The following is a 72,089-nucleotide window of genomic DNA, read 5'->3' as shown; positions in this document are numbered from 1 at the left end:
CTACATGCCCCAGAGATTAGCCTAAGACTGCTTAAGCCACACTACCTAGAGGGTAAGCAGAGGTTGTCTTGAAGGTAACCCTCAGCCCTGACGAGGAAGAGAGAGGCCCTGCTTGTCGCCAGTGTTGCACTGCGCCAACCAGAGACTCCCCCTTCCTACAAGGGTTGATACCGAAAATTAGCAAAAATCGTCAAAAAAAGTTTTTTTGACAAGATTTGCTAATTTTCCAAATAGCTCAGAATGGATATCACAGTCACTTTGTGAGTACCCAGGACCTAAATATACTTGTTAGAAAGCTCAGATCTGATGCTTTCATTTGATCTATCTACCTTTGCTATTATCTGAAGTTTTTTTTTCAGCTTCCAGCCATGGGAAAAACCTGACATTGTACCCGATTTTGAGCACCTTAGGCTGGATGGAAGAAGTGACTTTGCCCCCTTAAACCCCAAAACTTCAAAAAGTCATCCCTGGAGGCCAGAAATGGGTCTTAGACACTCCTGGTATGTCATCTGAGGTATACTAAGGGGTCCTTAGGTCCAGAACTAGAAATTTGATTTGACTCTGAGCTCAATGTGATGTGACTCTGAGCTATATGGCCTATAATGGAAAAAATGAGTTTGACCCCAAACACCTCGAAATGTCACAAATAGGAGTCAGACATGTACCTGGAGGCTGGAAATGAGCCCTAGCCACTCTTGTTATATCATCTGAGATATATTATGGGGTCCTGGTGGCTACAGGGACCCGAAAACAGTCATGAGGGTTGATACCGAAAATTAGCAAAAATCGTCAAAAAAAGTTTTTTTGACAAGATTTGCTAATTTTCCAAATAGCTCAGAATGGATATCACAGTCACTTTGTGAGTACCCATGACCTAAATATACTTGTTAGAAAGCTCAGATCTGATGCTTTCATTTGATCTATCTACCTTTGCTATTATCTGAAGGTTTTTTTTCAGCTTCCAGCCAAGGGAAGAACCTGACATCGTACCCGATTTTGAGCAACGTAGCCTGGATGGAAGAAGTGACTATGCCCCCTTAAACCCCAAAACTTCAAAAAGTCATCCCTGGAGGCCAGAAATGGGTCTTAGACACTCCTGGTATGTCATCTGAGGTATACTAAGGGGTCCTTAGGTCCAGAACTAGAAATTTGATGTGACTCTGAGCTCAATGTGATGTGACTCTGAGCTATATGGCCTATAATGGAAAAAATGAGTTTGACCCCAAACACCTCGAAATGTCACAAATAGGAGTCAGACATGTACCTGGAGGCTGGAAATGAGCCCTAGCCACTCTTGTTATATCATCTGAGATATATTATGGGGTCCTGGTGGCTACAGGGACCCGAAAACAGTCATGAGGGTTGATACCGAAAATTAGCAAAAATCGTCAAAAAAAGTTTTTTTGACAAGATTTGCTAATTTTCCAAATAGCTCAGAATGGATATCACAGTCACTTTGTGAGTACCCATGACCTAAATATACTTGTTAGAAAGCTCAGATCTGATGCTTTCATTTGATCTATCTACCTTTGCTATTATCTGAAGGTTTTTTTTCAGCTTCCAGCCAAGGGAAGAACCTGACATCGTACCCGATTTTGAGCAACGTAGCCTGGATGGAAGAAGTGACTATGCCCCCTTAAACCCCAAAACTTCAAAAAGTCATCCCAGGAGGCCAGAAGTCATCCCTGGACTGCGGCCTTATGTCCAAAGCCATCCAACAAGAGCATTTTTTTTTAATTCGGTCGATTTAAAAAAAATCTGCGAACTATTTTATTTCTCTCAAAAAAGTGCCAAAAAGTGACTTTTTGTGCAAAAAAGTGCCCGTACAATATTTTTTCATCTAATAAACTTTTTATGACTCAGAATACACTTAGGCTTCAGGTCAATGTGTTTTCGTTTGGGGGAGGGGCCCAGGGAAAAAAAACACCTTTTTTTTCTCGGATTGGTCAAACCTCGTTTTTACTACCTTTAAAAAATATCAAAACCATAAACCAGGAGCCCTAATTATATTCTTGATACTGAGCGGCAGGCAGGCAACTAGAGCTACATTTCAGGGGGGGGGCTAATTCTTCCAACCATAGACAGAGTGACTGAAAGAAGGGGCGAAAACACAACAAAAGCCTCATTTACAAGTAAATGGTCTTTTAAAGACCTGTTAAGTCCTCGGGTGCGGCTGCAACGAGATGGTCACCAGCCCCCGAAGCTGTCTCTGCCCGGGCTGACAGACACGACGGGGGGGGCTGAAGCCCCGTGAGCCCAATGGATGTTGCATAGACCCTAAACCTTATCTGCAGATGAACAGTACCACTCAGTGAGGGGTCCCGTTCATCTGCAGATAAGGTTTAGGGTCTATGAAATACTGCTGTTGTCTTGCGTACATTCTGAGTTCCATTGCAGGGGCCTCATTTATGAGAAATGACGCAACGCTGCGTGAAAGCAGCGATGCGTCACTTTTCAGTGCGCACTCCTTGCGACATTCCTGATGCGTCATATTTAATGTATGATGCATCATGTCGCAAGGAGTTACAGATACGTCAGTATTTCTGACGTATCTGTAAGCGCAAAAGTGAAGCATTGCTAGAGTGTGTCACAAAAGTGACGCAACTCCAGCAATGCGTCCTTTCACATGGGGCAAACCCCATGTGAAAGGGCCTGCGTCAGTCTTACGCCTGCTGTGAGGCAGGCTCAAGAATTTGACGCAACGGTGTCCTAAAAGTGACGCAGTGAAATCTCATAATTTCACTGCGTCACTTTTACGACCCTTCCTTGCGTCAATACACCACCCTTGCATACATATACCTGGCGCAGGTATAATGTGGCGCAGGGGTTTACAAAGAGACGATTCTACCTAGATGCGTCTCTTTGTAAATATGACTCAACAAGGCGCATTTTTTATGCCACTGGTGCGTCACAAAAAGTGACGCATCGGTGGCGTAAAAGTGAGGCATAGCCTTATAAATGAGACCCCAAGTACTTGCCTTCTCGTGGAGTCAAGTGAGCTGAAACCTTTGGCCAGACCAATTTTAAGATCTTCGAGAACAGTACTTGCCAGGAGCATCTTTGAATAATAAAACAACTTCTTTGAAGTCAGCCTTCTCATCCAGATTACCACATACCCTTTTGAGCGAGGATCGCTAAGACTAAAACACAACACGACTGTGTGAAACATTACGCGTTCCTTATTATTTTGTATTAATATGTCTATATCACAAAAGACGGGGACTGCGTAGCTGTGCCCTCAGCTGATAAAGTGACAAACTTGAACACTGTTTTTTTCTAAGACTTCAACCACAGACATTCAAAAGCAAATTATACATACACAGTGCAAGTTTATAAAATATTACAATTGATTGCGTTAATTGACTCGTTCACAAATAATGTCTTATTCAATCAGGTGAGGAGTTCTGATGGAGGGAGTATCATGCAACCCTTTCCCTACCCCTTATCCGAAATCCCACGTGTGCAGTACTGTCCCTGTGTTTCACAGTCTCTCTGCCTGAAGAGGAAGCTTCCATCTTTCCTTATGTCATTAAAGCTTGCAGGTTTAATGACGTTAGACTTCGCAAAGTATAAACTTGTATGTTTGCTTTTGAGGAAGACTTAGACCATGCAACACAGGAACATATTTTACAAAAGTTTGGATTGAATTCCATTATATCCGTTGGCAAGATGTCTAAAATCCCAAAAAATATATTAATATATTTTTACATCCTTGACTTCCAGTGATCAGTTACATCTGCTGACCAGTTTAATCACCAATGCCCCCAAATAAAATCTTAGATATTCTCTCTGCTTTAGTCGCTTCTGGACAGGTTCATTGAACATATTATTTTGTCAAACATTCTAGCCTCTAACATGTGTTTGGCAAGACTGCTTTGCATATGTGTGGTCTCTGTCTGGAATGGCATAGTGTGTGAAAAACAATGACCTGGAATGCAGTCTAAGCAAAGGCAAGAAACTGGAATTAATAATATCATTCCCTTCATCGTATTGTCCCTTTGAAGGTTTGACCTGTGCGTGTTTTGTAAAGAAGTCTTCCCTTTAAAAACTTAGGCCCCCATTTCTGAAAGTCTGTGGTGTGCAGAACACTTCGTGCTGGAACAGTTACTGCTGGTGGTAGCAAACTCCACTTGGCTTGTGAAATACATTAGCATCGTTTTGCTTTTTGTGTAATAATGAAATGGAGCAAACATATTTTTTTGTTTCAGTCCATGCTACAGCAAGATTGTTGCACAATTGCAAAAATGAACAAGCTGGCTCCGTGGAGCCGACAGGGGGAGGGAACAGGAGATGTGCATGCGTACAGAGTGCACATCTCCTGTCCGTACACGTGCACATCTCCTGTCCGCGGAATTCAAGCTTTATTTCAGCAAGTAGGAAGAATCTTGCACAGGCCACCAGCCCCATGATTGTGGCCAGTCAGAGTGCGTCACAATGTGAAACTAATCTCATAAATATTAATGAGGTAGGCAGGATTGGGACCTACTCCAAATTAGCATTTTGTGAACTAACCTATTAGTATGTAAACAAGATGATATCAATCAACACTGGTATCAAACTGCAAGCAGTTTTTACTGCCAGTGTTACTGCATCGCTGGCCCGTAGTCACATACTCTGTAGCACCTCTTTTTCGGATGAGTCCCCCCACTTCTTTTTTTAGGACTTGAGCCCTGGTGAAGGGTCTCAAAATCCAGCAATAAAGGGAATGTGTGAAGCTAATTTAATAGTGACAAAAAGTAATCCTGCTGAAATAAACAAAACAAGCATTGGCATAGCCAATAGGTCTTGCCTTTGGGAACTAATAAGTGTTAAGGCAGAGATATTGAGTTTGTGTTTGTTTTTAAGCTGTGTTGTGCAGAAGTCTGCAGTATGCTGAAATGTTATAATAAAGAAGTGTGAGAAGCATTTTTGTTACTTATGATGTATAATGTACAACAAAATGACGATGATAAAAAACTATTAATTAGAAGTAATGATTTGTGTTTTTTTATGTTTGAATGCTGGCACCTTGTATCTGCCTGTTCTAATCGTTGCCTTTTTATGGTGTTTATTGTTAAAGGTGTGGTAAATAAATAATTAATTACCGGTTCTATTTTTCGGGATACTCATACAAACAGATAGCTCAATAAATAAGAGTCAAGATTCGAGGTAGCTAGAGTGTACAGGCTTTAATCAGGCATAAAAGGACAGGAACAGGACAGCCTGCATGGGAATGGGATGGCAGGGCCCGACAGCTGCCGGGGGCAGGATCTGGGAATGATGCGCATAACTTTTAATAACAGAACATTAGTATATATAGTTAAACAAAATACATTGCATTCAATACAGTAGGCGTAGCAGTAGGCGGAGTTTGTAGCAGTCGCGAAAGATAAGGGCAAAATGAGGTAACAAGAAGGCGTGTACAGGGCGTATACACAGACATGTGATGTAAACGTAACAGAATATGTCATAAACGGGGCGGAAACATGGAGGGGGCTACCTGAGCAGCTGGGACCTCTAACCTAGTGGTGCGCGCAAACTGACAATGATGTGTTACCAGGGAGAACTGGGGGGCTATGACTTCTGCGCTAGAAGAGGAGACTAAAGTCTGGAGTGTCAGAGCGACATGTACCCAGGCATATCTAGTATCTGGTGTTTAGAGTACATGTTGATAGAATCCAAAAGTTATCAGAGTAAAGGCTAACAGACATTAAGACTGGTGCATGCATAATTCTACATGTAGTGCGTGTGCGGGGAATATTCTATAAATATTAATACAGTATTTCTCTTACATGGAGACATAAAGGCTAGACCATGACGGAAACTATTGATGCGATTCAGTAGCTTAGGAATGCAGAGAAGGAGGGCTGGACTGATAACTAGAAACATAACATATTCTTGGCAGACTGGGAGGCAGAGCCAGGCCGAGCCGGGCACTGCGAGGCATGAAAGTAAGCTAAGAGTCAGGGATACAGGTGGGGGCTGTATCGCTCCTTGGAGAGGGTTCAGAAAACAGGAGCTGAATCTAAGTCCGGGCCCTTTTGAGGCCTAGAAACGGGGATAATTCAATGAATTAACGTGCACACTGTAAAACGTGGCAACGTAGCTTTACATAGGCCCGATATTCGTTGTATTCACGAAAACTGGAAACTGGCATACTAGAGATGGACACAACTATAATTGCGTCTTTAATCGATCATAGGGGAATACATGCATATCGATCATGCACATATAACATAACATAGGGAACACGTAGGCACATACAACATGGCAAAATTTACTTTTCCACATTCCCTCCTTGTGCCCTACGTTTCCATCAGGAAACATCTATATTCATGATACCATCTATCATTTCATACAGCATCATTTGCTCGTCTCGAATTGTCCTGGAACGGGACTTAGGACTAGGAATACAAGAGGTAGCACAAATGCCGCAAATCGCAGGGCCACATTGTATACAGAGGCAGCAACTGAATATGATCATTACTGCAATACCTAGGAATGACAATACTTTCCATCCCCAGGCAGATATGATACTCCAGAGCCAACCGGACCATGTCCAGGAGCCTGGATTCTGGTGTAACTGATGGGCACTTTTATGAAGTCTGGTTATAGCTGAATAAACAGACGGCGCGTTATTAGGAATGAAAATGCAGCAACTAGATCCGATGACTCTACATGCTCCTCCTCTATCGGCCAGTATGACGTCAAGAACGAGACGATTTTGGAGCACGACAAATCTCATAGCAGATTGCTCTTCGGTTAAGTTACCTAGAGCAGAAGTAGTCTCATTCACTACTGCTTCAAGGGTTCTGGTTAACCTACGGATTGACTTACTATTCTGGACAGGTCCTATAAAGAAAAAGAAACCTCTATTGAAATCTGTATACTGTTCTAGAGCAGTTTCAGTTTGATCGACAATTGGGGACTCAATCTCCCGTCTATTTCTGACGTGTACTAGATGTGTGTTTCTGTGATAATCAGATGGGGCTAGAAAAACTGGTGGCAGTAGGAAGGCAATATAACATGTTCCATCCCAATCGAGGGGCAGACGAACATATGCGGTCTGACCACAAACAAAATAAGAATGACGTGAAGCTTTGAAAATAGATTTCCCACTGTCACTATACTCGACAGTAGTAGTACAATCACTATGTCCTACATGTGCGGAACCATTCTTTCGGACACATAATTCGCCTTTGACTGGTAGTACTGAAATAGCAGGTAAGTCTGGAGTAGTATCAGACTGAACATTCAGGACCATAAAATTCGAAGAATAATTACCTAAATTGTAAACTTCATTTTCTAGATCTAACCCTGTTCTATGGGGGAGACCTTGCTTGTCTGGAAAACATGTTCTATTCAGAAGGGACACATCATTTGAAGATGACGTTAACATGGACCATGCTCCACACGAACCATTATGTGAAAACGGATAAGGAAAGAGTGGCAGAACTCCCTTCGGTGTCTGGAAAGGGGGGAGTCGACCACACACCCAACAATTAGTAGCATTGCTGGTCTGGTGTGAATAGTGCAACATTCTTACAAATGTGTTATTTCTCATAGCAAGACGATAGGATAACTCGTGAGGAGGCAGATCACTAAATGTGTGCTCTACTGTAGCATTAGAAAACTTATTTACATGAGAAATTGGAAAACATAAATGCAATGCATAACTTGTGCAGGTAACCATCAAACTTAGAAACAATAGAAAACTTAGAAAAACGATACATCGGATAGAGTTTTGACTAACTCTCTCACTATGGGGGTCTATCTCATACATGTCAGATACCTGTCTAACCGTTTCACCCGAGAGGGACTTAGACAATTAAACTGGCTGACTTATTTTACTAGACCGGAGCTTTAACTTATACTCCTGTTGCGGAGTTTTCTCTAACAGAGGAACTTTCAGTTCAGGATTCAGATCAATGTCTGGTTTCAGGCAGTCTTTCAGACAGTCTTTAGAAATGTCCTTTAAAAATGTCTTTTTCCGGACTCCATGGAACTTCTTGATATGGGACAGATGGACCCAACCCTTGCGGCCCTCCAACTTCACGGCCGTACGGGTGGTCAGAAGGACAAGTCGTGGCTCCTTCCAACGAGGCTCCAGCGGACTTGAACGATCAAAATTCCTTACAAGGACGAGGTTGCCTGGAATGACCTCATGCGGTTTCACTTCAGTATTGTCTGGGAATGTAGCGGCAACCTGTGAACGACAAGAGTGTAGGGCAGACATCAAGGAAGCTAGGTAATCTGTCAACATATTACTGGAAACATCTGTAATACTGCGGGGTCTAGGTGTACCCCACATGTTTGGGGGGCGGCCGAATACGACCTCATAAGGGGACAGACCTGATCTGGAGTGTGCGACCATTCGCATAAAGAATAAAGCAACTGGCAGGGCAACTAGCCAGTCTACACCTTTCTCTTTACATGTCTTGGCAATACGGATTTTCAGGGTCTGATTATGTCTCTCTACGAGACCAGCTGCTTCAGGATGGCGCACACAATGGAACTTCCACTGGTACCCTAACAAGAGGGAAACATGTTTCATTAACTCGGATGAGAATGGCTGGCCATTATCAGAATACACGACCCTAGGGAGTCCATAACGGGGGAAGAATTCACGAACCAACTGCTTGGCAGTGGTCGCTGCTGTGTAATCTGGAACTGGATATGCTTCTGTCCACCTGGACAAAGCGCATACAACTACAAGGACATACTTGAAACCTCGACATCGCTCCATCTGAATATAATCCATCTGGAGGACTTCGAAAGGGTGGTCAGGAGGTTGGAATCCACCTTGTTCCACCGGGACACTTTTACCTGGATTGAATTGACAACATATCATACAAGTACGGACTTTCTGCTTGGCTGCAGCTCGTAAGTGCTTGTTAAACCAAAGGTTCTGAATACTGTCTAACATGGCTTTTTCTCCTAGGTGTGCTGGACTATGTGCGGTATTGATAATGACTTGAACCATAGAGTCGGGGAGAAACCATGTGGCTTTTCCCTTCGTCAACCATCCCTGATCTGTCTGGACCCCTCCTTGTTCGGACCATTTCTTGATTTCTTCAGGAGTAGCATGTAACTGTATGTCTATGACATCTTGTGTAGGGTCCTTAACTGTCATACAAGTAATCTGTTCTGGAGTGGATGTCTGTGTCTTGTTAACTGGAATGTCTGGTGTCTGAGCTGTAAGCTTGGCTGTTCGGTCTGCTAGATCATTACCTTGGGAAATGATGTCAGTAACTTTCGTATGTGCCTTGCACTTCATGATAGCGATAGCTGTCGGTAAATGTATTGCATCTAACAGAGCTTGAATGAGGAGACCATGCTGAATCTTGGTTCCATGAGAAGTCATGAAACCTCTCTCCTGCCAGAGCACTCCGAAGTCGTGTACAACTCCGAATGCGTAACGTGAATCTGTATATATGTTTACTTTCAGGTTCTTGGCACGTATGCAGGCTTGGGTCAGAGCAACTAGCTCTGCTGCTTGAGCAGACAGTGTGTCAATACGGTGTGTTTCAATAACTTCAGTGTCAGTAGTCACTGCATACGCGGCTACTAGTTCTCCTGTACTCGTTCTCATACATGAACCATCCACATAAAGTGTCAGGTCGGGATCAGGTAATGCAATGTCTGTCAGGTCTTGTCTTGGCTTAGTCATAGTGTTAATGACTTCAACACAGTCATGTGTGGCAGGATTTTAAGTAACTGACGGTAACAGAGTAGCAGGATTTAGAACGTTGCAGCGTCTGATTTCTATGTGTGGCTGGAACAGTGTCAGTTCATAACCTGTTAAACGTGCAATGGTCAAGTGCTGAGTCTGTGTTCGGTTTAAAAGAACTTCCACGGAGTGTGGAACTTGTACTGTCAGGGAGTGTCCTAATACTATGGAATCACTTTGTCTGATTGCTAGAGCTGTGGCTGCAACTGACTTGAGGCACGCAGGCAAAGTCTGGGCTACTGGATCTAATGTGCTCGAAAAAAAAGCACAAGGCTTGTACTGTCCGGCTTGATCTTGTGTGAGAACAGATAATGCAGTACCATCACGTTCTGTGACAAAAAGTGTAAAAGGCTTACTGTAGTTCGGTGTAGCTAGAACAGGTGCTTGGCATAAAGCTTTCTTTAACTCATTAAAACTAAGTGTATGTTCAGATGTCCAAGGGAGGACAGTCGATATGGCTGCCTCCTGTGTCGTTAACTGTATCAGTGGCTTTGCTAGAAATGCATACTGAGGAATCCATTGTCTGCAATAAGAAGTGAGGCCAATAAAAGCACGTACCTCCTTCTGTGTCTTGGGCTGTGGAAGACTCGCTATTAACTGGATACGGTCTGGTGTCAACTGCCTACCCCACTTGGACAGTAAGTGGCCTAAGTAGATCACTTGCTGGACACAGAATTGAAGCTTCGAAGGGGACACCTTGTGCCCCATCTCGGCTAGGAAATACAGAACTGTAAGTGACGCTCGCTCGCAGTCACGTTCAGAACGGGCTGTGATCAGTAGATCATCTACATACTGGAGCAGGGCAGTGTCAGTTGGCATGTGAATATTGTCTAGTTGTCTTTTAAGTGCTTGACTGTAAATACTAGGGCTTTCTGTGAAACCTTGAGGAGCTTGTGTGAATTTATAGCTCCTTCCATTTAAACAAAAACCGAAAAGGTACTGGCTGTCTGGATGAATCGGGACACTGAAAAATGCATTCTTGAGGTCTATAACAGTAAAAAATGTAGCTTCAGAATCAATAGCTGTCAATAGAGATGAAATATCTGGGACTACTGGATACTGGGGTATGATACATTTATTAAGTTCTCGAAGGTCAATCACTAATCGATATACTGGAGGTGCATTTGGATCAGTACGTTTCATGACTGGAATGATAGGATAATTACATACATTGGAGTCAGTTTCTACGACTACTCCTTGAGCAATGAGCTCGTCAATAATTTTGGATAAGGCTGCTACAGCCTCAGGTGGCAATCTGTACTGTCTGATCCGTGGCAAGACTATACCTTGCTTGAGGGTCACACGATGGGGTGTGATTCGCATAAAACCTACATCAGTTGGACCTTGCGCCCATAAATGCTGTGGAACATTGGACAATCTTGGATCAAAATCACGTAATACATAATGACCTTTAAAGTCTCTTAAAAACAATCATATTCCTTCTGGAGAGCAGCAAATAACTGCACCTAATTCTTTTAATGTTTTAATGCCTAACAAATTTTCTGGACATGACTTCGTAAGTAACAAATCAGTTGTTCGGGACAATGGACCAACTTCTAGAGTAACTGGCTTTGAAATCTCGTTAACAATAGGCTTTCCTGAAAATCCAAGGGAAACATTTCTAGAGCCTGAGAGCGGAGCCCCTGGAACCTCGTCATGACTGATAGTAGTCCTACTTGCCCCTGTATCAATCAAAAACTTTCTGTCTTTCCCCAATACTTGACTATGTACATAGGGACCCTCTTGATCTACAGGTATCTCGATGAGAGGCAAGCCTACCTCCCTCTCTAGGCTGTTTCATGAATACGGTTGATATTCTGGATACTCTGTCTGGGCATACTGGTACATCTGCTGTGTAACATGCTGTGTTGCAGCAATAGGCTGCGGTGCTGGAACTGTCTGTTGTGCATTCTGTGGTGTCTGGGAAGTCTGTGAAACTTGTTCTTGTCTAGGCGGACGTGGTCTTTCTTTAGTCTTACCAGTTGCTATGTTGTGTTTCAGAACTGCACACTCGTTTATAAAATGACCTGGTTGTTTACAATAATTGCATGTCCCTTTAACGGGAGCTGCAGGATGACTGGCTTGATTCGGACCCCTCTTCTGACTGTCTTGTGGAACAGATTGTGCAACTAGTACTTTCATTTTCGTGTCTTTCATACGTCTCCTTTCGTGTTCTTGCTCTTCCCTGATTCTATTCTGGTGATACTGGAGCATCTGTAACATTTGTGACGGGGTACTAGCTTGCCAGGTACTTTCGACTTTCAAAACTCGATTTTTAACTTGTGGGCTTGAATTCTCGACTAGTTTAGTAACAAAAAGATGAGGGTATGACTCGCTACCTGTCTTCAAACCACTGTTAATAATAAAACATTTTTCAAATCTAGAATAAAAATCACTAGTATCTTCATCCTGTTTCTGTTTACATGCTGAGATTGCATCCCAATCTTCCTTTTTCGTGGCTAATAACCTTGGCAAAACTTGTATCAATAACTCGGGCAATTCTTTACATTTGTCCCCAAGACCGGTACCTGGTACTCGTATTTTATCTTCAGCTTCTAGAGCTGTCCAATCAATCTTTTTCTCTCCCACCTCCCATTCCTTTTCCTTGAGTTTTTCATATACCCCTGCGGGCAACAGGACCTTTAACATTTTAATGATATCTGGATACGTGTATTCTCCCATACGGAGCATGTCTTTTAATTCTCGATGGAACCCTGCTGGATCTTTGTCGTGACAGGGAATTAATTTCTTCATCTCTAAGAGTTCCATCTATGTGATAGGGGTGTAAACAAATACTCGTTGCATTTCACCACCCGGTGTCCTAACTGGGTGTACTTCTCGTAACGGATGCTGTCTATCTATGTAAAATGGTTTACTTTCTGGAGGTGAGACGTGAACAAAATGCGGGTTCAGAAACGTTCTATATTTGTGGCGCTGTTCTAGAATGACACTACTTAAATCGGTACCTAAACCTTTCCATTTATACTGGAGTAACTCGTTCAGAATATCATGTAACGGATCTGGATCAGAATGTTGTCCTTCATATAGTGTAATGAGGTGCTGGATCATATACATACCCACCAGTCGTTGCTCGGCTGGGGGCAGTTTCAGAAACATTTGTGCCACTATTTCGTCTGGAAAAGTGGTAGAATCAGTAATCCATCGGACTGCTGATCGGGCTAGTTCTTGTTCATGCATGGTACTAAGTTCACTATAACCGATTCGTGATTTCAGAATGTGATCGGTAGCTTGAAATACTTGTTCTAGAGAATATTGTTCTGGTGCTGGAAGATGAAAGACTTTCTTGTGTTCTAGGCGTGAATGTCGGTCTGGAAATCTAGATTTACCTACATACGCTATTCTGGCGGTATTCTCGTCTTCTACTTCTTCAGTATCAGAGTTATCTTCTTTCTCGCTTACTTGTGCTGTTTTGCGTTTCTCGTGTAACCTTATTATTTCCTTACGAATTTTCTTGTACATACTGTCTATACTACTGAGTGTCTTGTGTCTTCCCTCGGCTATATGATCACTCCACTTTGTCAGGACTTTCATTTCGATTGGATCTTTGTCTGGATAATCTTGTTCCCTTATTAAACAATTGATTAGAAACTTTAATAGCATGAGCTGAGTCTCAGCTTTCCTTAGAGACATGATTTCGCCAATACTTTCTGGATCTTCTCCTGTACGGATGAAACGATATATTCTGTCTAGATCTTCTTTCATATTCGGTAGGGTGTCCAAATACTCGGTCACCCGTCTTGCGCGCAATGAATATATAACCATATTATCATCGCCTGGGACTGGATCATAACGGCATTCGGTGAGAGCTCGCCTGATATCTGCAACGGACTGATGTTTGGGCGTACGCTGTAACGCACGTTCATGTAACTCGACTAACGTTATACGTTTGTGTGGCGGCGGGGTACCCGGAGGACCTCCTCCCGCGGCCCCTAAACTGGAATCGTCGACTGATACTCTTCGTGCTGGCAGAGTGACCGATGTAGCGGGAACTTGTACTATGGACTGGACCGGGGGTACCGTAACAGGTGCTGTAACAGGTGCCCCGGTGGCTGGAGGAACAGGAATTACATTATTTACCGGAGCTGGCGGAGCAGGATTCGCATATTCTGGGACTGTGTCGTCCAAATAGGACGAGAGAAAAATATCAGCTGCGGTCGGTTTGTGACGTAGCTTAATCGGAACTAATGGCGGCGGAAAATTACATGGTGCTTCCGGGGTTGCTTTTGGCAAACCCTCGGCAAGAAGAGGATACATACCCTTAATGAGGGCATTTCTCTGTCTGTCTGACTGTTCGGCTTTAACTCGTTCACCTACTTCAATTAATTCCCTTTCTTGGGCTCTTTCTGAGGATTCTCTACTTAATTCAGACTTTATGATTTCTTTTTCTGTTCTTTTATGAGATTCTTTGCGCCATAACTCGATGGCGTCTCTCTGTGACTGTCTGGCTTTCTTTTTCCATAATGCTTCTTCTACTCGCATGATGCACTCGGCATCCCACGTACCTGATACGGGCCATCTATACTTTTCCTCTAATTCCTTGGTGTACTCCACCCATAAATCTAGATATAATATGGCACTTATGCCATGCTTTTGATACATAAAATTACCTGGACTGTCCCTAGGCGGGACAGGAACTGCTTCCTCGAGCAGACCTTTTCTAGTTTTTAACTGACGTAACTTTGAGAACAGAGGCATAACTAGGCTGGAGTCTGGACACAATACAATACACGATAAACACAATAATAACTGAAAAACGAATCATTCATACCACGACATTGAAAACACATGAAATAACATTTTGGACAGAATATTACCTGAAATACTGAAAACAGAATACATGAATTTCTCAAAAACAGAACTTACTGGAACAGAAACTTACTAGAATGACTAGATGCACTGCTAAAACAGTACGAAACTTACCGGTCCCATAAAGAGACACGTCAGGACCCGCATCCACCCAAGTGGACACTTCGTGTTGGATCTGTGTACCCAAACCCACGGACCAGAGGCAAATCAATTGACCCTGTCTAGATACTACCCCAGCAATGGTACTCACCGGGCAGCAAGAACGGAAGGCCTCGGACTGGACTGGACTGCTACGACGACGGACGGACGAACCTCGGACTTTAGTTACAGGTGGGCCTCCGGATACCTCGGACCTTGGACTCTCGGCTTGGGCTCTGGTCGGGACTCGCCGCGTTCCTCCACCACCTCGTCTGGACGCTGGACCGCAACCTCCGTCTCCTCCGTGGGCCTGAGGGATACTTGAAGCAGAAATATCTGCACGTGCACGGTATGGTTCCGTCACGGCTGCAGAGGATCAGGGGGCCTGCGTGGCTTCTCCGGCGCGTGGGGAAAGGGCAAGTCCCTATTCGGGCGCCATTATGTGGTAAATAAATAATTAATTACCGGTTCTATTTTTCGGGATACTCATACAAACAGATAGCTCAATAAATAAGAGTCAAGATTCGAGGTAGCTAGAGTGTACAGGCTTTAATCAGGCATAAAAGGACAGGAACAGGACAGCCTGCATGGGAATGGGATGGCAGGGCCCGACAGCTGCCGGGGGCAGGATCTGGGAATGATGCGCATAACTTTTAATAACAGAACATTAGTATATATAGTTAAACAAAATACATTGCATTCAATACAGTAGGCGTAGCAGTAGGCGGAGTTTGTAGCAGTCGCGAAAGATAAGGGCAAAATGAGGTAACAAGAAGGCGTGTACAGGGCGTATACACAGACATGTGATGTAAACGTAACAGAATATGTCATAAACGGGGCGGAAACATGGAGGGGGCTACCTGAGCAGCTGGGACCTCTAACCTAGTGGTGCGCGCAAACTGACAATGACGTGTTACCAGGGAGAACTGGGGGGCTATGACTTCTGCGCTAGAAGAGGAGACTAAAGTCTGGAGTGTCAGAGCGACATGTACCCAGGCATATCTAGTATCTGGTGTTTAGAGTACATGTTGATAGAATCCAAAAGTTATCAGAGTAAAGGCTAACAGACATTAAGACTGGTGCATGCATAATTCTACATGTAGTGCGTGTGCGGGGAATATTCTATAAATATTAATACAGTATTTCTCTTACATGGAGACATAAAGGCTAGACCATGACGGAAACTATTGATGCGATTCAGTAGCTTAGGAATGCAGAGAAGGAGGGCTGGACTGATAACTAGAAACATAACATATTCTTGGCAGACTGGGAGGCAGAGCCAGGCCGAGCCGGGCACTGCGAGGCATGAAAGTAAGCTAAGAGTCAGGGATACAGGTGGGGGCTGTATCGCTCCTTGGAGAGGGTTCAGAAAACAGGCGCTGAATCTAAGTCCGGGCCCTTTTGAGGCCTAGAAACGGGGATAATTCAATGAATTAACGTGCACACTGTAAAACGTGGCAACGTAGCTTTACATAGGCCCGATATTCGTTGTATTCACGAAAACTGGAAACTGGCATACTAGAGATGGACACAACTATAATTGCGTCTTTAATCGATCATAGGGGAATACATGCATATCGATCATGCACATATAACATAACATAGGGAACACGTAGGCACATACAACATGGCAAAATTTACTTTTCCACAAAGGGGTGGGTATAAATAACAGGAGAGTGAAGGTTACTTACTTTGTTATTGAGAGTGATAGATTTAGTGAGTTAATTAGTGGGAGATAGTTAGTGAGAGATTGAGAGAGTTAGTAAGAGTGATGAAATTAGTGAGAGAGTTAGTGAGAGTGAGAGAGTTAGCGAGTGAGTTAGTTAGTGAGAGAGAGTTATTGAGTTAGTGAGAGTGAGTGAGATTTAGTTAGTGAGAGTGAGAGAGTTAGCGAGTGAGTTATTGAGAGTGAGTTAGTTATGATCACCAATTATAAGTGAAATGGGAATGTCAGAATTTCATTGCTCCGGTTTACTCCACCCAGGAGTAAAGAAAAAACAACAACTCCACTAACCCATGTCATACACTAACTACAGACAGCCAGTAAAGCTGTACCGGGGCCACACCGGCGTGACGGTGAAGCACCCTCTACAGGGACAGGCTACAGACGGTAAATTCTCTACTCTGTCCACCCAACGGCAAGGACAGGATACAGCATCCAAGGCCGAGTCTACTCAGGACAGAGGTGAGGGACCCGAAGGCATGCACAAAATACAGCAATTTGTTAACATGCTTTGTAAGGTCCACCCCGGAGCAACAGGAGCTCCCCTAGCAGGGGTGGATAGCAGACCCTGCTCTGGGAGGAGTAAAGTTTAATAGATGACTGACTTGGAAGAGGGGTGCAGAGAAGGATCTGCTTTATTCCAAGCCCCATCCAGCGAAGATGTAATGGCAAGAAGAGGAATTTGCCTTTCTGCCATTCAACAGACACCAGAGCTCAACGCCCTGGCAGTGGCGGGCAGGTAGGGGCAGTGCAAGGATTTCAGTGGTGCAGGCGCGTAGTGCAAACAGTATGCATGGGAGGGGTGGGCCAGGTGGATAGAAGGGACACCAGCAGGTAGCTACAAGGCCTTCAACACCCACTCCACTCAAAAACAGCCGGTGTGGAAGGAAAAAGCAGGATGCACCGCACAGCACACACGGACTACAACTCCCACTCCACTCAAAAGCAACCGGTGTGGAAGGAAAAAGCAGGATGCACTGCACAGTACACACGGACTACAACTCCCCCTCTACTCAAAAGCAGCCGGTGTGGAAGGAAAAAGCAGGATGCACTGCACAGCACACACGGACTACAACTCCCACTCCACTCAAAAACAGCCGGTGTGGAAGGAAAAAGCAGGATGCACTGCACAGCACACACGGACTACAACTCCCACTCCACTGAAAAGCAGCGGGTGTGGAAGGACAAAGCAGGATGCACCGTACAATACACACAGACTACAACTCCCAATCCACTCAAAAAGAGCCGGTGTGGAAGGAAAAAGCAGGATGCACTGCACAGCACACACGGCCTACAACTCCCACTCCACTCAAAACAGCCAGTGGGGAAGGAAAAAGCAGGATGCACCGCACAGCACACACGGCCTACAACTCCCACTCCACTCAAAAACAGCCGGTGGGGAAGGAAAAAGCAGGATGCACCGTACAGCACGCACGGCCTACAACTCCCACTCCTTTCAAAAACAGCCAGTGTGAAAGGAAAAAGCAGGATGCACCGCACAGCACACATGGACTACAACTCCCACTCCACTCAAAAACAGCCGGTGTGGAAGGAAAAAGCAGGATGCACCGCACAGCAAACACGGACTACAACTCCAACTCCACTCAAAAACAGCCGGTGTGGAAGGAAAAAGCAGGATGCACCGCACAGCACACACGGACTACAACTCCACTGTACATGTCGAAGTGACCGGTCACCTGTGGACTGCGGCAGCGCAAGCAAGCAGCATCTCGCCAACCTCTTAAGACACAGCAGAAGCCTTTCATGATCGTGGCCTCCACATAGCATGCACCTCACCCGATGAACAGCGCCTAGACGCCGGCGTAGCACTTCATAAAGGTTATTATTGTAGCAGACGAGACAGCTCTCGTGGTCTCACTTCACCAGATGGTGAATAGTGAGACTAGTACAATATAAGGCAAGGGAGACACTTCTAGGCATGGCTGGTCCCAAACAGATACTCTTGATGTTGAGGTTCAGTCTGCTGCCGGTGCTCGCCAGGTAGAGAGCGAGAGGTGCAGGACGAGACATTCGTGTCACAGGTTCATGCAATCGTGGTCAAGTGGGGAAGCCAAGGTTACGATCACACCCTTCAGACATCATCTCATCAACATCGCCTTTTACTGATCACCTTGAATGATGTACATTTAGGGGTCACCTGGGGTGGGGATTACCATCCACAGTGCCCCCTGAGAGCCCCCCCATGCAGGCCGAAGCAACAAACTCTGAGTTCCAGAAACAAAGTGGGGACTATAGGAAAAGCGCCACCTCGAGTCTGCATAAACATGCCACAGGCTGGCCAGCACAGACTTCATTGCACGTCTACAAATAACAAATCCCTCGATTCATGCCGCCCTTCGAGGCTCTAGCTTGCTGCAGGAGTTCTTACCAACAGTAGCTAATAACAAGATCAAGCAAGCATTTGCAAAACCAATGGTGCTAGTGTAGAAACTAAGGTCGGGGACAATCGGTATTTGCCCGGCGGTATCGCCTCTTTAACCCACGAAACATTAATCAATGAAGAGGCAGGCGCTGGAGACTGGAAGGCAGGAAACAAGGTTTATTCTCTCCGGAGGAGAACACGACAAATCAGACAGCAGGTATCGTCATGAGGTGCTCTAACTTATTTCTGAGGCCTGGCCCCTTATATACAGGTTTTTGTGGCTTTATTACAGTTTACATATTCATGGCAATGCTTTGATGTACGGAAAGACATTCCCGGAATCTCCCCTTCGGGCCCGTTCCCACACACATTTACAGTAGAAGTCCCCACCCCGGTCACAACAGGTGATGGTTATCGCGCAGCTGGATATTCCGCCGATTCATGGAGTGTGGGGGGTTCGATCGGATCTCGTGGGGTGGGGGCTCTGATCAACTCGGGGGTCCTTTGATGAGGGAAGCTTTCAACTGTACGGGGAGGGGCAAGGAATAGTATCGGCAGAGCTAGGTGTCGGCCTGGGAACAAGGAAGACAAACGGGCACAGGAAAAGGGGTTTTTTTTTATCAAAGGGCCGGGGACTATGAAAAGAATGAAGGGAGGGGTCGCGCTGGGAACAGGATGGGGCTTTGAGGCAGAACTGCGCTGAAGAGGGGTTTATGACTCAAAGCATGTGCGAGCGAGGGGGGGTTGGTCAGCGTGCAGGCTTGGCGAGGGCGAAGGGCTATGTTGGGGGCCAGTGGCGTGCAAAAGGGATGGTCCTGATCGAGGCACCTAAAAAAATGGCGGGCGCGCACGACACAAGTGTGGCATCAGGGGAAAAGGCAAGATGGCGCAGATAATGTTTACCAAACCGTACTAATTTTCCACAGTCCTCCCTTTAACATATTCAAGACATCTTGCTGATCTATTTCCTATTCAAGTCTATTATGGTGGGCATAAGAAAAAGCAGTAGGACCCCAGGTGAAGGAGTCGTAAACACTACATTTAAGATCTCTAGTTTTAGGAGGCGGGCCTATTGATAAACTTTGATAAACTTGTTAGCAGGAAAGTCATAGTAAGGTAATACAAAAAATGATTCTGTAGCGAGCAGTCAGTACATTGCATACAGGTTATTATATACAGGCTCCGTATATATTTGGTTGGAGCATAATCAATACAATGGTGGCTGGGAGAGAAACGAGACGTAGCAGAAACGATGATTGAGGGTGTCAATGTTCGAAGTTACTGAGTTCTCAGTCCTTTGTTGGCGCTGTGGAGCACCGGCGGTGGAGCTAAGGGTCCAGCTCTATTCTAGGTCCCGTGTTGCAGGGCACGACCTTTTCCTCGCGTTTCTGGTCGAAAAGGTCTTTTTCGCCCTGTGTCTTTCGGAGTCGATAGTCAAAAAGTTCAGGTGGAAGAAGAGTGTACAAATAGTCCATAGGGTAGGTCGGAGAAAAAGGGGGGTGGAGCAATGGCCAGGTCGGGAACAAACTAGGGGAACGAGAGATTTCAGGTAGGCGGGCTTATGACCGAGTTTAGGGAGCGGGGACCTTTCGGCACACATTTGAACATTGGACAGGGGCATCAGGTCAGCCCTCTCCTCTTGTTTTGTCGGAAATAGTGCCTCGTCCTGCAGCTCCGTTCTGTCGCGGTCTCGCCTTGGCCCATGCCGCAGACGTTCCATAGTCTGTAGTCAGGCCACGTGCTCCCACATCCGGTCCTTCTTTCCTCCGACAGCTGTACCCTTGAAGGAGTTTGAAAAGACAGTCTTTAGAGAATGGGCAGAGGAAGGTAATCACACAAGTCTATTTCTCTCCCAGCTCCAGGTAAATGACAATAGAAACGTCCGTTATATTAGGGTTCACAACTGACATATAAATGATCGATGGTGGGCCTGCTGGATTTACTATGACTTTCCTTCACAACTGTTTACTATAGTCACGACAGTTCATCTGATGGAGACCCACCTTCGTAATACAAGCCTGACAAAGCTATACCGTTCTCTAGGGGTTTATATTTACAAAAGGGTGTTGTGAGCTATCAACATGGTACTAATAGGTATCTCGCTGAGGGACGAACATAGGCTAAACATCTTTCATTTTATCAATGCATCCTGCCTTTTAACTAAACATTTTCGCTTTCGACAAGGTTCATTGTAATGGTTTTCTTCGCTTCGGTCTAATCTTTAACTTTGTAAAACATCATTCTGGTTCCTATGCAGCCTCTCGCGGCCTGATTACTAAATTAGAAAAGACAGGGGTCTCATGGGAAAATAACTAGGGACATAGAAAACTGTGATGGGGGGGCATCATCTTACTTTGGGTTATAAGGGTACTATCGGCAGAAGGCCACAGTTCAGTTGGTGAGCGTTCAGTGGCATTTCTCGAATTCCAAACTCTGAAATTTGCCTATCGAAAAAATCATTTCTAGGGACCACAGCTGGCCTGCGTTAGTCGCAAGTCGACCCATCTCTTACGATCGGGGGGTGAAGGATAGTTAAAAACTCTTATCGGGGGCAACTGAACGCAATACTGGGTGCGTCCTGGGAAGATGGGGAGGTTTCGATTACCTTTACGGTTTGGGTATTGCGACAATTCGGAACGGGGAAGGTCGCGTCATCTGAGGCATTTTATCTCATAATAGGAGCCGCTGACATGTAGTTCCCTCATTACGGGTCAGATTAGGTAACCTCAGTCGTCTTACCTGTCCTTTCCCTTATGGCCAATTCTCGGTTTCGTCAATTTAGCAGAAAGGAGAGGTAGTGACACGGTCTCATGGTGATTTTATTAAAGACAAGTTTTGTGCAAATACTGGCGGTATTTGGAGCCAATTGGGTGGTGCGCTAGGGGTGGCAGTCTGCCAATTTCGGAGCTAATCGCTCGGAAGAGTGGGAGTGTGAAGGAGAGAGAGAGAGAGAGAGAGAGAGAGAGAGAGAGAGAGAGAGAGAGAGAGAGAGAGAGAGAGAGTGCAACAGCAGGCTAAATAGTACACGTGCGACATGGAGAGTGGCAGTGTATTTAAGAAAGGCTATTTAGTGCATTACACAGCAAAGGACATTTACGGGTCTGCGTTAGAATCTTGAAAGCATGCAGTTTGAGGTGGACGAGCATTAGACAGGGTAGAGGGGACATGCTTTGAGAAAAAGGAAAACGGGTACCACTGTGTCGCACTTTCTTGCATTCTTGGTCCTTCGACCAGTTGAGTCAACGCTTCAGTCACACACACACATTCTCTCATAGTTTCGAATCATACGTGACATGGGTTCATTCGTGCAGCATGGGTTAAGGGTGATCATTTTTCATCAGATCATACTAAATTTATGGGCTCGTTTGCTACGTGAGTAGTTTGTGGGCGTGCTTAGGCGCCACCTTGCAGCGTTGGTCCGCTTCGCGTATCAGACGGGGCAAGGCTTCAGATCTTCGCCATACCTCGGTTGCGGCCCCTGATGTAACCTGTAGAGGGAGGGAAAAGAGGGGAAGGGAGGGGGACAACATTCGCGCATATCAAATACATGGATTCGAGAGTCCTTTACTTACCTCATACTCGTCTTTCCTCCTCGGGGTAGAATCCCTGGGGTATGGTTTCTGGAGTCGGGGGGGGGCAGTGTGTCCTTATAGGTCGTGTGCAGGGAAACGTAAAAAGGAAACCAGAGGTACCTAGTGCGAGGTATCTAGTTAGTAGATGTATCTCACTATCGGGATCCTTAAATCTCCTTCAATGCTGTGACGTTCTAAGGTTCTTCAGTTCTTTGGTCAGCTCTGTTCCCTAATACCTTTGAGCGTCGTACTTTATAACATTTACATCGTTTTATTTTACCCTTCTTTTACATTCCATTATTTATACCGTTTCGTTTTACCCATCCTCAGAAGTCGAGGTCTTTTCTCCACGCGAGAGTTCATGAGTCAGTCGCGTACCTTGAAGGCAGAGTATCGTGTCGTAGATCCGATCCTTCCTCCGGGGCTGGGCAACCATCTTCTAATAACCTTAAAGAGAGAGCAGGGTAGGGTGCACAGAAAAGAACTCTCCCGCCGATCCCATATTTCAAATAAAGCATGCAATACCCGTTCATAATTTCGAAAACCTTTATTTTTGCAAAATCATAGTACGTGGATTTATGAGGGTGCAGTCGTATTTGGCCGGACACGGCAATGGCTAAAGTGCGTACAGTGGGGGGTGTTGTTTTGCAGCAATAAAAAACATTAGAAAGTTTTATCAATTCATTTGTAGCAAACTAAAACGTCTATCAACTGGCTGGGGGGGTTCGGGGGCATTTATTTCATAATTTAGAAGCATAGTCAGACTAGTTGCAATCAGATTTCCTATATGCATACCGTGTGCGTGCGTCATAAGCGAGGTTATACATCAGCTATATATATATAAAAAATATAATACATTGTACATTTGTAATCATCATTTTTAACGGGATCCTTTTTACATGTTCATCGAGTGAGCTCTCCTTTCTTCTTGTCAAGTGTACAAAGGATCATATACATGTCTCAGAACATCAAGTTTTTTTTTATTTAGCAAAAAGAAACACCACGAGGTGTTCGTAAGTTCCTATTGATACCGGCGCCATTTTGGGCGGGGCCGGGTCAGTCCGGAAGTAGCATCAGGAAAAAGTTTCCTACAACCGGCAGTTGGACCAGAGTCCTTTTCGGCAGTTCAAGAATTCATGCTAACAGAAGGAGTGGCAATGTCATGTTTATTTTGTTGGCGATCAAGGCAGTTGTCCCTTACCGGAAGCCTGCAGGGGCCGAGGGCTCCGCCGGGTACCTTTGCAGACTCTTCAAGGCTGTGGAGATGTTGTCGGAGGTGGGGGCTCGTGTCCCGGTGGGCAAGCGACCGAGTTACATTGCTGTTCAAAGTTACTCTAGCGGCCGAGACCCGCCTTCCAGCGGACCCAGACGCCATTTTGAGGCCCTGCAGCAGTCCCCTCTCATCGAGTCTGCAAGAGTGGAAGAGACCTTTCTGAGGACAAAATAGGGAGTGGAACTCTGTGTTGTGGAAGCGGGACATTCGGCTGGGGTGCGGCTGTGATGCCCCCGCCTGGGGGGGGCAAGGGAGACTCGTTCGCGCCGTCTCCTTCTCCCGGTGCACTCTAGGCCGTTCTCTTTCATGGGCATGCACGATGGTCTCTCCACACCCTGTGCTCCACAAGGCCCATGCCCAGTGCTACGGAGGTATGGCCACCTGCGGCGCACGTTCGGTGCTGCGCAAGTATCGGTGCAGTCATTGCATATTCGGTGCTCCGAAAATATGGGCACCGTTGCACGTTCGGTGCTGCGCAAGTACTGGGGCACCACCATGGTATGTTCGATTTAAAAAAAATCTGCAAACTATTTTATTTCTCTCAAAAAAGTGCCAAAAAGTGACTTTTTGTGCAAAAAAGTGCCCGTACAATATTTTTTCATCTAATAAACTTTTTATGACTCAGAATACACTTAGGCTTCAGGTCAATGTGTTTTCGTTTGGGGGAGGGGCCCAGGGAAAAAAACACCTTTTTTTTTCTCGGATTGGTCAAAGGTCAGGCTACCAGCTTGACTCTTGTTGCACCAGTGCTGCTTCGGCTGCACCAGTGCTGCTTCGGCTGCACTGGTGCAGCTTCTCAGACTTGAGGCGTTGCACCAGTGCAGCATAGAAAAGAAACTTTTTAATAAAAGGATTTAAAACTAATTCAAGATATACATTATCTAAGGAATGTTATAAAAACTCAGATATGGAGAATATTTTTCATTTTCGTCCATTTTTGACCGTTTTGGAGCACTTTGAAGCACTGATGCAGCTTTGGAATTTTTATGGTTATTTTGATCAGAGATGCTCCTAATGTGTTTAAAATTCATGTGGGATGTATCCAAGACACTGCCATCACACCTATATAGTTTTTAAATGATTTTGATGTATTAAAATTTTGACCTCCATAAGGGGGGAAAGGTTGAACTTTTACCCCGCTCGGAGTTCCATGACTTTCGTGACCTTGTCCCCCTGAAATTTAAAATTGCATTTTCAAAGTAATGTGTACAACTATTCATTCTGTGTCATTCATTGTGTGTTTAGCATGCTATTGGGCCACTGTAGCACTTGTTTTTTTTCTCGTTTTTATGCATTTTTGACCGTTTTTGAACACTTTGATGCTCCAAATGGTCTTTGGACTTAGTCACTTTTTGCTTCATGGAGATTTCAAAAGTGTTAGAAAGTCACTTTGGAGGCACACAGGACAGTGCAAATGCACCTATATAGCAATCAGGACACTCCAATCACACCTATATAGTTTTTAAATGATTTTGATGAATTAAACATTTTGACCTCCATGAGGGGTGGAAAGTTTGAACTTTTACCCCGCTCGGAGTTCCATGACTTCTGTGACCTCGTCCCCCTGAAATTTAAAATAGCATTTTCCAAGTAATTTGTAAATATATTCATTCTGGGTCATTCATTGTGTGTTTAGCATGCTATTGGGCCAGTGTAGCACTTTGTTTTTTTCATTTTTATGCATTTGTGACCGTTTTTAAACACTTTCATGCACCAATGATGTCTTTGTACTTCGTCATTTTTCACTTCATGGGGACTTCAAAAGTGTTAGAAATTCATTTTGGAGGCACACAGAACAGTGCAAATGCAGTTACATAGCATTCAGGAGACTGCAATTACACCTATATAGTTTTAAAAAGATTTTGATGTAATAACATTTTTGACCTCCATGGGGAGGGCCCTTAAGCTGAACTTTTACCCAGCTCGGAGTTCCATGACCTTGTCCCCCTGAAATTGAAAATCGAATTTTCAAAGTGTTTAGTAAAACTGTTCATTCTGTGTCATTCATTATGTCTTTAGCCTGCTATTGGACCACTGCAGCACTATGTTTTGTTAATTTTAACCCAATGTTGACCTTTTTTGACCACTTTGATGCACCAGTGAAGTTTTTGGACTTAGTCATTTTTCACTTTATGGTGACTTCAAAAGTGTTAGAAATTCATTTTGTAAATACCTAGAACGGTGCAAATGCAGCCATATAGCATTCAGGGCACAACAATTACACCTATATAGTTTTTAAATGATTTTGATGCAATAACATTTTTGACCTCCATGGGGAGGGCACTCAAGCTAAACTTTTACCTAGCTCCGAGTTCCACGACCTCGGGTGGAAAAAGTGACTTTTTCCCCTTAAACCCAAAAACTTCAAAAAGTCACCCCTGGAGGCCAGAAATGGGTCTTAGACACTCTTGGTATGTCATCTGAGGTATACTATGGTGTTCTTGGGTCCAGAACTAGAAATGTGATGTGACTCTGATATCTAGGGCCTATAATGGAAAAAATGAATTTGACACCAAACACCTCAAAATGTCTGAAATAAGACTCAGACATGTACCTGGAGGCTGGAAATGAGCCCTAGACACTCTTGCTATATCACCTGAGATATAATATAGGGTCCTGGTGGCCACAGGGACCCAAAAACAGTCAGGTGGGTTGATACTGAAAATTAGCAAAAATCGTCCCAAAAATTTTTTGGACAAGATTTGCTAATTTTCCAAATAGCTCAGAATGGATATCAGAGACACTGTCTGAGTGCGCAAGATATGAATACACTTGTCAGAAAGGTCAGCTCTGATGCTTTCATGTGATATATATAACTTTGATATTATATAAAGTTTTTTTTCCGCTACCAACCAAGGGAAACACCTGATATCGTACCCGATTTTGAGAACATTGGGCTGGGTGGAAAAAGTCACTTTGCCCCCTTAAACCCAAAAACTTCAAAAGGTCACCCCTGGAGGCCAGAAATGGGTCTTAGACACTCTTGGTATGTCATCTGAGGTATACTATGGTCTTCTTGGGTCCAGAACTAGAAATCTGATGTGACTCTGATATCTAGGAGCTATAATGGAAAAAAATGAATTTGACACCAAACACCTCAAAATGTCACAAATAGGAGTCAGACATGTACCTGGAGGCTGGAAATGAGCCCTAGCCACTCTTGTTATATAATCTGAGATATATTATGGGGTCCTGGTGGCTACAGGGACCTGAAAACAGTCATGAGGGTTGATACCGAAAATTAGCAAAAATCGTCAAAAAAAGTTTTTTTGACAAGATTTGCTAATTTTCCAAATAGCTCAGAATGGATATCACAGTCACTTTGTGAGTACCCAGGACCTACATATACTTGTTAGAAAGCTCAGATCTGATGCTTTCATTTGATCTATCTACCTTTGCTATTATCTGAAGTTTTTTTTTCAGCTTCCAGCCATGGGAAAAACCTGACATTGTACCCGATTTTGAGCACCTTAGGCTGGATGGAAGAAGTGACTTTGCCCCCTTAAACCCCAAAACTTCAAAAAGTCATCCCTGGATGCCAGAAATGGGTCTTAGACACTCATGGTATGTCATCTGAGGTATACTAAGGGGTCCTTAGGTCCAGAACTAGAAATTTGATGTGACTCTGAGCTCAATGTGATGTGACTCTGAGCTATATGGCCTATAATGGAAAAAATGAGTTTGACCCCAAACACCTCGAAATGTCACAAATAGGAGTCAGACATGTACCTGGAGGCTGGAAATGAGCCCTAGCCACTCTTGTTATATCATCTGAGATATATTATGGGGTCCTGGTGGCTACAGGGACCCGAAAACAGTCATGAGGGTTGATACCGAAAATTAGCAAAAATCGTCAAAAAAAGTTTTTTTGACAAGATTTGCTAATTTTCCAAATAGCTCAGAATGGATATCACAGTCACTTTGTGAGTACCCATGACCTAAATATACTTGTTAGAAAGCTCAGATCTGATGCTTTCATTTGATCTATCTACCTTTGCTATTATCTGAAGTTTTTTTTTCAGCTTCCAGCCAAGGGAAGAACCTGACATCGTACCCGATTTTGAGCAACGTAGCCTGGATGGAAGAAGTGACTATGCCCCCTTAAACCCCAAAACTTCAAAAAGTCATCCCTGGAGGCCAGAAATGGGTCTTAGACACTCCTGGTATGTCATCTGAGGTATACTAAGGGGTCCTTAGGTCCAGAACTAGAAATTTGATGTGACTCTGAGCTCAATGTGATGTGACTCTGAGCTCTATGGCCTATATTGGGAAAAATGAGTTTGATCCCAAACACCTCGAAATGTCACAAATAGGAGTCAGACATGTACCTGGAGGCTGGAAATGAGCCCTAGCCACTCTTGTTATATCATCTGAGATATATTATGGGGTCCTGGTGGCTACAGGGACCTGAAAACAGTCATACAAAGCAATTTGAATCCATACGAGGCAATTTTTAATTTGCGGCCATCTGGTCACCCTTTGAAATGGATAGGATATACTACAGAGGATGTAGTGCACTCTATTTCTTGAAGCATATGATGTACTGACTTAATTTCAATTGCAGTATGTAGCTAAGACATTTACAATTCATAGTGGTAACTCTCATGGTTGTGGCTTATAGGGACAAGGTACAAATCAAGTGTAACCTTCAGGTAAGTTTTTATTTTTCACTTTCATGTGTGTTGTAGAACACTTTATACTTTTGGCTATAATTCATAGTCTGTACATTATAGATACATAATTTAAACAGCACTTTGTTCCTAGTGATGTGCATCTTACCCATGTGAATTATTATGTGTGTGGCGTATTGTAAAGTTGTCAAAATTTGAGGTTGAATGTATGACGTTTTTCAATACCGTCGCATGTACGAAAAAGTATGCCTTACATTTTGTCCCATACTTCTAAAACCATACAATCTGGATCCATAATTGGAAGTGCAGCATTAAGCTAACATGATGCCACTGTCCTGTGTTCATTTTCATGCATGTGGAAAGCTTCAAAGTGGTGTGAATCTTTCAGCGATTAAACACATATTTTTTTTAAAATTCCTCCAGCTTTTGCAAAATGTGTCACGTATGTTATGTCATCAGTCAAGATCCATATTAGATAGAGCTTGATTTCCAACTGCAACACATTCTATAACATAGCCTACTACAGTGTGCCATTTTATATGCATGTGGCTCACACACAAGGTGCATACAAAGCAATTTGAATCCATACGAGGCGATTTTTAATTTGCGGCCATCTGGTCACCCATTGAAATGGATAGGATATATTACATAGTATGTGGTGCACTATAAATCTTGAACCATATGAGGTACTGACCTAATTTCAATCACAGTATGTAGCTAAGACATCTACACTTTATAGTGGTAACTCTCATATTTGTGGCTTATAGGGACAAGGTACAAATCAAGTGTAATCTTCAGGAAAAGTTTTTATTTTTCACTTTCATGTGTGTTGAAGAACACTTTATGCTTTTGGCTACAAAATGTGAAGTTGAATGTATGATGTTTTTCAATAATGTCACATGTGTGAAAAAATATGCCTTACGTTGTGGCCCATAATTCTAAAACCATACAATCTGGATCCATAATTCTGAGTGCAGCATACAGTTACCATCATGCCACTGCCCTGTGGTCATTGTCATGCCTGTGCCATGCTTAGAAGTGGTGAGAATCATTCAGTGATTAAACGCATGTTTTATAAAATTTGCCTCCATTTTTTGCAAAATGAGTCACGTATATTGTGTCATCAGTCATGATCCATACTAGATAGAGCTTGATTTCCAACTGCAACACATTCTATAGCATACCCTACTACATTGTGTCATTTTAAATGCATGTGGCTTACACGTAAGGTACATACAACGCAATATGAATCCATACGACGCGATTTTCAATTTGCGGCCATCTGGTCGTCCCATTGAAATGGATAGGATATTATACATAGCAGAATGTGCCCTATAATTCTTGAAGCATATAAGTTAAAGACTTAATTTCAATTGCAGATTCTAGCTAAGATTCGTATGCATTATTGTACCAATTCTTATGCATGTGGCCCACATAGAAAGTGCACGAAATGGAAGTTGAATCCATAGGAGGCGATTTTCGATTTCCGGCCATCTGGTCACCCAAATCTCAAAGATTATTGTTAATAATTCAGTGTGTTTTTATGCTATTTAGCTAATAATGCATGAACCTGTTTATTAACATGTGCATAATGAGATACCAAAGAGAAAATAATGAAAATGTATTGGTAAACCGTATTTTAGTAGACTTTAAAAAACCCCATTGAAAAACACATGCATCACCAATGCTGCTTTTTGCTTGTGCCTAAAACGAAAATGTGTTATTAAAAAGTGAATATAACACATAGAGATGTTTTTTCTTTTGTTTATGAAGCCTAATGTGAAGGCAGGTCACACCTATGTTTTACTTTGAAAAAATCTCTTTTCTAAAATTTACGGCGTTACCTTGTTTTTTAATACAGCTAAAAAAACAATTGTTAAAGTCGCTTATAAAAAAGTGATCGTAAATGCTATTTTGTTTTTTTTTTCAGCTTGAGGTTCAGTTTAATTTGAGTCTTAATTTGATGTATCACTTGCCCTAGTAAACAATCCCCAAAGTCTATATTTTTTTTCAATTTTCCCAAGCTCAATGTTAAACACATGCATCACCAATGATGCAAAAAGTCAAGTCAGAAATTTCAAACAGCAATAAAAAAGTGAGAAAAACAGATATTTGAAAAATTCCTTTTGTTTATGCGGCCTTATGTCCAAAGCCATCCAACAAGAGCATTTTTTTTTATTCGGTCGATTTAAAAAAAATCTGCGAACTATTTTATTTCTCTCAAAAAAGTGCCAAAAAGTGACTTTTTGTGCAAAAAAGTGCCCGTACAATATTTTTTCATTTAATAAACTTTTTATGACTCAGAATACACTTAGGCTTCAGGTCAATGTGTTTTCGTTTGGGGGAGGGGCCCAGGGAAAAAAACACCTTTTTTTCTCGGATTGGTCAAAGGTCTGCTTCGGCTGCACCAGTGCTGCTTCGGCTGCACTGGTGCAGCTTCTCAGACTTGAGGCGTTGCACCAGTGCAGCATAGAAAAGAAACTTTTTAATAAAAGGATTTAAAACTAATTCAAGATATACATTATCTAAGGAATGTTATAAAAACTCAGATATGGAGAATATTTTTCATTTTCGTCCATTTTTGACCGTTTTGGAGCACTTTGAAGCACTGATGCAGCTTTGGGATTTTTATGGTTATTTTGATCAGAGATGCTCCTAATGTGTTTAAAATTCATGTGGGATGTATCCAAGACACTGCCATCACACCTATATAGTTTTTAAATGATTTTGATGTATTAAAATTTTGACCTCCATAAGGGGGGAAAGGTTGAACTTTTACCCCGCTCGGAGTTCCATGACTTTCGTGACCTTGTCCCCCTGAAATTTAAAATTGCATTTTCAAAGTAATGTGTACAACTATTCATTCTGTGTCATTCATTGTGTGTTTAGCATGCTATTGGGCCACTGTAGCACTTGTTTTTTTTCTTCGTTTTTATGCATTTTTGACCGTTTTTGAACACTTTGATGCTCCAAATGGTCTTTGGACTTAGTCACTTTTTGCTTCATGGAGATTTCAAAAGTGTTAAAAAGTCACTTTGGAGGCACACAGGACAGTGCAAATGCACCTATATAGCAATCAGGACACTCCAATCACACCTATATAGTTTTTAAATGATTTTGATGAATTAAACATTTTGACCTCCATGAGGGGTGGAAAGTTTGAACTTTTACCCCGCTCGGAGTTCCATGACTTCTGTGACCTCGTCCCCCTGAAATTTAAAATAGCATTTTCCAAGTAATTTGTAAATATATTCATTCTGGGTCATTCATTGTGTGTTTAGCTTGCTATTGGGCCAGTGTAGCACTTTGTTTTTTTCATTTTTATGCATTTGTGACCGTTTTTAAACACTTTCATGCACCAATGATGTCTTTGTACTTCGTCATTTTTCACTTCATGGGGACTTCAAAAGTGTTAGAAATTCATTTTGGAGGCACACAGAACAGTGCAAATGCAGTTACATAGCATTCAGGAGACTGCAATTACACCTATATAGTTTTTAAAAGATTTTGATGTAATAACATTTTTGACCTCCATGGGGAGGGCCCTTAAGCTGAACTTTTACCCAGCTCGGAGTTCCATGACCTTGTCCCCCTGAAATTGAAAATCGAATTTTCAAAGTGTTTAGTAAAACTGTTCATTCTGTGTCATTCATTATGTCTTTAGCCTGCTATTGGACCACTGCAGCACTATGTTTTGTTAATTTTAACCCAATGTTGACCTTTTTTGACCACTTTGATGCACCAGTGAAGTTTTTGGACTTAGTCATTTTTCACTTCATGGAGACTTCAAAAGTGTTAGAAATTCATTTTGTAAATACCTAGAACGGTGCAAATGCAGCCATATAGCATTCAGGGCACTACAATTACACCTATATAGTTTTTAAATGATTTTGATGCAATAACATTTTTGACCTCCATGGGGAGGGCACTCAAGCTAAACTTTTACCCAGCTCCGAGTTCCACGACCTCGTGTGGAAAAAGTGACTTTGCCCCCTTAAACCCAAAAACTTCAAAAAGTCACCCCTGGAGGCCAGAAACGGGTCTTAGACACTCTTGATATGTCATCTGAGGTATACTATGGTGTTCTTGGGTCCAGAACTAGAAATGTGATGTGACTCTGATATCTAGGGCCTATAATGGAAAAAATGAATTTGACACCAAACACCTCAAAATGTCTGAAATAGGACTCAGACATGTACCTGGAGGCTGGAAATGAGCCCTAGACACTCTTGCTATATCACCTGAGATATAATATAGGGTCCTGGTGGCCACAGGGACCCAAAAACAGTCAGGTGGGTTGATACTGAAAATTAGCAAAAATCGTCCCAAAAATTTTTTTGACAAGATTTGCTAATTTTCCAAATAGCTCAGAATGGATATCAGAGACACTGTTTGAGTGCGCAAGATATGAATACACTTGTTAGAAAGGTCAGCTCTGATGCTTTCATGTGATATATATAACTTTGATATTATATAAAGTTTTTTTTCCGCTACCAACCAAGGGAAACACCTGATATCGTACCCGATTTTGAGAACATTGGGCTGGGTGGAAAAAGTCACTTTGCCCCCTTAAACCCAAAAACTTCAAAAAGTCACCCCTGGAGGCCAGAAATGGGTCTTAGACACTCTTGGTATGTCATCTGAGGTATACTATGGTCTTCTTGGGTCCAGAACTAGAAATCTGATGTGACTCTGATATCTAGGAGCTATAATGGAAAAAAATTAATTTGACACCAAACACCTCAAAATGTCACAAATAGGAGTCAGACATGTACCTGGAGGCTGGAAATGAGCCCTAGCCACTCTTGTTATATAATCTGAGATATATTATGGGGTCCTGGTGGCTACAGGGACCTGAAAACAGTCATGAGGGTTGATACCGAAAATTAGCAAAAATCGTCAAAAAAAGTTTTTTTGACAAGATTTGCTAATTTTCCAAATAGCTCAGAATGGATATCACAGTCACTTTGTGAGTACCCAGGACCTAAATATACTTGTTAGAAAGCTCAGATCTGATGCTTTCATTTGATCTATCTACCTTTGCTATTATCTGAAGTTTTTTTTTCAGCTTCCAGCCATGGGAAAAACCTGACATTGTACCCGATTTTGAGCACCTTAGGCTGGATGGAAGAAGTGACTTTGCCCCCTTAAACCCCAAAACTTCAAAAAGTCATCCCTGGATGCCAGAAATGGGTCTTAGACACTCCTGGTATGTCATCTGAGGTATACTAAGGGGTCCTTAGGTCCAGAACTAGAAATTTGATGTGACTCTGAGCTCAATGTGATGTGACTCTGAGCTATATGGCCTATAATGGAAAAAATGAGTTTGACCCCAAACACCTCGAAATGTCACAAATAGGAGTCAGACATGTACCTGGAGGCTGGAAATGAGCCCTAGCCACTCTTGTTATATCATCTGAGATATATTATGGGGTCCTGGTGGCTACAGGGACCCGAAAACAGCCATGAGGGTTGATACCGAAAATTAGCAAAAATCGTCAAAAAAAGTTTTTTTGACAAGATTTGCTAATTTAACAAATAGCTCAGAATGGATATCACAGTCACTTCGTGAGTACCCATGACCTAAATATACTTGTTAGAAAGCTCAGATCTGATGCTTTCATTTGATCTATCTACCTTTGCTATTATCTGAAGTTTTTTTTTCAGCTTCCAGCCAAGGGAAGAACCTGACATTGTACCCGATTTTGAGCAACGTAGCCTGGATGGAAGAAGTGACTATGCCCCCTTAAACCCCAAAACTTCAAAAAGTCATCCCAGGAGGCCAGAAGTCATCCCTGGACTGCGGCCTTATGTCCAAAGCCATCCAACAAGAGCATTTCTTTTTTAATTCGGTCGATTTAAAAAAAATCTGCAAACTATTTTATTTCTCTCAAAAAAGTGCCAAAAAGTGACTTTTTGTGCAAAAAAGTGCCCGTACAATATTTTTTCATCTAATAAACTTTTTATGACTCAGAATACACTTAGGCTTCAGGTCAATGTGTTTTCGTTTGGGGGAGGGGCCCAGGGAAAAAAACACCTTTTTTTTCTCGGATTGGTCAAACCTCGTTTTTACTACCTTTAAAAAATATCAAAACCATAAACCAGGAGCCCTAATTATATTCTTGATACTGAGCGGCAGGCAGGCAACTAGAGCTACATTTCAGGGGGGGGGCTAATTCTTCCAACCATAGACAGAGTGACTGAAAGAAGGGGCGAAAACACAACAAAAGCCTCATTTACAAGTAAATGGTCTTTTAAAGACCTGTTAAGTCCTCGGGTGCGGCTGCAACGAGATGGTCACCAGCCCCCGAAGCTGTCTCTGCCCGGGCTGACAGACACGACGGGGGGGGCTGAAGCCCCGTGAGCCCAATGGATGTTGCATAGACCCTAAACCTTATCTGCAGATGAACAGTACCACTCAGTGAGGGGTCCCGTTCATCTGCAGATAAGGTTTAGGGTCTATGAAATACTGCTGTTGTCTTGCGTACATTCTGAGTTCCATTGCAGGGGCCTCATTTTTGAGAAATGACGCAACGCTGCGTGAAAGCAGCGATGAGTCACTTTTCAGTGCGCACTCCTTGCGACATTCCTGATGCGTCATATTTAATGTATGATTCATCATGTCGCAAGGAGTTACAGATACGTCAGTATTTCTGACGTATCTGTAAGCGCAAAAGTGAAGCATTGCTAGAGTGTGTCACAAAAGTGACGCAACTCCAGCAATGCATCCTTTCACATGGGGCAAACCCCATGTGAAAGGGCCTGCGTCAGTCTTACGCCTGCTGTGAGGCAGGCTCAAGAATTTGACGCAACGGTGTCCTAAAAGTGACGCAGTGAAATCTCATAATTTCACTGCGTCACTTTTACGACCCTTCCTTGCGTCAATACACCACCCTTGCATACATATACCTGGCGCAGGTATAATGTGGCGCAGGGGTTTACAAAGAGACGATTCTACCTAGATGCGTCTCTTTGTAAATATGACTCAACAAGGCGCATTTTTTATGCCACTGGTGCGTCACAAAAAGTGACGCATCGGTGGCGTAAAAGTGAGGCATAGCCTTATAAATGAGACCCCAAGTACTTGCCTTCTCGTGGAGTCAAGTGAGCTGAAACCTTTGGCCAGACCAATTTTAAGATCTTCGAGAACAGTACTTGCCAGGAGCATCTTTGAATAATAAAACAACTTCTTTGAAGTCAGCCTTCTCATCCAGATTACCACATACCCTTTTGAGCGAGGATCGCTAAGACTAAAACACAACACGACTGTGTGAAACATTACGCGTTCCTTATTATTTTGTATTAATATGTCTATATCACAAAAGACGGGGACTGCGTAGCTGTGCCCTCAGCTGATAAAGTGACAAACTTGAACACTGTTTTTTTCTAAGACTTCAACCACAGACATTCAAAAGCAAATTATACATACACAGTGCAAGTTTATAAAATATTACAATTGATTGCGTTAATTGACTCGTTCACAAATAATGTCTTATTCAATCAGGTGAGGAGTTCTGATGGAGGGAGTATCATGCAACCCTTTCCCTACCCCTTATCCGAAATCCCACGTGTGCAGTACTGTCCCTGTGTTTCACAGTCTCTCTGCCTGAAGAGGAAGCTTCCATCTTTCCTTATGTCATTAAAGCTTGCAGGTTTAATGACGTTAGACTTCGCAAAGTATAAACTTGTATGTTTGCTTTTGAGGAAGACTTAGACCATGCAACACAGGAACATATTTTACAAAAGTTTGGATTGAATTCCATTATATCCGTTGGCAAGATGTCTAAAATCCCAAAAAATATATTAATATATTTTTACATCCTTGACGTCCGGTGATCAGTTACATCTGCTGACCAGTTTAATCACCAATGCCCCCAAATAAAATCTTAGATATTCTCTCTGCTTTAGTCGCTTCTGGACAGGTTCATTGAACATATTATTTTGTCAAACATTCTAGCCTCTAACATGTGTTTGGCAAGACTGATTTGCATATGTGTGGTCTCTGTCTGGAATGGCATAGTGTGTGAAAAACAATGACCTGGAATGCAGTCTAAGCAAAGGCAAGAAACTGGAATTAATAATATCATTCCCTTCATCGTATTGTCCCTTTGAAGGTTTGACCTGTGCGTGTTTTGTAAAGAAGTCTTCCCTTTAAAAACTTAGGCCCCCATTTCTGAAAGTCTGTGGTGTGCAGAACACTTCGTGCTGGAACAGTTACTGCTGGTGGTAGCAAACTCCACTTGGCTTGTGAAATACATTAGCATCGTTTTGCTTTTTGTGTAATAATGAAATGGAGCAAACATATTTTTTTGTTTCAGTCCATGCTACAGCAAGATTGTTGCACAATTGCAAAAATGAACAAGCTGGCTCCGTGGAGCCGACAGGGGGAGGGAACAGGAGATGTGCATGCGTACAGAGTGCACATCTCCTGTCCGTACACGTGCACATCTCCTGTCCGCGGAATTCAAGCTTTATTTCAGCAAGTAGGAAGAATCTTGCACAGGCCACCAGCCCCATGATTGTGGCCAGTCAGAGTGCGTCACAATGTGAAACTAATCTCATAAATATTAATGAGGTAGGCAGGATTGGGACCTACTCCAAATTAGCATTTTGTGAACTAACCTATTAGTATGTAAACAAGATGATATAAATCAACACTGGTATCAAACTGCAAGCAGTTTTTACTGCCAGTGTTACTGCATCGCTGGCCCGTAGTCACATACTCTGTAGCACCTCTTTTTCGGATGAGTCCCCCCACTTCTTTTTTTAGGACTTGAGCCCTGGTGAAGGGTCTCAAAATCCAGCAATAAAGGGAATGTGTGAAGCTAATTTAATAGTGACAAAAAGTAATCCTGCTGAAATAAACAAAACAAGCATTGGCATAGCCAATAGGTCTTGCCTTTGGGAACTAATAAGTGTTAAGGCAGAGATATTGAGTTTGTGTTTGTTTTTAAGCTGTGTTGTGCAGAAGTCTGCAGTATGCTGAAATGTTATAATAAAGAAGTGTGAGAAGCATTTTTGTTACTTATGATGTATAATGTACAACAAAATGACGATGATAAAAAACTATTAATTAGAAGTAATGATTTGTGTTTTTTTATGTTTGAATGCTGGCACCTTGTATCTGCCTGTTCTAATCGTTGCCTTTTTATGGTGTTTATTGTTAAAGGTGTGGTAAATAAATAATTAATTACCGGTTCTATTTTTCGGGATACTCATACAAACAGATAGCTCAATAAATAAGAGTCAAGATTCGAGGTAGCTAGAGTGTACAGGCTTTAATCAGGCATAAAAGGACAGGAACAGGACAGCCTGCATGGGAATGGGATGGCAGGGCCCGACAGCTGCCGGGGGCAGGATCTGGGAATGATGCGCATAACTTTTAATAACAGAACATTAGTATATATAGTTAAACAAAATACATTGCATTCAATACAGTAGGCGTAGCAGTAGGCGGAGTTTGTAGCAGTCGCGAAAGATAAGGGCAAAATGAGGTAACAAGAAGGCGTGTACAGGGCGTATACACAGACATGTGATGTAAACGTAACAGAATATGTCATAAACGGGGCGGAAACATGGAGGGGGCTACCTGAGCAGCTGGGACCTCTAACCTAGTGGTGCGCGCAAACTGACAATGACGTGTTACCAGGGAGAACTGGGGGGCTATGACTTCTGCGCTAGAAGAGGAGACTAAAGTCTGGAGTGTCAGAGCGACATGTACCCAGGCATATCTAGTATCTGGTGTTTAGAGTACATGTTGATAGAATCCAAAAGTTATCAGAGTAAAGGCTAACAGACATTAAGACTGGTGCATGCATAATTCTACATGTAGTGCGTGTGCGGGGAATATTCTATAAATATTAATACAGTATTTCTCTTACATGGAGACATAAAGGCTAGACCATGACGGAAACTATTGATGCGATTCAGTAGCTTAGGAATGCAGAGAAGGAGGGCTGGACTGATAACTAGAAACATAACATATTCTTGGCAGACTGGGAGGCAGAGCCAGGCCGAGCCGGGCACTGCGAGGCATGAAAGTAAGCTAAGAGTCAGGGATACAGGTGGGGGCTGTATCGCTCCTTGGAGAGGGTTCAGAAAACAGGAGCTGAATCCAAGTCCGGGCCCTTTTGAGGCCTAGAAACGGGGATAATTCAATGAATTAACGTGCACACTGTAAAACGTGGCAACGTAGCTTTACATAGGCCCGATATTCGTTGTATTCACGAAAACTGGAAACTGGCATACTAGAGATGGACACAACTATAATTGCGTCTTTAATCGATCATAGGGGAATACATGCATATCGATCATGCACATATAACATAACATAGGGAACACGTAGGCACATACAACATGGCAAAATTTACTTTTCCACATTCCCTCCTTGTGCCCTACGTTTCCATCAGGAAACATCTATATTCATGATACCATCTATCATTTCATACAGCATCATTTGCTCGTCTCGAATTGTCCTGGAACGGGACTTAGGACTAGGAATACAAGAGGTAGCACAAATGCCGCAAATCGCAGGGCCACATTGTATACAGAGGCAGCAACTGAATATGATCATTACTGCAATACCTAGGAATGACAATACTTTCCATCCCCAGGCAGATATGATACTCCAGAGCCAACCGGACCATGTCCAGGAGCCTGGATTCTGGTGTAACTGATGGGCACTTTTATGAAGTCTGGTTATAGCTGAATAAACAGACGGCGCGTTATTAGGAATGAAAATGCAGCAACTAGATCCGATGACTCTACATGCTCCTCCTCTATCGGCCAGTATGACGTCAAGAACGAGACGATTTTGGAGCACGACAAATCTCATAGCAGATTGCTCTTCGGTTAAGTTACCTAGAGCAGAAGTAGTCTCATTCACTACTGCTTCAAGGGTTCTGGTTAACCTACGGATTGACTTACTATTCTGGACAGGTCCTATAAAGAAAAAGAAACCTCTATTGAAATCTGTATACTGTTCTAGAGCAGTTTCAGTTTGATCGACAATTGGGGACTCAATCTCCCGTCTATTTCTGACGTGTACTAGATGTGTGTTTCTGTGATAATCAGATGGGGCTAGAAAAACTGGTGGCAGTAGGAAGGCAATATAACATGTTCCATCCCAATCGAGGGGCAGACGAACATATGCGGTCTGACCACAAACAAAATAAGAATGACGTGAAGCTTTGAAAATAGATTTCCCACTGTCACTATACTCGACAGTAGTAGTACAATCACTATGTCCTACATGTGCGGAACCATTCTTTCGGACACATAATTCGCCTTTGACTGGTAGTACTGAAATAGCAGGTAAGTCTGGAGTAGTATCAGACTGAACATTCAGGACCATAAAATTCGAAGAATAATTACCTAAATTGTAAACTTCATTTTCTAGATCTAACCCTGTTCTATGGGGGAGACCTTGCTTGTCTGGAAAACATGTTCTATTCAGAAGGGACACATCATTTGAAGATGACGTTAACATGGACCATGCTCCACACGAACCATTATGTGAAAACGGATAAGGAAAGAGTGGCAGAACTCCCTTCGGTGTCTGGAAAGGGGGGAGTCGACCACACACCCAACAATTAGTAGCATTGCTGGTCTGGTGTGAATAGTGCAACATTCTTACAAATGTGTTATTTCTCATAGCAAGACGATAGGATAACTCGTGAGGAGGCAGATCACTAAATGTGTGCTCTACTGTAGCATTAGAAAACTTATTTACATGAGAAATTGGAAAACATAAATGCAATGCATAACTTGTGCAGGTAACCATCAAACTTAGAAACAATAGAAAACTTAGAAAAACGATACATCGGATAGAGTTTTGACTAACTCTCTCACTATGGGGGTCTATCTCATACATGTCAGATACCTGTCTAACCGTTTCACCCGAGAGGGACTTAGACAATTAAACTGGCTGACTTATTTTACTAGACCGGAGCTTTAACTTATACTCCTGTTGCGGAGTTTTCTCTAACAGAGGAACTTTCAGTTCAGGATTCAGATCAATGTCTGGTTTCAGGCAGTCTTTCAGACAGTCTTTAGAAATGTCCTTTAAAAATGTCTTTTTCCGGACTCCATGGAACTTCTTGATATGGGACAGATGGACCCAACCCTTGCGGCCCTCCAACTTCACGGCCGTACGGGTGGTCAGAAGGACAAGTCGTGGCTCCTTCCAACGAGGCTCCAGCGGACTTGAACGATCAAAATTCCTTACAAGGACGAGGTCGCCTGGAATGATCTCATGCGGTTTCACTTCAGTATTGTCTGGGAATGTAGCGGCAACCTGTGAACGACAAGAGTGTAGGGCAGACATCAAGGAAGCTAGGTAATCTGTCAACATATTACTGGAAACATCTGTAATACTGCGGGGTCTAGGTGTACCCCACATGTTTGGGGGGCGGCCGAATACGACCTCATAAGGGGACAGACCTGATCTGGAGTGTGCGACCATTCGCATAAAGAATAAAGCAACTGGCAGGGCAACTAGCCAGTCTACACCTTTCTCTTTACATGTCTTGGCAATACGGATTTTCAGGGTCTGATTATGTCTCTCTACGAGACCGGCTGCTTCAGGATGGCGCACACATTGGAACTTCCACTGGTACCCTAACAAGAGGGAAACATGTTTCATTAACTCGGATGAGAATGGCTGGCCGTTATCAGAATACACGACCCTAGGGAGTCCATAACGGGGGAAGAATTCACGAACCAACTGCTTGGCAGTGGTCGCTGCTGTGTAATCTGGAACTGGATATGCTTCTGTCCACCTGGACAAAGCGCATACAACTACAAGGACATACTTGAAACCTCGACATCGCTCCATCTGAATATAATCCATCTGGAGGACTTCGAAAGGGTGGTCAGGAGGTTGGAATCCACCTTGTTCCACCGGGACACTTTTACCTGGATTGAATTGACAACATATCATACAAGTACGGACTTTCTGCTTGGCTGCAGCTCGTAAGTGCTTGTTAAACCAAAGGTTCTGAATACTGTCTAACATGGCTTTTTCTCCTAGGTGTGCTGGACTATGTGCGGTATTGATAATGACTTGAACCATAGAGTCGGGGAGAAACCATGTGGCTTTTCCCTTCGTCAACCATCCCTGATCTGTCTGGACCCCTCCTTGTTCGGACCATTTCTTGATTTCTTCAGGAGTAGCATGTAACTGTATGTCTATGACATCTTGTGTAGGGTCCTTAACTGTCATACAAGTAATCTGTTCTGGAGTGGATGTCTGTGTCTTGTTAACTGGAATGTCTGGTGTCTGAGCTGTAAGCTTGGCTGTTCGGTCTGCTAGATCATTACCTTGGGAAATGATGTCAGTAACTTTCGTATGTGCCTTGCACTTCATGATAGCGATAGCTGTCGGTAAATGTATTGCATCTAACAGAGCTTGAATGAGGAGACCATGCTGAATCTTGGTTCCATGAGAAGTCATGAAACCTCTCTCCTGCCAGAGCACTCCGAAGTTGTGTACAACTCCGAATGCGTAACGTGAATCTGTATATATGTTTACTTTCAGGTTCTTGGCACGTATGCAGGCTTGGGTCAGAGCAACTAGCTCTGCTGCTTGAGCAGACAGTGTGTCAATACGGTGTGTTTCAATAACTTCAGTGTCAGTAGTCACTGCATACGCGGCTACTAGTTCTCCTGTACTCGTTCTCATACATGAACCATCCACATAAAGTGTCAGGTCGGGATCAGGTAATGCAATGTCTGTCAGGTCTTGTCTTGGCTTAGTCATAGTGTTAATGACTTCCACACAGTCATGTGTGGCAGGATTTTAAGTAACTGACGGTAACAGAGTAGCAGGATTTAGAACGTTGCAGCGTCTGATTTCTATGTGTGGCTGGAACAGTGTCAGTTCATAACCTGTTAAACGTGCTGTGGTAAATAAATAAATAATACCCTATTTTTGACTAGACATATATCATAACAGATAGCTCAATAAATAAGAGTCAAGATTCGAGGTAGTAGGAGTTTTGCAGGTTTAATACAGCATAAGGACAGGAACAGGACAACCTGCATAGGAATAGGATGACAGGGCCCAGCAGCTGCTGGGGCTGGATCTGGGATGAGCGCGCTGACTTTTAATAACAATACATGAGCATATATACATAACGCAAACACATAGCATTACATTGCAGTAGGCGTAGCAGTGGGTGGAGCAAGAGGCATGACGCGAAACAGTCGCGAAAGATAAGGGCTAAAGAGGGTGTAACTGGGTGTGCACATAGACATGTGATGCAAATGTAACAGAATATGTCATGAATGGGTGGAAACATTGGAGGGGGCTACCTAAGGAGCCGGGACCTCTAACCTGGTGGTGCGCGCAAACTGGCAATGACGTATTACTAGGAGAAGCTGGGGGCTATGAACTCTGTGCTAGGAGCAGAGACTGAAGTCTGGAGGGTCGGAGCGACATGTACCTAAACCCTATCTAGTATCTGATGTTTAGGGAACATGTTGATATGAACTAGAAGTTAGGAGGGGAAAGGCTAACTTGATTCTAAGACTGGACCATGCATTATTCTACATGTAGTGCGTGATGAAGAATATGAAGAATATGAAATGACCATTAAATGCAGTATTTCTCTAACGTGGAGACGTGAAGGCTAGACAATGACGGAAACTATTGATGCGATTCAGCAGCTTGGGAATGCAGAGAAGGAGGACTAAACTGATAGCTGGAATCATAACATAGTCTTGGCAGACTCAGAGGCAGAGCCAAGCTGCACCGGGCACTGCGAGGCAGGAAGTAAGTGAAAGGTCGAGGATACAGGTGGGGGCTGTATCGCTCCTCAGCGAGGCTTCAGGAGACAGGAGCTGAATCTGGTGTCCGGGCCCTGTTGAGGCCTAGAAACGGGGACTTTCAATGAATTAACGTGCACACTGAGAAACGTGGCAACATAACTTTACATAGGCCTGACACTCATATTACTCACGAGAACTGGGAAATGACATACCAGAGGTGGACACAACTATAATTGCGTCATTAATCGGACATGGGGAATACATATGCATATTTAATCATGCACACATAACATATGATGGATGACACGTAGGGACATAGAACATGACAAAATTTACTTTTCCACATTCCCTCCTTGTCACTACGTTTCCATCAGGAAACATCAATATTCATGATACCATCTATCATCTCATACAGTACCATTTGTTCATCTCGAATTGTCTTGGAACGAGATTTAGAACGGGGCTTGGGACTAGGAATACAAGAGGTAGCACACATGCCGCAAATCGTAGGGCCACATTGTATACAGAGGCAGCAGCTGAATATGATCGCTACTGCTATACCTAGAAAGGACAAGACTTTCCATCCCCATGCGGAAATTATATTCCAGAACCAACCGGACCATGTCCAGGTGCCTGGATCTTGGTGTAACAGATGGGCAATTTTATGAAGTCTGGTTATAGCTGAATAAACAGACGGCGCGTTATTTGGAATGAAAATGCAGCAACTGGATCCGATGAGTCTACAGGCCCCGCCCCTATCGGCCAGTATGACGTCAAGGACGAGACGATTCTGGAGCACAACAATTCTCATAAAGGATTGCTCTTCGGTTAAGTTACCTAGAGCGGAGGCAGTCTCATCTACTACAGCTTCAAGGGTTCTTGTTAACCTACGGATTAGCTTACTATTTACAACTGTACCTAAATAAGGGAAAACACCTTTATCAATATCAATGAATTGCTCTGCAGCAGTTTCAGTATAGTCGACAATCGGGACATTTCTCTTGTGTCTAGTATGTACTAGGTAGGAATTCCTATGGTAGTCAGGTGGGGCTAGAAAAACAGGTGGCAGTAGGAAGGCAATGTAACAGGTTCCCTCCCAATCGAGGGGCAGACGAACATATGCAGTTTGACCACAAACAAAATAAGAATGACGTGAAGCTTTAAAAATAGATTTCCCACTGTCACTATACTTGACAATAGTAGTACAATCACTATGTCCTACATGTACAGAACCATAATTACGAACACATAATTCGCCTTTGACTGGTAACACTGAAATAGCAGGTGAGTCTGGAGTAGTATCAGACTGAACATTCAGGACCATAAAATTCGACGAATAGTTACCTAAATTGTACACTTCATTTTCTAGATCTAAACCTGTTCTGTGGGGGGGACCATGCTTGTCTGGGAAACATGTGCTGTTAAGAAAAGACATATCTGTTGAGGATGACGTTAACGTGGACCATGCTCCACACGAACCATTATGTGAAAAAGGATAAGGAAAGAGTGGCAGAACTCCCTTTGACATCTGGAAAGGGGGGAGTCGACCACACACCCAACAATTAGTGGCATTGCTGGTCTGGTGTGAATAATGCAACATGCGGATAAAAGTATTGTTACGCATAGCGAGGCGGTATGAATATTCATGAGGAGGCAGATCACTAAACGTGTGCTCTACTGTAATATTAGAATGCTTATTTACATGAGGAACTGGAAAACACAGATAAAATGCGTAACTAGTGCAGGAAGTCAAAAGGCTGAGAAATAATATGAAACTTAGAAAAACGATACATCGGATTGAGTTTTGACTAACTCTCTCACTATGGGGGTCTATTTTATACATGTCAGAAACAGTCTAACCGTTTCACCTAGGGGAGGACTTAGACAATCAAACTGGCTGACTTATTTTACTAGACCGTAGCTTTTGCTTATACTCCTGCTGCGGAGTTTTCTCTAACAGGGGAGGGGTTGTGCCAATGTCATTTGCGGGACAGTCCTTAGGAACAATGTTTTGACAAGTTTTTAAATCCTGGGAAATGTTCTTGGAGACCGGTTTTAATCCGTAGAATTTCTTGACGTGCGAAAGGTGTACCCAGCCGCGGCGTCCTTCCAATTTCACGGCTGTACGGGTGGTGAGGAGGACCTGACGGGGCTCCTTCCAACGTGGCTCCAGCGGACTTGATCTGTCGAAGTTACGTACGAGGACCATTGAACCTGGAACGATTTCATGCGGGGCCACCTCGGTATTGTCTGGAAATGCGGCGGCAACCTGTGAACGACATGAGTTGAGGGCAGACATCAAGGAAGCTAGGTAATCTGTCAGCATATTACATGAAACATCAGTAATACTTCGGGGTCTAGGAGTACCCCACATGTTAGGGGGGCGGCCGAAAACGACCTCATACGGGGACAGACCTGATCTGGAATGTGCGACCATGCGCATATAAAACAAAGCAACTGGCAGAGCTACTAGCCAGTCCACACCTTTCTCTTTACATATTTTGGCAATTCGGATTTTCAGAGTCTGATTATGTCTCTCGACCAGACCAGCTGCTTCAGGATGGCGTACACAATGAAACTTCCACTGGTACCCTAACAACAGGGAAACGTGCTTCATTAATTCTGAGGAGAATGGCTGGCCGTTGTCAGAATATACGACTCTAGGGAGTCCATAACGAGGGAAGAACTCACGAACCAACTGCTTGGCAGTGGTCGCGGCTGTGTAATCTGGGACTGGATATGCTTCTGTCCATCTGGACAAAGCGCATACAACTACAAGAACATACTTGAAACCTCGACATCGCTCCATCTGAATATAATCCATCTGGAGGACCTCAAAAGGGTGGTCAGGAGGCTGGAATCCCCCTTGTTCCACCGGGACACTTTTACCTGGATTAAACTGACAACATATCATACAGGTACGGACTTTCTGCTTGGCTGCAGCTCGTAAATGCTTGTTGAACCAAATGTTCTGGATACTGTCTAACATTGCTTTTTCTCCTAAATGTGCTGGACTATGTGCGGTATTAATGATAACTTGAACCATAGAGTCGGGGAGAAACCATGTGGTTCTTCCCTTCGTCACCCATCCTTGATCTGTCTGGACCCCTCCTTGTTCAGACCATTTCTTGATTTCATCTGGAGTAGCATGTAACTGGATATCTATGACATCCTGGGTGGGGTCCTTAACTGTCATACATGTAGTCAGATCTGGAGTTTGTGTCTGTGTCGGATTAACTTGAATGTCTGGAGTCTGTGCTGTAAGCTTGGCTGTGCGATCTGCTAGATCATTACCTTGGGAAATAATGTCAGTAACTTTCGTATGTGCTTTGCATTTCATAATAGCAATGGATGTCGGTAAATGTATTGCATCTAACAGAGCTTGGATAAGGAAACCATGCTGAATTTTGGTTCCATGAGAAGTCATGAAACCTCTCTCCTGCCAGAGCACTCCAAAGTCGTGAACGACTCCAAATGCGTAGCGTGAATCTGTGTCGCTCGCAGTCACGTTCAGAACGGGCTGTGATCAATAGATCATCGACATACTGGAGCAGGGCAGTGTCAGTTGGCATGTGAATATTGTCTAGTTGTCTCTTGAGTGCTTGACTGTAAATACTAGGACTTTCTGTGAAACCTTGAGGAGCGCGTGTGAACATATAGCTCCTTCCATTTAAACAAAATCCGAAAAGAAACTGGCTGTCTGGATGGATGGGAACACTAAAAAATGCATTCTTAAGATCGATTACTGTAAAGAACATGGCTTCGGAATCAATGGCTGTCAATAGGGAAGAGATATCTGGGACAACTGGGTACTGCGGAATAATACATTTGTTAAGTTCTCGTAAATCAATCACTAATCGATATACTGGGGGTGCATTTGGATCAGTACGTTTCATGACTGGAATGATCGGAGAGTTACATACATTGGAGTCAGTTTCTACAACTACTCCTTGAGCCATGAGCTCGTCTATAATTTTGGATAAGGCTGCTACAGCCTCAGGTGGCAATCTATACTGCCTGATTCGTGGTAACACTACACCTGGTTTGAGAGTCACACGATGGGGTGTGATTTGCATGTAACCTACATCAGTTGGACCTTGCGCCCATAAATGCTGCGGGACATAAGACAATCTCGGATCAAAATCTCGTAATACATAGTGACCCTTAAAGTCACGTAGGAACAATCGTATTCCCTCGGGGGAACAACATATAACTGCACCTAACTCTTTCAATGTCTTAATGCCTAACAGATTTTCTGGACATGACTTAGTAAGTAACAGATCAGTAGTGCGGGACAATGGACCTACTTCTAGAGCGACTGGCTTTGAAATCTCATTTACGATAGGCTTTCCTGAAAATCCAAGGGAAACATTTCTAGAGCCTGAGAGCGGAGCCCCTGGAACTTCGGCGTGACTAATTGTGGTCCTACTTGCCCCTGTATCAATCAAAAACTTTCTGTCTTTCCCTAATACTTGACTGTGAACATAGGGACCCTCTTGATCTACAGGTATCTCGATGAGAGGCAAGCCTACCTCCCTCTCTAGGCTGTTTCATGAATACTGCTGATACTCTGGATACTCAGACTGTGCATACTGGTACATCTGTGATGTAACATGCTGTGTTGCAGCAATAGGCTGCGGTGCTGTAACTGTCTGTGGTGCATTCTGTGACTGAGGAGTCTGTGAAACTTGTTCTTGTCTAGGCGGACGTGGTCTTTCTTTAGTCTTACCAGTAGCTATGTTATGTTTCAGAACTGTACACTCGTTTATGAAATGACCTGGCTGTTTACAATAATTGCAGTTCCCTTTAACGGGTGCTGCAGGATGACTGGCTTGATTCGGACCCCTCTTCTGACTGTCGTGAGGAACAGATTGTGCAACTAGCACTTTCATTTTTGTGTCTTTCATACGTTTTCTTTCGTGTTCTTGTTCTTCTCTGATTCTATTCTGGTGATACTGGAGCATCTGGAGCATCTGGGACGGAGTATTAGCTTGCCAGGTACTTTCGACTTTCAGAACTCGGTTTTTAATTGGTGGACTTGAATTCTCGACTAATTTAGTAACGAAAAGGTGAGGGTACGACTCACTACTTGTCTTGAGACCACTGTTGATACTAAAGCACTTTTCAAACCTAGAATAAAAATCACTAATATCTTCATCTTGTTTCTGTTTACAGGCTGAGATTGCATCCCAGTCTTCTTTTCTAGTTGTCAATAATCTGGGTAAAACTTGAATCAATAATTCTGGTAATTCTTTACATTTCTCTCCTAGACCAGTACCTGGTACACGTATCTTATCTTCTGCTTCTAGGACTGCCCAATCTATCTTTTTCTCTCCCACCTCCCATTCTTTCTCCTTGAGCTTTTCATACACCCCTGCGGGCAACAGAACCTTTAACATTTTAATTATATCCGGGTATGTGTATTCTCCCATACGGAGCATATCTTTTAATTCTCTATGGTACCCTGCTGGATCTTTGTCATGACAGGGAATTAATTTCTTCATCTCTAGAAGTTCCATCTTTGTGATTGGAGTGTATACAAACACTCGCTGCATTTCGCCACCCGCTCCTCTGACTGGGTGGACTTCTCGTAACGGATTCTGTCTGTCTATGTAGAATGATTTACTTTCTGGGGGTGAGACATGAACGAAATGCGGGTTCAAGAACATTCTATATTTATGGCGTTGTTCTAGAATGACACTAATTAAATCGGTACCTAGACCTCTCCATCTGTACTGGAGTAACTCGTTCAGGATATCATGTAACGGGCCTGGATCAGAATGTTGACCCTCATACAGAGTAATGAGGTGCTGAATCATATACATACCCACCAGTCGCTGCTCGGCTGGGGGCATTTTCAGAAACATTTGTGCCACTATTTCGTCTGGAAAAGTGGTAGAATCAGTAATCCATCGGACTGCTGACCGAACTATTTCTTGTTCATGCATAGTACTTAACTCACTATAACCGATTCGTGATTTCAGAATGTGATCGGTAGCTTGGAATACTTGTTCTAGGGAACCTTGTTCTGGTGCTGAATGATGGGTGTAGGAAGGTGGCTACCTGACTATGGTTACCCCAGATTTTTTGCCTGTGTTTAGCTGGTTTTTTGACTTAGTTGACCTGGTTCCCTGCTAATCAGGGCCCCAGGCCATCTGCTCTCTCTGTAAAATGGATTCCATGTACCCTAGGTACATACCAATTGGAAATGGACTCCTTGTCAGCCCCTGTAGAATGCACTATAGGTGCACAGGGCACAGGAGCCACTAAGGCCTACCAGGGGCTGCAGCATATCTTTTGCCACCCCTGGCTGGTTCTTAAATTGACACAACTGGCTGATCACTCAGCTGGGGTAAGGTGGTGTACACACCCCTTGCTTAGATATAGTATACCTATGTCTAAACCTATATCTGGACACATGTAAACCTGTGAGCCACTCCTATAGACAGGCCTCACCAATCCTGGAGGCTGGGTGCATGGTTTTTATGTGAGATGGAGCTCTAGCATGAGCTGAGCCTGTCTGCAGCCGTCGGGAACAAATCCCTAAGCTGTTTCAGGATAATGCCATACCATATACTATTAAGTGCCTTATAATCCTCGCGGTTATTTAGCAACTTTGGTTTGGCTTTATCAAAACATGTCGTGTAAGGTGTCATACGCTTTGGAATACCATCCCCTCGCCAGTTCTGGCGACGGGGATGGCATTCCACCCCTCTAGAGGGGTAAGACATGTTACTTCACTTTAATGCGGTTGATTTCTCCAAAGGCCTTAAGATCCACAAAATGGATGCCTCTGCCACAGACAAATGTCTGGACCCCTGGAGCTGACCGAAACCCAGTCAAGGGGGTCCTGGACAAAGGGTTTCCTGTCACAGGAGGGTGTCACCGCCCTCCAGACAGGAGATAGTGTATTGTAGCAGGGAGGTTTGAAAGAAACCAGACACTGCCTGGGGCGCACAAGGCTGCCCCTTGCATAATCCGGCCAAACCGGTTCTGGGGCACTCCAGCCCTCGTGCCAGGGCGGCCTGGATCAAAGGAAGGGGGTGTATCCACCCACTTCCTGGGTCCCACCCATAGGAGGGGACCTAGCAGGTAATCACGCCCACCAGATTCGAATAAGAGTGGGAGCAGTGCCAATGCACATCAGATTTCCTGGAAGAAACATTTGAAACGATATTCTGGACCCTTCGCCCTCCATCTCAACGTGGAAGCCCGAAGAATCTCCCTTGTGGTCAAGGAGTGACCACCCTGCAGCAGCAGGCACCATCCAGCCCTCGACGTCTACTTAGTTGCAGTTCCCGCCGGAACTCGAGCGACTGAGATCGACGAGATCAAGCCTGCCCAGCTTCTAACAGCCCGATCCACAGTCCCTGCAAAGCTGAGACCCGTGGAGGCGACCGGAAGCGTGGGGCACGCCATCTTGAAGTGACCACGAGACGCTGACCGTGCAGCCCACGAGTGACCCTCGAAGCTGTACACCGGGGTTTGAGAAGCCCCCACCCTGAGCTACTCCTGAGCCGAAGTTCAGCCCTCCACACTCGACGAGTGCTGCGTGGGGCCCTTTGGCACGATTTGGCTCAACGCGTTGGCCCGGTCACTTGCCAGCTGGCTTGTGGTCCCTGTGCCGACGAACTACAAAAGAAGACTCGTGATTCTGGTTGCTCCAGATCCACATCAGCTCCCCTGAAAGGGAGCCCCGACTCTGACCTTCCTGGTCCGAGTGAGACGCCATCTTCCAATCCCGCGTGGATTGCTCTTACCAAGGCTTGTTTGCTCCAAACCGGAAGCCGACTGCACCGACGGTGAGAGCCTGCGTGGGACAGATCGTGACCTGCTCCTGGACGTCGCAGATGCCCCAGAGCCCACGTGACAGCGAAGAGAAGCGCCTCGACGACCACCTGATTGCGCCCGACATTGCCTGGTTCCGTCCTGGTTCCACCCTGGTCACTGCTGAGTGACCCAGACTCTGTCCCCTCTGCTTTCAGGTACTCTACAACTTGAGTCCACCCTTGGACTCCACCGGACACTTCGTCTTCACCCTGCCTGCAGCCCTTTCAGCTTCAAGCACCAAGAGCCTGCGTGTCAAAACCCGACGCCACTTCGACCCTGTGCACCCACTTCCTGTGGGTGAGGTAACTTTGCTCCGCCGGTGTTCCCACACTGGTGCACACCTCTAGGGTCTGTGTGTTAAGTTTTGTTCCTCTAGGTTCAGCGGAAGTGTCCTTAAACTTTAACTATTTGACTTTTACGCACCATTGGTTAACATTGGTGCATGCGTGCGCTTTCCGCACATCTCCCGAATCCCGAGGGCCATTCCCGACTTCAGCATTGCTTGTCCTGACTGCTCCCAGCGATTCCCTAGGCCCTAGGCCTAACCACTGTTCGAGTGGCCTCTCTTATACCACTTGTTTAGTATATGGTTTGAGTGGCCCCCCGCCCTCATCCATAATTGTGCAACTTTGTATGTTTAAACAGTGCTTTTGATTTAACGCTTGTGCCCCTTTATTCATAAAGAATACTGGGGATTGTTTTTAGTAATAAACACATATATTTTTATAATATATACTTGTGTGGTGTCCTTTCATTTGGTATTACAGGATTGTATGTGGTAAAACAGCTCGCTTAACACGACCTCTTAAGTTAAGCCTTTAGGCTGCTTAGTCCATGCTACCCCTAGGATAGCTTGTCTAATAAGGTTGACTTACAACCAGACACCATAAGGGGATTGTTTGGTCAGGTAGTAGGTGGTTCCAGAATTGGAAACATCCCCTACCAGGCCAACTTCTCACATTGGTGAGCAGCGGTGCGGATTTGAGCTTGCTGTTGTTTTACCATTGCAATCTTTATATCAAATTGAAAGATCACATCAAGTACCTCTAGGTACATATAAAATCAAAAGCTTAGCATATTAAGTTCTACTGAACTTAGTAGTTGTAGGTTGAAGGGAGTAGCACACCCCTGACTACAACTCACTAGCAAGGTCCAGTAGGAAAACACTTAGTGTAGGTAAGTGCACCACTTACACCTCACTAGTAACCATGTCTGACACAGGAAAGGCCTCAGGGTCTAGTCCTGTGACAGTTGACCCTACCCAGGCAACTTTTGGATATGACAAACTAACCCGCAGAGACTTGATTGCCTTGTGCAAAGCAAGAGGGTTAAAAAGGGGCAGAAGCCCCACCTGCCTAATCCTGGTAGAAATCCTAGAACAGGATGACTTAGAGAAGGCAAAAGCAGCTTCCCTAGATACAGGAACTGGAGGGAACCCCCCTGCAGTTGATCCCCCTGAAGAGGAGGATGATGATGACTTGGATGAGGACTCAGATGTTGGGGACTTAGAAGTACAGGATCAGGGTAGCCAGGTTCCAGTTGGTAGGCTTAGCCAGGCCAACTTGGACCTACTGGGGAATGGGGAGGGCCAGCACCTCCCCAGAACCCAACATGTGATTCTCCCAGGCAACAGAAGAGTGAGATCTCCCTCAGGGGACTCTCATCTTTCTAGTGCCTCCAGAGAATCAGAGAGAGGCATGAGTGCTTCTCAGAAAGCTGAGCATAGGGCTAGAATGAGGGCTGTCAGACTCCAGATAGAGAGAGAGGAGGTAGCCCTGAGTCAAGCTAGACTCACCTTAGCTCAAGCTAAACTTGCCTTGGCAAGAGAGCAAAAATTGTGTGGCTTAGATGCCACTGGTGGCAGCAATATTCCTAAAGAGAAACCCAGGTCCTATGATAGTAGAAACCTGACAAAGATTGTGCCCCCCTACAAGGAAGGGGATGATATCCACAAGTGGATAACTGCTCTTGAGAGAGCCTGCATGGTACAGCAGGTTCCTGAGGAACAGTGGGCAGCAATCTTATGGTACTCCTTTTCAGAGAAAGGGAGAGATAAGCTCCTCACTGTCAGACATGAGGATGCAAACAATTACAAAGTCCTGAAGAGTGTCCTAATAGATGGGTTTGGCTTAACCACTGAACAGTACAGGTTGAAGTTCAGAGATACCCAGAAGACACAGACTCAGGACTGGACTGATTTTGTAGATTGTGCTACTAAGGCTCTGGAGGGTTGGCTACATGGCAGCAAAGTACATGACTTTACAGGATTGTATAATTTGATTATGAGGGAGCAGATCCTAAGTAATTGTCAGAACCAGCTCTTACACCAGCACCTGGTAGACTCTGATCTGACCTCTCCCCAAGAATTGGGAAAGAAGGCGGACAAATGGGTCAGAACCAGGATTAGGCCTAAGAATCAGGACAGTAACCAGAAGAAGGAGTCTACCAAGCCTCAAGATAAGGGTGGGGATAAAAATAAAGAAAAGACTTCCCCAGGGCCCCAAAACTCCAAGAATGGGGGTGGGTCCCAAGACACTTCTTCAACTGAGAAAAAGCCTTATTGTTATGCCTGTAAACAGGTGGGGCATTACAAAACAGACAACTGTTGTCCCAAGAATAACAATAAAGAAAATATACCTCCAAAACCAGCTTCAACACCTCCTGTTACTGTCAGCAGTAATCCCCCAGGAAGTGGAAGCACACCCAGGAATCTGGGTGGGTTTACTTTTGGAACTCAGGTGGACCCTGGCCTATCCAGGTCCCCATCACCCACTAATCTTGTTTATGAGGCTGGCATGGGGTTTGCCAACTTCTCTGCTTGCCCAAATACTTTGAGCAAGTATAGACAAGAACCCATCATCAATGGTTTAAGAGTTGAAGCTTTTAGAGACACAGGGGCTAGCATCACCATGGTGGCTGATGGCATAGTCCCCTCTAAGCAACTTTTACCTGGTGCCACATACCAGGTAATAAACATTGATGGCATCCAAACAAATCATCCCATGGCAGTAGTAAGTCTCAGCTGGGGAGGTGTCACTGGCCCAAAAAGAGTGGCAGTGTCCCCAAACTTGCCTGTAGACTGTCTACTGGGGAATGATTTAGAAATCTCAGCCTGGGCTGAGGTTGAACAGGAAACCCATTCTAGAATGGTGAATTCCCATGGAAAGGTTAGTGAGGCTGTACTGGCTACAGCCCCAATCCAAGATGTCCTTCCTGAAAAGGTTGGTAGGGCTGAGAAACTCTCTGCCCCATCTTTAGTAAAAGCTCTTCCTGAACAGAATAGCAAAGCTGTTATGGTAACAGCAGAAACCCAAACTGAGTCTCCTCCTGAAAAGGTTGGTGGGGCTGTGATGGCCACAGCCCAAACTCAAACTGATATGTGTGTTGTGAAACCTGAAATGATGGATAACTCCACACAAACTGAGAGCATGGAGGAGGAAGAGAAATCTCCCCCTCACCAGACTTTAGGACAGGATCAGCCTCCTCAGGGAACTGATCTTACCCCTGATGAAGGAACTGCCCCAGAGGTTGTTAGGCCTGGCCTGACAGAGCCTCTGATGGCGGGGGACCCTTCTCAGGTGGAACCCAGTCTGGAGCAGGTAACCTGCCCCTCTCTCCCTTGCCTTAGCCAGCCCAGGGCTGCAAAGGACAAGAAGGACAGTGAGACCCAGAGGGCCCCCTGTCAAATAAAGCACCCCCATCAAAAGATTAGGTGCACCAAAACTAGTAGCCCTAGTAAGGTGAAAACTTTAAATACTCCTGAGGGAGCCCCCTTAAAAACAGTTAGGGACCTCCCACAGATGGATTCTGTTGGGCACAGCCAAACCTGGGACCCAAGGGGCCCAAACCTGAACTGTCCCTCCAGCAAGCCAAACAGAGGGACCCGGCCTCCAGCTTTAGGTAGCCAGAGGTTGACCCTGAGAGCACAGTGCAACTCAGTTAAAGAAAGAAAGGCACACATGGTGGAAGATAATTGGAGGAAGCTAAGCCCTAAATTAGTAGAGCCTCACTTCAATACTCCATATCCAAACCAGCCTTTAACTTTGCATAAACACACCCAAGGTAGTGATTCCCTATGGTGGAGACCCTCTAATACCCAAAGGGTGAGGGACTGCTTAGTGGACCATGAGACAGGGGGTACCCATGCTAGTGCAGGTACTTCCTTATATGGCCACTCAGGCAATATAGGCTTACCTGGCCAAGGATAGCCTTATCTCCTTTCGTTTGGGGGGGGGTTATGTAGGAAGGTGGCTACCTGACTATGGTTACCCCAGATTTTTTGCCTGTGTTTAGCTGGTTTTTTGACTTAGTTGACCTGGTTCCCTGCTAATCAGGGCCCCAGGCCATCTGCTCTCTCTGTAAAATGGATTCCATGTACCCTAGGTACATACCAATTGGAAATGGACTCCTTGTCAGCCCCTGTAGAATGCACTATAGGTGCACAGGGCACAGGAGCCACTAAGGCCTACCAGGGGCTGCAGCATATCTTTTGCCACCCCTGGCTGGTTCTTAAATTGACACAACTGGCTGATCACTCAGCTGGGGTAAGGTGGTGTACACACCCCTTGCTTAGATATAGTATACCTATGTCTAAACCTATATCTGGACACATGTAAACCTGTGAGCCACTCCTATAGACAGGCCTCACCAATCCTGGAGGCTGGGTGCATGGTTTTTATGTGAGATGGAGCTCTAGCATGAGCTGAGCCTGTCTGCAGCCGTCGGGAACAAATCCCTAAGCTGTTTCAGGATAATGCCATACCATATACTATTAAGTGCCTTATAATCCTCGCGGTTATTTAGCAACTTTGGTTTGGCTTTATCAAAACATGTCGTGTAAGGTGTCATACGCTTTGGAATACCATCCCCTCGCCAGTTCTGGCGACGGGGATGGCATTCCACCCCTCTAGAGGGGTAAGACATGTTACTTCACTTTAATGCGGTTGATTTCTCCAAAGGCCTTAAGATCCACAAAATGGATGCCTCTGCCACAGACAAATGTCTGGACCCCTGGAGCTGACCGAAACCCAGTCAAGGGGGTCCTGGACAAAGGGTTTCCTGTCACAGGAGGGTGTCACCGCCCTCCAGACAGGAGATAGTGTATTGTAGCAGGGAGGTTTGAAAGAAACCAGACACTGCCTGGGGCGCACAAGGCTGCCCCTTGCATAATCCGGCCAAACCGGTTCTGGGGCACTCCAGCCCTCGTGCCAGGGCGGCCTGGATCAAAGGAAGGGGGTGTATCCACCCACTTCCTGGGTCCCACCCATAGGAGGGGACCTAGCAGGTAATCACGCCCACCAGATTCGAATAAGAGTGGGAGCAGTGCCAATGCACATCAGATTTCCTGGAAGAAACATTTGAAACGATATTCTGGACCCTTCGCCCTCCATCTCAACGTGGAAGCCCGAAGAATCTCCCTTGTGGTCAAGGAGTGACCACCCTGCAGCAGCAGGCACCATCCAGCCCTCGACGTCTACTTAGTTGCAGTTCCCGCCGGAACTCGAGCGACTGAGATCGACGAGATCAAGCCTGCCCAGCTTCTAACAGCCCGATCCACAGTCCCTGCAAAGCTGAGACCCGTGGAGGCGACCGGAAGCGTGGGGCACGCCATCTTGAAGTGACCACGAGACGCTGACCGTGCAGCCCACGAGTGACCCTCGAAGCTGTACACCGGGGTTTGAGAAGCCCCCACCCTGAGCTACTCCTGAGCCGAAGTTCAGCCCTCCACACTCGACGAGTGCTGCGTGGGGCCCTTTGGCACGATTTGGCTCAACGCGTTGGCCCGGTCACTTGCCAGCTGGCTTGTGGTCCCTGTGCCGACGAACTACAAAAGAAGACTCGTGATTCTGGTTGCTCCAGATCCACATCAGCTCCCCTGAAAGGGAGCCCCGACTCTGACCTTCCTGGTCCGAGTGAGACGCCATCTTCCAATCCCGCGTGGATTGCTCTTACCAAGGCTTGTTTGCTCCAAACCGGAAGCCGACTGCACCGACGGTGAGAGCCTGCGTGGGACAGATCGTGACCTGCTCCTGGACGTCGCAGATGCCCCAGAGCCCACGTGACAGCGAAGAGAAGCGCCTCGACGACCACCTGATTGCGCCCGACATTGCCTGGTTCCGTCCTGGTTCCACCCTGGTCACTGCTGAGTGACCCAGACTCTGTCCCCTCTGCTTTCAGGTACTCTACAACTTGAGTCCACCCTTGGACTCCACCGGACACTTCGTCTTCACCCTGCCTGCAGCCCTTTCAGCTTCAAGCACCAAGAGCCTGCGTGTCAAAACCCGACGCCACTTCGACCCTGTGCACCCACTTCCTGTGGGTGAGGTAACTTTGCTCCGCCGGTGTTCCCACACTGGTGCACACCTCTAGGGTCTGTGTGTTAAGTTTTGTTCCTCTAGGTTCAGCGGAAGTGTCCTTAAACTTTAACTATTTGACTTTTACGCACCATTGGTTAACATTGGTGCATGCGTGCGCTTTCCGCACATCTCCCGAATCCCGAGGGCCATTCCCGACTTCAGCATTGCTTGTCCTGACTGCTCCCAGCGATTCCCTAGGCCCTAGGCCTAACCACTGTTCGAGTGGCCTCTCTTATACCACTTGTTTAGTATATGGTTTGAGTGGCCCCCCGCCCTCATCCATAATTGTGCAACTTTGTATGTTTAAACAGTGCTTTTGATTTAACGCTTGTGCCCCTTTATTCATAAAGAATACTGGGGATTGTTTTTAGTAATAAACACATATATTTTTATAATATATACTTGTGTGGTGTCCTTTCATTTGGTATTACAGGATTGTATGTGGTAAAACAGCTCGCTTAACACGACCTCTTAAGTTAAGCCTTTAGGCTGCTTAGTCCATGCTACCCCTAGGATAGCTTGTCTAATAAGGTTGACTTACAACCAGACACCATAAGGGGATTGTTTGGTCAGGTAGTAGGTGGTTCCAGAATTGGAAACATCCCCTACCAGGCCAACTTCTCACAATGGGAAATTGGCTTGTGTTCTAGACGTAAATGGCGATCTGGAAATCTAGGTTTTCCTACATACGCTATTCTGGCGGTATTCTCATCGTCTTCTTCTTCAGGATCAGAGGTACTTTCTTTCTCGCTTACTTGTGCTGCTTTACGCTGTTCGTGTATCTTTATTATCTCTCTACGGATTTTCTTGTACATATTTTCCATGGCACCAATGGTATTGTGCTTTCCTTCGGCTATATTATCACTCCACTTTGTTAGAGTTTTCATTTCTTCCGGGTCTTTAGACGGATGATCCTGTTCTCTTATTAGACAGTTAATTAAGAACTTTAATATCATGCGCTGAATCTCGGCTTTCCTTTGAGACATGGCATCACTAATACTTTGTGGGTCATCCCCTGTACGGATGAAACGATATATCCTGTCTAGATCTTCTTTCATATTCGGCAGGGTGACTAGATACTCGGTCACTCTCCTTACGCGTACGGAATATAAAACCATATTAAACTCGCCTGGAACTGGGTCATAGACACATTCGCCAAGGGTTTGCCTGATCTCTGCAACAGACTTATTATTTTTAGGAGTACGCTGTGATGCTTGAGCATGTAATTCGAGTGCTGATAAACGCTTGTATGGCGGCGGGGTTTGAGGAAGACCTCCTCCTGCAGCCCCTAAACTAGAATCATCAACTGATGCTTTTCGTCCTGGCAGGGTGGGTAATTGTAACGTGGGCTGGACTTGTATGGCGGGCTGACCCGGGGGGGCTGTTAAGGGCACCCCGGTGTCTGGGGGAGTAGGAATTACCTGATTTACAGGGACTGGCGGAGCGCGGACAGGATTTACATATTCAGGGATTGTGTCGTCCAAATAGGACGAGATGAAAATATCAGCTGCGGTCGGTTTGTGACGTAGCTTGGTCGGAACTAACGGTGGCGGGAAATTACTGGATGCCTCTGGGGTCGCTTTTGGCAAGCCCTCGGCAAGAAGAGGATACATACCCTTAATAAGGGCATGCCTCTGTCTGTCTGATTGCTCAGTTCTAACTCGTTCACCTATCTCGATTAATTCCCTTTCTTGGGCTCGTTCTTGGGATTCTCTACTTAGTTCTGACTTTCTGATTTCTTTTTCGGTTCTTTTATGAGCTTCTTTGCGCCATAGCTCGATGGCATCTTTCTGTGATTGTCTGGCTTTCTTTTTCCATAATGCCTCTTCTACTCGCATGATGCACTCAGCATCCCATGTACCCGATACGGGCCATCTATACTTTTCTTCTAACTGTTTGGTATACTCTACCCATAAATCTAAATACAATATGGCGTTTATGCCATGTTTCTGATACATAAAGTGACCTGGACTGTCCCTAGGCGGGACGGGAACTGCTGCTTCCAGCAGACCCTTTCTAGTTTTTAACTGACGTAACTTGGAAAATATGGGCATGACTGAACTGTAATCTAGACACAATATAATACACAATGAACACGATACTTATACCCCATTCATACCACGACATTAAAATACATGAAAAACATTTAAAAAATAACAGTTCGAACAGAATACTACCTGGAAATACTGAGAACAGAACACATAAATTTTCTCGAGAACAGAACTGACTAGAACAGAAACTAGATGCACTGCTGAAACAGTACGAAACTTACCGGTCTCTTAAAGAGACACGTCAGGACCCGCATCCACCGAAGTGGACACTTCGTTTGTGGGACTGTGTACCACCAACCCACAGACCAGAGTCAATTAAATTGACCCTGTCTAGATACCACCCCAGTAACGGTACTCACCGGGCAGCAAGAACGGAAGGCCTCGGACTGGACTGGACTGCTACGACGACGGACGACGAACTTCGGACTTCAGTTACGGGTGGACCTCCGGATACCTCGGACCTTGTACTCTTGGCTTGGGCTCTGGTCGGGACTCGCCGCGTTCCTCCACCGTCTCGTTTGGATGCTGGACCGCCTCCTCCGTCTTCTCCGTGGGTCTGAGGGATACTTGAGCAGAAATATCTGCCACTGCGCAGAAGAGTTCCGTCACGACTGCAGAGGGTCAGGGGGTCGGCGTGGCTTCACCGACGCGCGGGGAAAGGGCAAGTCCCTATTCGGGCGCCATTATGTGGTAAATAAATAAATAATACCCTATTTTTGACTAGACATATATCATAACAGATAGCTCAATAAATAAGAGTCAAGATTCGAGGTAGTAGGAGTTTTGCAGGTTTAATACAGCATAAGGACAGGAACAGGACAACCTGCATAGGAATAGGATGACAGGGCCCAGCAGCTGCTGGGGCTGGATCTGGGATGAGCGCGCTGACTTTTAATAACAATACATGAGCATATATACATAACGCAAACACATAGCATTACATTGCAGTAGGCGTAGCAGTGGGTGGAGCAAGAGGCATGACGCGAAACAGTCGCGAAAGATAAGGGCTAAAGAGGGTGTAACTGGGTGTGCACATAGACATGTGATGCAAATGTAACAGAATATGTCATGAATGGGCGGAAACATTGGAGGGGGCTACCTAAGGAGCCGGGACCTCTAACCTGGTGGTGCGCGCAAACTGGCAATGACGTATTACTAGGAGAAGCTGGGGGCTATGAACTCTGTGCTAGGAGCAGAGACTGAAGTCTGGAGGGTCGGAGCGACATGTACCTAAACCCTATCTAGTATCTGATGTTTAGGGAACATGTTGATATGAACTAGAAGTTAGGAGGGGAAAGGCTAACTTGATTCTAAGACTGGACCATGCATTATTCTACATGTAGTGCGTGATGAAGAATATGAAGAATATGAAATGACCATTAAATGCAGTATTGCTCTAACGTGGAGACGTGAAGGCTAGACAATGACGGAAACTATTGATGCGATTCAGCAGCTTGGGAATGCAGAGAAGGAGGACTAAACTGATAGCTGGAATCATAACATAGTCTTGGCAGACTCAGAGGCAGAGCCAAGCTGCACCGGGCACTGCGAGGCAGGAAGTAAGTGAAAGGTCGAGGATACAGGTGGGGGCTGTATCGCTCCTCAGCGAGGCTTCAGGAGACAGGAGCTGAATCTGGTGTCCGGGCCCTGTTGAGGCCTAGAAACGGGGACTTTCAATGAATTAACGTGCACACTGAGAAACGTGGCAACATAACTTTACATAGGCCTGACACTCATATTACTCACGAGAACTGGGAAATGACATACCAGAGGTGGACACAACTATAATTGCGTCATTAATCGGACATGGGGAATACATATGCATATTTAATCATGCACACATAACATATGATGGATGACACGTAGGGACATAGAACATGACAAAATTTACTTTTCCACAGTGCAATGGTCAAGTGCTGAGTCTGTGTTCGGTTTAAAAGAACTTCCACGGAGTGTGGAACTTGTACTGTCAGGGAGTGTCCTAATACTATGGAATCACTTTGTCTGATTGCTAGAGCTGTGGCTGCAACTGACTTGAGGCACGCAGGCAAAGTCTGGGCTACTGGATCTAATGTGCTCGAAAAAAAAGCACAAGGCTTGTACTGTCCGGCTTGATCTTGTGTGAGAACAGATAATGCAGTACCATCACGTTCTGTGACAAAAAGTGTAAAAGGCTTACTGTAGTTCGGTGTAGCTAGAACAGGTGCTTGGCATAAAGCTTTCTTTAACTCATTAAAACTAAGTGTATGTTCAGATGTCCAAGGGAGGACAGTCGATATGGCTGCCTCCTGTGTCGTTAACTGTATCAGTGGCTTTGCTAGAAATGCATACTGAGGAATCCATTGTCTGCAATAAGAAGTGAGGCCAATAAAAGCACGTACCTCCTTCTGTGTCTTGGGCTGTGGAAGACTCGCTATTAACTGGATACGGTCTGGTGTCAACTGCCTACCCCACTTGGACAGTAAGTGGCCTAAGTAGATCACTTGCTGGACACAGAATTGAAGCTTCGAAGGGGACACCTTGTGCCCCATCTCGGCTAGGAAATACAGAACTGTAAGTGACGCTCGCTCGCAGTCACGTTCAGAACGGGCTGTGATCAGTAGATCATCTACATACTGGAGCAGGGCAGTGTCAGTTGGCATGTGAATATTGTCTAGTTGTCTTTTAAGTGCTTGACTGTAAATACTAGGGCTTTCTGTGAAACCTTGAGGAGCTCGTGTGAATTTATAGCTCCTTCCATTTAAACAAAAACCGAAAAGGTACTGGCTGTCTGGATGAATCGGGACACTGAAAAATGCATTCTTGAGGTCTATAACAGTAAAAAATGTAGCTTCAGAATCAATAGCTGTCAATAGAGATGAAATATCTGGGACTACTGGATACTGGGGTATGATACATTTATTAAGTTCTCGAAGGTCAATCACTAATCGATATACTGGAGGTGCATTTGGATCAGTACGTTTCATGACTGGAATGATAGGATAATTACATACATTGGAGTCAGTTTCTACGACTACTCCTTGAGCAATGAGCTCGTCAATAATTTTGGATAAGGCTGCTACAGCCTCAGGTGGCAATCTGTACTGTCTGATCCGTGGCAAGACTATACCTTGCTTGAGGGTCACACGATGGGGTGTGATTCGCATAAAACCTACATCAGTTGGACCTTGCGCCCATAAATGCTGTGGAACATTGGACAATCTTGGATCAAAATCACGTAATACATAATGACCTTTAAAGTCTCTTAAAAACAATCGTATTCCTTCTGGAGAGCAGCAAATAACTGCACCTAATTCTTTTAATGTTTTAATGCCTAACAAATTTTCTGGACATGACTTCGTAAGTAACAAATCAGTAGTTCGGGACAATGGACCAACTTCTAGAGTAACTGGCTTTGAAATCTCGTTAACAATAGGCTTTCCTGAAAATCCAAGGGAAACATTTCTAGAGCCTGAGAGCGGAGCCCCTGGAACCTCGTCATGACTGATAGTAGTCCTACTTGCCCCTGTATCAATCAAAAACTTTCTGTCTTTCCCCAATACTTGACTATGTACATAGGGACCCTCTTGATCTACAGGTATCTCGATGAGAGGCAAGCCTACCTCCCTCTCTAGGCTGTTTCATGAATACGGTTGATACTCTGGATACTCTGTCTGGGCATACTGGTACATCTGCTGTGTAACATGCTGTGTTGCAGCAATAGGCTGCGGTGCTGGAACTGTCTGTTGTGCATTCTGTGGTGTCTGGGAAGTCTGTGAAACTTGATCTTGTCTAGGCGGACGTGGTCTTTCTTTAGTCTTACCAGTTGCTATGTTGTGTTTCAGAACTGCACACTCGTTTATAAAATGACCTGGTTGTTTACAATAATTGCATGTCCCTTTAACGGGAGCTGCAGGATGACTGGCTTGATTCGGACCCCTCTTCTGACTGTCTTGTGGAACAGATTGTGCAACTAGTACTTTCATTTTCGTGTCTTTCATACGTCTCCTTTCGTGTTCTTGCTCTTCCCTGATTCTATTCTGGTGATACTGGAGCATCTGTAACATTTGTGACGGGGTACTAGCTTGCCAGGTACTTTCGACTTTCAAAACTCGATTTTTAACTTGTGGGCTTGAATTCTCGACTAGTTTAGTAACAAAAAGATGAGGGTATGACTCGCTACCTGTCTTCAAACCACTGTTAATAATAAAACATTTTTCAAATCTAGAATAAAAATCACTAGTATCTTCATCCTGTTTCTGTTTACATGCTGAGATTGCATCCCAATCTTCCTTTTTCGTGGCTAATAACCTTGGCAAAACTTGTATCAATAACTCGGGCAATTCTTTACATTTGTCCCCAAGACCGGTACCTGGTACTCGTATTTTATCTTCAGCTTCTAGAGCTGTCCAATCAATCTTTTTCTCTCCCACCTCCCATTCCTTTTCCTTGAGTTTTTCATATACCCCTGCGGGCAACAGGACCTTTAACATTTTAATGATATCTGGATACGTGTATTCTCCCATACGGAGCATGTCTTTTAATTCTCGATGGAACCCTGCTGGATCTTTGTCGTGACAGGGAATTAATTTCTTCATCTCTAAGAGTTCCATCTATGTGATAGGGGTGTAAACAAATACTCGTTGCATTTCACCACCCGGTGTCCTAACTGGGTGTACTTCTCGTAACGGATGCTGTCTATCTATGTAAAATGGTTTACTTTCTGGAGGTGAGACGTGAACAAAATGCGGGTTCAGAAACGTTCTATATTTGTGGCGCTGTTCTAGAATGACACTACTTAAATCAGTACCTAAACCTTTCCATTTATACTGGAGTAACTCGTTCAGAATATCATGTAACGGATCTGGATCAGAATGTTGTCCTTCATATAGTGTAATGAGGTGCTGGATCATATACATACCCACCAGTCGTTGCTCGGCTGGGGGCAGTTTCAGAAACATTTGTGCCACTATTTCGTCTGGAAAAGTGGTAGAATCAGTAATCCATCGGACTGCTGATCGGGCTAGTTCTTGTTCATGCATGGTACTAAGTTCACTATAACCGATTCGTGATTTCAGAATGTGATCGGTAGCTTGAAATACTTGTTCTAGAGAATATTGTTCTGGTGCTGGAAGATGAAAGACTTTCTTGTGTTCTAGGCGTGAATGTCGGTCTGGAAATCTAGATTTACCTACATACGCTATTCTGCCGGTATTCTCGTCTTCTACTTCTTCAGTATCAGAGTTATCTTCTTTCTCGCTTACTTGTGCTGTTTTGCGTTTCTCGTGTAACCTTATTATTTCCTTACGAATTTTCTTGTACATACTGTCTATACTACTGAGTGTCTTGTGTCTTCCCTCGGCTATATGATCACTCCACTTTGTCAGGACTTTCATTTCGATTGGATCTTTGTCTGGATAATCTTGTTCCCTTATTAAACAATTGATTAGAAACTTTAATAGCATGAGCTGAGTCTCAGCTTTCCTTAGAGACATGATTTCGCCAATACTTTCTGGATCTTCTCCTGTACGGATGAAACGATATATTCTGTCTAGATCTTCTTTCATATTCGGTAGGGTGTCCAAATACTCGGTCACCCGTCTTGCGCGCAATGAATATATAACCATATTATCATCGCCTGGGACTGGATCATAACGGCATTCGGTGAGAGCTCGCCTGATATCTGCAACAGACTGATGTTTGGGCGTACGCTGTAACGCACGTTCATGTAACTCGACTAACGTTATACGTTTGTGTGGCGGCGGGGTACCCGGAGGACCTCCTCCCGCGGCCCCTAAACTGGAATCGTCGACTGATACTCTTCGTGCTGGCAGAGTGACCGATGTAGCGGGAACTTGTACTATGGACTGGACCGGGGGTACCGTAACAGGTGCTGTAACAGGTGCCCCGGTGGCTGGAGGAACAGGAATTACATTATTTACCGGAGCTGGCGGAGCAGGATTCGCATATTCTGGGACTGTGTCGTCCAAATAGGACGAGAGAAAAATATCAGCTGCGGTCGGTTTGTGACGTAGCTTAATCGGAACTAATGGCGGCGGAAAATTACATGGTGCTTCCGGGGTTGCTTTTGGCAAACCCTCGGCAAGAAGAGGATACATACCCTTAATGAGGGCATTTCTCTGTCTGTCTGACTGTTCGGCTTTAACTCGTTCACCTACTTCAATTAATTCCCTTTCTTGGGCTCTTTCTGAGGATTCTCTACTTAATTCAGACTTTATGATTTCTTTTTCTGTTCTTTTATGAGATTCTTTGCGCCATAACTCGATGGCGTCTCTCTGGGACTGTCTGGCTTTCTTTTTCCATAATGCTTCTTCTACTCGCATGATGCACTCGGCATCCCACGTACCTGATACGGGCCATCTATACTTTTCCTCTAATTCCTTGGTGTACTCCACCCATAAATCTAGATATAATATGGCACTTATGCCATGCTTTTGATACATAAAATGACCTGGACTGTCCCTAGGCGGGACAGGAACTGCTTCCTCGAGCAGACCTTTTCTAGTTTTTAACTGACGTAACTTTGAGAACAGAGGCATAACTAGGCTGGAGTCTGGACACAATACAATACACGATAAACACAATAATAACTGAAAAACGAATCATTCATACCACGACATTGAAAACACATGAAATAACATTTTGGACAGAATATTACCTGAAATACTGAAAACAGAATACATGAATTTCTCAAAAACAGAACTTACTGGAACAGAAACTTACTAGAATGACTAGATGCACTGCTAAAACAGTACGAAACTTACCGGTCCCATAAAGAGACACGTCAGGACCCGCATCCACCTAAGTGGACACTTCGTGTTGGATCTGTGTACCCAAACCCACGGACCAGAGACAAATCAATTGACCCTGTCTAGATACTACCCCAGCAATGGTACTCACCGGGCAGCAAGAACGGAAGGCCTCGGACTGGACTGGACTGCTACGACGACGGACGGACGAACCTCGGACTTTAGTTACAGGTGGGCCTCCGGATACCTCGGACCTTGGACTCTCGGCTTGGGCTCTGGTCGGGACTCGCCGCGTTCCTCCACCACCTCGTCTGGACGCTGGACCGCAACCTCCGTCTCCTCCGTGGGCCTGAGGGATACTTGAAGCAGAAATATCTGCACGTGCACGGTATGGTTCCGTCACGGCTGCAGAGGATCAGGGGGCCTGCGTGGCTTCTCCGGCGCGTGGGGAAAGGGCAAGTCCCTATTCGGGCGCCATTATGTGGTAAATAAATAATTAATTACCGGTTCTATTTTTCGGGATACTCATACAAACAGATAGCTCAATAAATAAGAGTCAAGATTCGAGGTAGCTAGAGTGTACAGGCTTTAATCAGGCATAAAAGGACAGGAACAGGACAGCCTGCATGGGAATGGGATGGCAGGGCCCGACAGCTGCCGGGGGCAGGATCTGGGAATGATGCGCATAACTTTTAATAACAGAACATTAGTATATATAGTTAAACAAAATACATTGCATTCAATACAGTAGGCGTAGCAGTAGGCGGAGTTTGTAGCAGTCGCGAAAGATAAGGGCAAAATGAGGTAACAAGAAGGCGTGTACAGGGCGTATACACAGACATGTGATGTAAACGTAACAGAATATGTCATAAACGGGGCGGAAACATGGAGGGGGCTACCTGAGCAGCTGGGACCTCTAACCTAGTGGTGCGCGCAAACTGACAATGACGTGTTACCAGGGAGAACTGGGGGGCTATGACTTCTGCGCTAGAAGAGGAGACTAAAGTCTGGAGTGTCAGAGCGACATGTACCCAGGCATATCTAGTATCTGGTGTTTAGAGTACATGTTGATAGAATCCAAAAGTTATCAGAGTAAAGGCTAACAGACATTAAGACTGGTGCATGCATAATTCTACATGTAGTGCGTGTGCGGGGAATATTCTATAAATATTAATACAGTATTTCTCTTACATGGAGACATAAAGGCTAGACCATGACGGAAACTATTGATGCGATTCAGTAGCTTAGGAATGCAGAGAAGGAGGGCGGGACTGATAACTAGAAACATAACATATTCTTGGCAGACTGGGAGGCAGAGCCAGGCCGAGCCGGGCACTGCGAGGCATGAAAGTAAGCTAAGAGTCAGGGATACAGGTGGGGGCTGTATCGCTCCTTGGAGAGGGTTCAGAAAACAGGCGCTGAATCTAAGTCCGGGCCCTTTTGAGGCCTAGAAACGGGGATAATTCAATGAATTAACGTGCACACTGTAAAACGTGGCAACGTAGCTTTACATAGGCCCGATATTCGTTGTATTCACGAAAACTGGAAACTGGCATACTAGAGATGGACACAACTATAATTGCGTCTTTAATCGATCATAGGGGAATACATGCATATCGATCATGCACATATAACATAACATAGGGAACACGTAGGCACATACAACATGGCAAAATTTACTTTTCCACAAAGGGGTGGGTATAAATAACAGGAGAGTGAAGGTTACTTACTTTGTTATTGAGAGTGATAGATTTAGTGAGTTAATTAGTGGGAGATAGTTAGTGAGAGATTGAGAGAGTTAGTAAGAGTGATGAAATTAGTGAGAGAGTTAGTGAGAGTGAGAGAGTTAGCGAGTGAGTTAGTTAGTGAGAGAGAGTTATTGAGTTAGTGAGAGTGAGTGAGATTTAGTTAGTGAGAGTGAGAGAGTTAGCGAGTGAGTTATTGAGAGTGAGTTAGTTATGATCACCAATTATAAGTGAAATGGGAATGTCAGAATTTCATTGCTCCGGTTTACTCCACCCAGGAGTAAAGAAAAAACAACAACTCCACTAACCCATGTCATACACTAACTACAGACAGCCAGTAAAGTTGTACCGGGGCCACACCGGCGTGACGGTGAAGCACCCTCTACAGGGACAGGCTACAGACGGTAAATTCTCTACTCTGTCCACCCAACGGCAAGGACAGGATACAGCATCCAAGGCCGAGTCTACTCAGGACAGAGGTGAGGGACCCGAAGGCATGCACAAAATACAGCAATTTGTTAACATGCTTTGTAAGGTCCACCCCGGAGCAACAGGAGCTCCCCTAGCAGGGGTGGATAGCAGACCCTGCTCTGGGAGGAGTAAAGTTTAATAGATGACTGACTTGGAAGAGGGGTGCAGAGAAGGATCTGCTTTATTCCAAGCCCCATCCAGCGAAGATGTAATGGCAAGAAGAGGAATTTGCCTTTCTGCCATTCAACAGACACCAGAGCTCAACGCCCTGGCAGTGGCGGGCAGGTAGGGGCAGTGCAAGGATTTCAGTGGTGCAGGCGCGTAGTGCAAACAGTATGCATGGGAGGGGGTGGGCCAGGTGGATAGAAGGGACACCAGCAGGTAGCTACAAGGCCTTCAACACCCACTCCACTCAAAAACAGCCGGTGTGGAAGGAAAAAGCAGGATGCACCGCACAGCACACACGGACTACAACTCCCACTCCACTCAAAAGCAGCCGGTGTGAAGGAAAAAGCAGGATGCACCGCACAGCACACACGGACTACAACTCCCACTCCACTCAAAAGCAGCCGGTGTGGAAGGAAAAAGCAGGATGCACTGCACAGTACACACGGACTACAACTCCCCCTCTACTCAAAAGCAGCCGGTGTGGAAGGAAAAAGCAGGATGCACTGCACAGCACACACGGACTACAACTCCCACTCCACTCAAAAACAGCCGGTGTGGAAGGAAAAAGCAGGATGCACTGCACAGCACACACGGACTACAACTCCCACTCCACTGAAAAGCAGCGGGTGTGGAAGGACAAAGCAGGATGCACCGTACAATACACACAGACTACAACTCCCAATCCACTCAAAAAGAGCCGGTGTGGAAGGAAAAAGCAGGATGCACTGCACAGCACACACGGCCTACAACTCCCACTCCACTCAAAACAGCCAGTGGGGAAGGAAAAAGCAGGATGCACCGCACAGCACACACGGCCTACAACTCCCACTCCACTCAAAAACAGCCGGTGGGGAAGGAAAAAGCAGGATGCACCGTACAGCACGCACGGCCTACAACTCCCACTCCTTTCAAAAACAGCCAGTGTGAAAGGAAAAAGCAGGATGCACCGCACAGCACACATGGACTACAACTCCCACTCCACTCAAAAACAGCCGGTGTGGAAGGAAAAAGCAGGATGCACCGCACAGCAAACACGGACTACAACTCCAACTCCACTCAAAAACAGCCGGTGTGGAAGGAAAAAGCAGGATGCACCGCACAGCACACACGGACTACAACTCCACTGTACATGTCGAAGTGACCGGTCACCTGTGGACTGCGGCAGCGCAAGCAAGCAGCATCTCGCCAACCTCTTAAGACACAGCAGAAGCCTTTCATGATCGTGGCCTCCACATGGCATGCACCTCACCCGATGAACAGCGCCTAGACGCCGGCGTAGCACTTCATAAAGGTTATTATTGTAGCAGACGAGACAGCTCTCGTGGTCTCACTTCACCAGATGGTGAATAGTGAGACTAGTACAATATAAGGCAAGGGAGACACTTCTAGGCATGGCTGGTCCCAAACAGATACTCTTGATGTTGAGGTTCAGTCTGCTGCCGGTGCTCGCCAGGTAGAGAGCGAGAGGTGCAGGACGAGACATTCGTGTCACAGGTTCATGCAATCGTGGTCAAGTGGGGAAGCCAAGGTTACGATCACACCCTTCAGACATCATCTCATCAACATCGCCTTTTACTGATCACCTTGAATGATGTACATTTAGGGGTCACCTGGGGTGGGGATTACCATCCACAGTGCCCCCTGAGAGCCCCCCCATGCAGGCCGAAGCAACAAACTCTGAGTTCCAGAAACAAAGTGGGGACTATAGGAAAAGCGCCACCTCGAGTCTGCATAAACATGCCACAGGCTGGCCAGCACAGACTTCATTGCACGTCTACAAATAACAAATCCCTCGATTCATGCCGCCCTTCGAGGCTCTAGCTTGCTGCAGGAGTTCTTACCAACAGTAGCTAATAACAAGATCAAGCAAGCATTTGCAAAACCAATGGTGCTAGTGTAGAAACTAAGGTCGGGGACAATCGGTATTTGCCCGGCGGTATCGCCTCTTTAACCCACGAAACATTAATCAATGAAGAGGCAGGCGCTGGAGACTGGAAGGCAGGAAACAAGGTTTATTCTCTCCGGAGGAGAACACGACAAATCAGACAGCAGGTATCGTCATGAGGTGCTCTAACTTATTTCTGAGGCCTGGCCCCTTATATACAGGTTTTTGTGGCTTTATTACAGTTTACATATTCATGGCAATGCTTTGATGTACGGAAAGACATTCCCGGAATCTCCCCTTCGGGCCCGTTCCCACACACATTTACAGTAGAAGTCCCCACCCCGGTCACAACAGGTGATGGTTATCGCGCAGCTGGATATTCCGCCGATTCATGGAGTGTGGGGGGTTCGATCGGATCTCGTGGGGTGGGGGCTCTGATCAACTCGGGGGTCCTTTGATGAGGGAAGCTTTCAACTGTACGGGGAGGGGCAAGGAATAGTATCGGCAGAGCTAGGTGTCGGCCTGGGAACAAGGAAGACAAACGGGCACAGGAAAAGGGGTTTTTTTTGTATCAAAGGGCCGGGGACTATGAAAAGAATGAAGGGAGGGGTCGCGCTGGGAACAGGATGGGGCTTTGAGGCAGAACTGCGCTGAAGAGGGGTTTATGACTCAAAGCATGTGCGAGCGAGGGGGGGTTGGTCAGCGTGCAGGCTTGGCGAGAGCGAAGGGCTATGTTGGGGGCCAGTGGCGTGCAAAAGGGATGGTCCTGATCGAGGCACCTAAAAAAATGGCGGGCGCGCACGACAAAAGTGTGGCATCAGGGGAAAAGGCAAGATGGCGCAGATAATGTTTACCAAACCGTACTAATTTTCCACAGTCCTCCCTTTAACATATTCAAGACATCTTGCTGATCTATTTCCTATTCAAGTCTATTATGGTGGGCATAAGAAAAAGCAGTAGGACCCCAGGTGAAGGAGTCGTAAACACTACATTTAAGATCTCTAGTTTTAGGAGGCGGGCCTATTGAAAAACTTTGATAAACTTGTTAGCAGGAAAGTCATAGTAAGGTAATACAAAAAATGATTCTGTAGCGAGCAGTCAGTACATTGCATACAGGTTATTATATACAGGCTCCGTATATATTTGGTTGGAGCATAATCAATACAATGGTGGCTGGGAGAGAAACGAGACGTAGCAGAAACGATGATTGAGGGTGTCAATGTTCGAAGTTACTGAGTTCTCAGTCCTTTGTTGGCGCAGTGGAGCACCGGCGGTGGAGCTAAGGGTCCAGCTCTATTCTAGGTCCCGTGTTGCAGGGCACGACCTTTTCCTCGCGTTTCTGGTCGAAAAGGTCTTTTTCGCCCTGTGTCTTTCGGAGTCGATAGTCAAAAAGTTCAGGTGGAAGAAGAGTGTACAAATAGTCCATAGGGTAGGTCGGAGAAAAAGGGGGGTGGAGCAATGGCCAGGTCGGGAACAAACTAGGGGAACGAGAGATTTCAGGTAGGCGGGCTTATGACCGAGTTTAGGGAGCGGGGACCTTTCGGCACACATTTGAACATTGGACAGGGGCATCAGGTCAGCCCTCTCCTCTTGTTTTGTCGGAAATAGTGCCTCGTCCTGCAGCTCCGTTCTGTCGCGGTCTCGCCTTGGCCCATGCCGCAGACGTTCCATAGTCTGTAGTCAGGCCACGTGCTCCCACATCCGGTCCTTCTTTCCTCCGACAGCTGTACCCTTGAAGGAGTTTGAAAAGACAGTCTTTAGAGAATGGGCAGAGGAAGGTAATCACACAAGTCTATTTCTCTCCCAGCT

This window comes from Lissotriton helveticus (assembly GCF_964261635.1).
Source record: "Lissotriton helveticus chromosome 1_1 unlocalized genomic scaffold, aLisHel1.1 SUPER_1_unloc_29, whole genome shotgun sequence".
NCBI lineage: Eukaryota > Metazoa > Chordata > Amphibia > Caudata > Salamandridae > Lissotriton > Lissotriton helveticus.
This window is presented reverse-complemented; position numbering follows the sequence as displayed.